Genomic DNA, 72,089 nt, shown 5'->3' on the forward strand with positions numbered 1-72,089 from the left:
AGTATGAAACGTTACAATAAATCATACAAAGTTTTTATATATGGTCTATAAATACAACCCTAATTAATTTTTCTAAATTTTAAATTATTATATTTTTTTATAAACCTTATTTAACAATATTATATTTTTCAACAGTAAAAAAATTTTAATTAATCAAAATACTATGTATGTACATGGCTCCCTATGTCATTGTCATCACATTTCCAAAGATGTGGCAGGTGTGATAGTTTAATTTTGGGATTTTTTGACTTTGCTAACTTTTACTGTATTATTATAATATATTTAAACTAAAAATATATTAGAAATTTTTCAAAATATGTGGCAACCACGCACCAATTATTTAACATTTAAAGTTTTTTAGCCCAGACGTAAACTATTTTTTGTCGTATTTGCAAAAATATGGCAACACTGGTAAAAATTCCAGTTTCAGTTTTGAAAATACTTTAATAAATTTAGTTAAACCCTACAATATTAATATTATTTTTTCATTTTAAACAAATTTTACTTATTCGAAATATACATATGTACTACATATGTATGTACATACATACATATATGTATGTATGGTATAATAAACTTATGCGTTTATCAACACATTTAGACAACATGTGGCCACTCTGATCGTTTAATTTTGTAATTTTCTCAAATACCGCGCTAGATATATGTACATATGTATATTTGAACTCAAAATATATTGAAATTAATTTTAAATGTGTGGCAACCCTACGCCAAATATCTAATATTTTAAGTTCTTTTAGCTACTTTCTCAAAACTCAAGCTTAGCAACAAATAAATACAAGCTTTTTCTAATAGACGTGAATTATTTTCCATCTTATTTAAAAAAATATGGCAACTCTGATAAAAATTTTAATATTAATTTCGAATATCCTTTTAATTAAATTAATTAAACTCGAAACTATTATTAAAAATATATGACAACCCCATGACATTGTCATGAAATTTTCAAAAATATGGCAACTCTCACCGTTTAATTTTGTGATTCTTGTAATTTTCCCAAATGCCGCAATAGTAATATACTTTTGAACTCAAAATAAGTTAGAACTAATCTGAAACATGTGGCAACCCTGTAATATTTTAAATCCTCTTCTCAAATATTGAACTATACTCTACCATATATAAAATATTCCATCGTTATTCTTCAAAAGTTCCAACTTCGAAGGATGGCACTGTGTATTAACGTAAATTTTCATGAATATCATATCTGGTATATATGTACTTGTACATCTGTATGTATGTATATGTGCATATAAAATAATCATAAATCTGAGGTGGCGCATAGGCAACACATTCGCCACATGCCAATATACGATAGCGCCTTCCACATTTCTGGCAGCTTTCCACACATTCAAATTGCTAACTAAAGCATTACAAAAACAAAACTCGTGTGGAAAAAATATTAAAAAGAAATTAAAAATTACACACAAAATTTCGATGGCAACAAAGTGGTTTATTTGCAACTCGTTGACGTGGCCGCTTGTGCGGTGTGGCAGCGCCTCGCGAGGCAATTAATACAACAAACTGTAAATATGCGCGACCACACAAATAACAACAACAAAAACACCATCAAACAACTGGCGGCGCAAAGTGCCGGGTTTGATGGAGTCAGGGGCGCTGCTGCCACAACTCACCGCCGCCGCCACCGCCGCCGATAAATGGCGCGTTTTGATGTGTGTAATTAAAAGTGTTGCAAGTCGCTGGCATAGCCACAGCCACACAGCGGTTGCCGCTGGCAAGGAAGCGTCAAAGTGAAAATCAAAGCATCTGTCAGTTGACGCGCGTCGCGCTCTTGCCGCCCCCTTCCCCGCGCACCCGACTCAATAGTTTGCACATGTGTCAATGCGCTTACGCGCGGGCAATTAAATATACATAAATATGAACTTAGGCGCAGCAGCTACACATGCTGCATGTGTGTATGTTGTAGTAGTGTGTGTGTGTGGCTGTGCGTTACGATCACTGCCGCGATTTAAGTCGATTTATTTATGCCGCAGCAGGCAAGTGAAAAGCAGATAAATCACACGAAATGCGCCACGCTCCCCCATGCGGGGTTGTTGCTGCGCTCCATTAAATTATAAAAAATCCTAGCTCATGCACACACACATATACTTACGCTAATACATGTGTGTGTATGCCCTTCAAGGCAACAACAAGAGCAACGCGCCAATAATAGCGCAATACCGCTTTGCTTTATTTCATTTTAATTGCAGGCGACAAAAGAAAACGATCGCACCATAACTCAAAATACCGTTACTTGCTTGTGTGTGTGTGTGTGTTTAGTGGTTCTTGTGGCTGTCTGCCCTCCCTGCCTTTACTCCCTTGCTAAGTACAACATTTTGTCTTCCTACTATCGTCGTTTTAGTTCGTCTTTCCCTCCGTCCTTTTTGTTTCTATGTGGCTCACTTCTTATTCATATATCTTTTTGTGCGTTATGTGGCATGCCACATGCCACGTAGTGATTTACATTTTCCAATGTGGCGCAATTAAATGCCGCCTGTCATCCACGGGAATTCCATCCAATTAGACGTGCGAAAATCGCTGATGAACTTCAATTGTCCCTAAAGCGAACACACACGAGAAATATTCTGTGTTGTCGGAGTGACTGCGACGGCAAAATTTAACCATAAATGAAGTGAATGGAAGAAAAAACGTTAATTTCGCTTGCATCGAAACTATAATACCCTACACATGTGCATTTCATATATCACAAAAGGGTATAAAAAGACCTTTAGTTTGATTTCAATCGCTCAGTTTGAATGACAGCTAATTGGTGAACAATTTCGAGGTTCCCTACTATTTTAACAGATACATGATGTTTAATGGGAATGTTTATTATCATTCGAAAGAGCATACTTTGTCGCGGCTAAGTCTCAGATGGTCCATCGGCTGAGTCCAATTTTCCATTACTCGTTCGAGCATTTGGACCGGTAACTGTCGACTGACACACCTGATGTTATCCTCCAAGGCTTGAAAAGAAGCCGAATTGTCCGCGTAGACTTTAGACTTTACATATCCCCACAGGAAAAAGTCTAATGGCGTGATATCACACGATCTTGGTGGCCAATCGACCGACCCAAAAAGTCAAATTATTTGCTCACCGAAATGTTCTCTCAATAAACCCATTGATTGGTGGGATGTGTGGCCGTCTTGTTGAAACCAAATGTCGCCGAGATCACGATTCAATTTCAGGCATCAAATAGCCGGTTATCATGGCGCGTTTACGTTTCGGTTCACGTTTACACCGGCATCATATTTGAGAAGCATGAACAGTTTAACCAATCTCATAGTTGTCTCAATCTCACGATAGGTCACATCAAATATAAAAGGCAATCTACGTATTCCGGGAATACATTAAAAACGAGATTTGTATCCAAAATTTTGTAATTCTTACAAATTGAAAGCCATTCGAAGACCCGGATTCGCTTAAGTTCTCTCTGCCTTGATATACTATTATATAACGCAGAGTAGGATTAACTATTCATAGGAATATTAACATCACTCGTTATTATACCAAGCCGGAACTGGAGAATAGCCCAGGATTAAAAACACCGATTATTTTTACTTAAAATATATTTTAGGGTCTTTAAACATTATTCACTTGGTAGATTAGTAAAATTGTGTTCCTGTCAAGGCGTACGAGACAGTCAAATTATAAGATTTTAAACGTTTTTTGCAAAACTGAATTTTCCAAATCAAACGACGATGGTCAAAGGTGAACCGTATCTTCAGAGGCCACCACTTTGCAAACAATTGACAAACAGGGCTGAGAACCTATATTATTTATTAGCAAATTTTATGTAACTTAAGATCTCGCATTGTATTTTTTTCAGATGCACGAGCTCCTAAACTCACTATCGCGAAGAGGACCTCACGAACTCGTAGAGGTTTCCGAACAGTGATTGAGTTATCGCCATTGTGTATCGAAAGGTCAGTACGAAAATTTTTTTATACACTGAAAGATATGTTTTATTGAGTCTAAAGTGAAGAAAAGCAAATCCTTTTGTCGTACTTCGTCAATAATATAATAATAATCTCAAAATGTAACCTTTTTACACTGTGCTAATCCCTTAAATCTTTTGCTCCGCCTTATTCGATTTAGTTGTTATAGATCAGCATTATTTTTGGTATAATTTTTGAGATAGGATACCGAAATTACAGTCGTCGGTCCAATATCCGATATGTATCCGAGTATATATCAAATTTGTTTGTACCTTAAAGTGATTTTATACAAGGTGCTTTCCAAAGTAAACAGGGAAAAAACAGAACAAATGGTTTTTTCGGCAAAATCAATTTATTTTATTCAAAATAGTCTCCTTCTGCTTCAATATAGCTTTTTGCACGGTCCAAAAGCATGTTGCACAAGTGTTTTAGGTCGTTGGCCGGTATGGCCGCCAGTATGCCGGTGCAAGCATTTTGAATGGCCTCTACGTCTGCATAACGCTTTCCTTTCATGAGCAAATGCATTTTTCCGAAAAGGAAGATGTCGCACGGTGCCATATCAGCTGAATACGGAAAGTGGTTAATGGTTAAAATGTGATTTTTGGTCAAATAATCGGACACAAGCGTCGATCGATGAGACGGCGAATTATCGTGCAACAAACGCCAACTTTCATCTTCGCGATATTCGGGCTGAACACGTCGAATACGGCGCACCAAATGCTTCAAAACTCCAAGGTAGAATACCGCATTAACGTTTTGGCCGGGTGGTAAAAATTCTTTGTAGACAATACCATTGGAATCATTAAAGCAAATCGGCATTGTCTTCACTTTTGACTTCTCCATGCGCGATTTTTTCAGTTTCGGCTCGTCCGGCGCCTTCCATTCAGCACTCTGGCGTTTCGTTTCGGGATCATATTGGAAACACCACGTTTCGTCACCAGTCAAAATATTGTAAAGGAAGTTTTTGTTCTTTTTGACCTCTTTAATGATGTCCTTCGAATGTTGGATTCTGAGCAATTTTTTGTCGTCAGTCAATTTGTGCGAAACAAACCGCGCACACACCTTTCGTAAACCCAAATGTTCTGTCAAAATGCGATAAATCGATGTTTTGCAGATGTTCAATTTCATATCCATGAATTTCAATGATGATTTCGGCTTAGTTTTGATGAATTCACCGCACAGTTTCGATGGAACTTCCGGTGATCGCGGATTTTGATTGGCCCACATATTGATCGTCATTTATGTCCTCACGACCACTTTGAAAACGTTGAAACCACTCGTGCACTCTGCTACGGGATAGGCAATCATCGCCATAAGTTTTTTTCATTAATTGAAACGTTTCGGTAAAAGTTTTACCAATTTTAAAACAAAATTTAATGTTGGCTCTTTGTTCGAAGCTCATTTTCGCACCGAAAACACAAACATACTAACACTTAAAACGCAATAACTTCGCTTCCAATTGATGTCATGAAATTCTCACTGTACAATCCATAAAGATCGCACCAGTCGACATATAGATGGCGTCACCAGGGACACTAGATTCCTGTTTACTTTGGAACTCACTGTATTTGGAAGCTTATTTCATAACATTGTCAACATAATTATTTTGTCAGGGCCCTAGTAGGTTGGGTAGGTAGTGATCCTTGGTAAGTCTAGATGGAGATTATGTTTTATTTGAGGGGAAGTGTTCGTCATAGATGATGTCAATACGTTTCGCGAACTTTAAGTGCCATATCTAAGCTTAATATTTCATTTAGTCCTTTGGACTGCGAAACTCCTAGATATTTAGCCGCTTTCTAGATCGTGCTGTACATAATATGAAGGTTTTTTCTAAGTGACTAAACTTTGATTTACTGTCATTTACTCTTCAAGTTAGAATATTTAAATTTTTGAAGATTCCCAGATAAGATTCACTAAGCCAATTGGTGAAGTTACTGTTATATTTAAATCAGATAATAAAGTGGGGTTTGGACTGATTTCGAATCGGCCAACTTGATAACGGCAGCATATGTCTATTACTTATCTTTAATCTGACTCATTTATACCCACTGTATATTACCTGCGAACATATGAAAACACACACTTTTGTCTTTAAGGGGCTGTATATACTTATTCTCTGTATATACTTATTCTCTGAAGAAATCGGTATTTTGATTTTTTTTTTGCCAAGACCGGATTTTTTTAAATCACTCGTATGTTAAGGAAATTAATACATTTCTAAGTATCGGGTGATTTTTTAAGAAAACATATTAATATTATAAATGCGAATGTAAGTTTGTTTGTTACGCTTTCACGCAAAAACTACTTAACTGATCATAATGCAACTTTAACTGAAAATAGGGTACTTTACATTAAAAAAAAAAATTATCATTCAATATCAAACAATATCTAATTCAATTGAAAATACATAGTTTCAACTGTTTCTAATTTTTCTATATTTATTGTTATTTTCTTCTGTCGTTACACTGCATGTAAACTATTCAAATTTTTGAGATAATCAGTAATTTTTATGGTTAGCAGTCACTTTATTATTATAGATCTTACTCGCTGATGTTAATTATTCTCTGCTTTTCTTAGAAAATGCCTCGGAAGCGGAAATCTAGTATATCCAAAATTTCATCGCGGGCCCGTGCCGCAAAAGTTGCACGAAATCAAGAAACTTCGGCTCACGCAGAGCTGAGAAGACAACATAGTTGCTTAGATGTTGACGTTGAAGGATATACATATGTTACTGTCAAGAGAATTTTGTAATTTAGTAGAAAGTGATGTGGATCTCATTGCTAATGTTTTTCCGGAATTGCAAAAAAATTTGTGTAGTGATCAGTGGTTGTGTACAAGAGCAATATTAGCACAAATAAATGAAATTGTTAATAGGATCAACACTGACATTTTAAACGAGGTTCAAGGAGAAATGAAGGAATATTTGTCAATGGATACAATCATAGATACGGAACTAAGTACTTCATATCCTGTGGAGTTTTTAAATTCACTTGAACTATCGGGTGTACCGTCACATAAACTTCAATAGAAAATAAATGTACCAGTAATGCTTATGCGAAATCTAGATTTTACTCGGATATGTAATGGAACAGAGCTTCGTATAACAAAATTGGGTCAGAACATACTTGGTGCTCCTATTTTAACAAGTGTGCGTAAGGGAAATAGTGTTATAATACCTCGGCGAGGCCGCGGGTAAAAAGCTAGTAGGAAATATTTTGTGATAATATAACTTACAAGTATTTCACTGTTGCTCTTTAGGCTCCCTCCCCCCAGTGTGGCGTGCATAGTATAGAAGTGTATTAAAATGGTGCAGCGAAATCTGCCAAACTTTCGCAAATTAAATTTGCCAATTGGCCAACACTAATGCTTGCTAAGTTTTGCAACTTTGTAAGCTGTTAACGACCACATACACATGTTCGTGTTTACAGGCAGAGAGCAGAATGGAAATGGCTTCATACCTAAAGCTTCATTTATTTTAAGATGCGACAAAGAAGGCAAGTGAAAGGAAATTTTGTGACGTTGTTATTATTATTGTGCCTCAATACCATCAACTTTTCAATATGACAAAATCAAAATCATCATCGTCCCCTTCAAAAGAGTCCCCCTTGGTTCCAATAAACTTGTACCAACGTTGGACCCATGGAGCAATTCACTCTTAATGTCTTCAATTGACTCAAAATGGTTTCCCCAAAGAAGTCGTTTAAGCATGCTGAATAGCCAGAAGTCACACGGAGCTAAATCAGGCGAATACGGTGGTTGCAGCTCGACATTGTTTGAGAATTTGGCGATAAACTCACGAAGAATCAATGCAGTAAGCGGCGGTGTTTTTGGCCACTAATTCCAGCCTTCTTTTACGAATATCTTTGCGCAGACTACGAATTATCTCAAATAATATTCTTTCGTGACAGTTGGGCCGGTTGGAAAGAATTCAGAGTGCATCACAACTTGATAATCGAAAAAACTGTCATAATAACCTTAATTTTTGATCTGCTTTAACGTGGTTTCAATATCCTTGTTTTGACAGATATCGCGCGATCTGTAAAGGGTGTCTTTCCCACCATTCATTATTAGAAAATATTAGACCGAATAGACCAAATTCAGCACGCATTGAAAAAATATAGCAGCCGTAGCTCATTCGAACTCGGACTGATGCATGGAGCGTGTGGCGCATTTTACAAAATACACCTTGCGAACGAACTGAAGCCGCTCGACCTTCCCAAACGGCATCGCTTTGCTGGCTATATAAACAAGCAAATTTGACGCATTTAGGACGAAGAGCATTCTGAAGAGATTCAAGAGCTGCTATTTCATCCAGAAAAAATAACGGTTTAGTTTGTGTGGGCCGGTGGAATCATGGGTCTATATTTCTTCAAAAATTATGCCGGTGAGAACGTAACCGTGAATGGTGACCGTTATCGCGCCATGATAACCGACTATTTGATGCCTGAAATTGAAACTCATGATCTCGGCGACATTTGCTTTCAACAAGACAGCCACACATCGCACCAATCAATGGGTTTATTGAGAGAACAATTCGGTTATCAGATAATTTGACTTTTTGGGTCGATCGATTGGCCACCAAGATCGTGTGATATCACACCGTTAGACTTTTTCCCGAGGGGATATGCAAAGTCTAAAGTCTTTGCGGATAATCCCGCTTCTATTCAAGCCTTGGAGCATAACATCAGGTGTGTCAGCCGCCAGTTACCAGTCGAAATGCTCGAACGAGTCATCGAAAATTGGACTCATCGGATGGACCATCTGAGACGTAGCCGTGGCCAATATTTGAAAGATTATGATTATTAAAAGTAAATGCCTAAGAATGATAATAAATATTCCCAAATACATTTAAAATTTCTGAGTTTTTTTTCCTTTAAAAAGCAGGCAATCTCTAAATGGATGACTCTTTATATCCTCTCGACTTTATAAATAATAAAAACTGATGTTTTAATTTTTAAATATAGTTTTTTATTGAACATATTTCATTTTTAACGCTTTTAATTTAATTCGTATGCATTATTTTTAAATATATATATTTGCTCTATTTCATAATTAATTTTTAAATTTTTTGTTTACACAAGTAAATTTACATATTTGAAACTTTGCGTGTTCGCAATTAATACTTTAACGCTTCGGCTAGCGAAAATTGTGAACATTTCAGCATTTTCGTAAACTTAAAAACTATAGTGAAAACAAGAGTATGTACATATATATAATTTTATATTATATTTACATACATATATGTATGTATGTATGTATAGTTTTTACATTAAAGTTTTATATGCTGCTTAAATTATTCGCAACTTATGTATGTATGTGTGTGTAGCATGCTAAAAGTTATACTAAAAATACCACTACAAAAACAGCAAAAAATAAAAACAAATAAATTTAATTTACTTAAAAGCTATGTAGCAGACAAAAACAAAATGTTGCTATAATACAATTGCAGGTAAAAGTGGGTGTGCGTGTATATGTGTGGTGTTTGGGGGGCGGGGGATGCCTGATTTACAATGTGTATGAATAAATCGCATATTTTTACAGCTAAATATTTAATTAATTAAATTTACTTAACTAATATTAATAAATATAATAATTTACAATTTATTACAAGATTTGATGAGGCAGCCAGTGCTGCCATTTTGTGGGCCGGGAGAGTGGCATAAGTGGTGTTTGAAGAGGTTTTTGTCTAAATATGTTTTTGAGAATAGGATTTTGTGTATAAAGAAGAAACTATAAATATTATTTACAAAAGTTATTTATTTACTGTTTTCTAAATTTTTTTATTATTATTATTTTCATAATTTTTTCAAAATATTTGAATTTTTTTTTAATTTGTTTTATGTTTTCTCAATTAATGTTTGCTTTTTCATATACATGCCTGTATATTTATATCACATAACAAACTTTCATTATTATTATTAATTTTTTTAATTTTCTTGCTTTATATTTTACACCTCATCGCTTTTGCAACTATTAATTGCCTCTCCCTACCCTAATTATTGCACGCGTCGTCACATTTGAAATGCCCGAAGCTCAGAGCATATGCGCATCTCAACTGTCAACTTCAACCTTCCAGTTCACTCCTCCTCTCTCTCTTCAGAGTGACGCTTACGGTATTTGCCCGTTCATGCGCATCTCAAGCTCCTCCTCTTCTTTCGTCAACGGCACTGTGGTGTGATTGTAGAGACCTTGTGCCATCAGCTGCAGCGCGAGTGGATTTTTCGAGCCTGAGGATTTCTTGATTTTAGCGCGCTTATTCTGGAACCAAATCTTGATTTGCGCCTCATTCAGACCCAATTCGGCGCTCAGCTGTTGACGGCGACGCTCGGTGAGGTAACGATTTTCATTGAATTCGCGCTGCAAAGAAAGAATAACAAAATAGCGAACAATTAATGAGCTGTGTGCGTAAAGAAGTAGTAATAAGTTTTTTGAAGAATTCTTATATAAATACTATATGTTGCATGTTTGTGAAAATATTTTCCAAAATCTAAGTAGACAAAAGCATCAACAAGTCACAGGCAATGCGAATCAATTATTTGCGGTTAAATGCTGCGCAGTCTCAAAGGGCAGGCCAGCGGTAAGAATCTCGAAGTTGAAGGAAAAATCTTGAAGGCAAAATCTTCGAGACCCCTCTAGGAGTGAAAATAATATATTGACCATAGCTAATTGGTGGCATAGAGCGCAGACAACAGGACAACGGAGGCAGTTAAGCTGTTGAGGCCGAGCATTGAGCTGCCAGAACACATATGTACATACACACACACATGTACATAAATATGTATTTGAATACTTCGACATTAGATGTTGTGGTTGCCGCATGCTCAGCACGTAATCTTCTTGAATGCAGTTTTTTTCCTGCACAGTGTGTCAGAGGCGTGTTTAATTGGCTTGACAGATAAGCCTAACTGCTTTTAGATGCTCTGCGCCCAAAATATTTACACTCTGCAACATAAACTAGTTTTGAAAGAAATTGTATTTTTTGCTTTTTTCTTATTCGCCATGCGCAACGGGTGTCCAATAAGCGTGTTTTTGAGTTCAGTAAATATTTTGTAAATATGGTGGCAATAAGAAAACAGTCGATTTCGGAAGGATTTTATATTCGACAAGGAAGTGGCCAATTAGGCATGCTAGGAGTTGTTGTCAAATTTTGAGAAATTAAGTTAATTTTACAACTGAATTTAAATTATATTAATTAATTTTTATGAATTTATTGAAATTAGTTTTAGTCAAAAAGTTAAATTATATTAATCAGTTAATATTTAATTTTTAATTAAAATTTAATTTAGAAAAAAAATTAATTTTATTAAAAATTTAGTTAATTTTAGAATTGAAGCCTATGTAAATTAATTGTTTTTATTTAATTATGCTAAATTTTTTTTTATTGGTTTAAAATGCAAAAGCTTGCGAATTTTGGAAAATAAGAGTAATAAAATTAATTATGCTTTTAATTATTTAATTTTTAAAAATTATATTTGTAATAATATTTTCAGAATTGAAGTTTAATTAAATTAATTATTTAATCTTTTTAATTTTTTACCCTGATTTTTATATAAAAGACTTAGTCTAATTTTCGTTTTTAGTTTGACTAAACGATGTCATTTTTTTAATTTGAAAATTTTTATTTTTTGACTTATTTAAGATGTTATTTAAAATGTTAATAATTTAATAATTTAAGAATTGAAGGCTTACAAAATTAATTTTGTTTATATACAAAGATTTGATTTTTATTTTTGAATTTCAAATTCGTTTAGCTAAATTTTATAAATTTTAATAATTTCGCTTAATTTTTTTTATTCTATATTTGGTTTTGTTTAAAATCTTATAATTTTTAATTTGAAAACAGAATTAAAAAATAAATTAATATCAATTTACTTTAAAAAAATACAAAAAAATCTTCCGATCTTAATAAAATTAAAATTAATTAATATATTTAAAATTATTTTTTTTTAATTTTACTTCAAATGCCTTAATTTTAAACTTAAAAATACAAATTCTTATATAAAACTAATTTCTCTTTTAAATTAATTTGAATTTTAATTTTAAACAATTTAGAAAATTATGCATTTTCAATTAAGAATTTTTTTTCCATTAAATAGATTTAAAGTTTGATTTTTATAAATTTCAATATTTACCTTCAAACGTGCCAACTGTTCGCTGGAGAAGGCGGTGCGCGGCCGTTTCTCATCAGTGGTTTTGTCCTTTGGCTGCTTGGGGCGACGATAGCGTGGACCTGCAAGGCAAGCAAGCAAAAAAGGCACATGAAAATTAGCATATTACGCCTTAACTGATATATTAAATAAGAAATTAAAGCATATTTCACAGGAATTCCATAAATAGTTGCATACAAATGAAGCGAGTATATGCAAACATACATTTGTATATATGTATGTATATAAATATATTCTAATTTGAGCATTACTAATGTATATATATATATAGGTATATAATAAAAAGTATGTCTAAGTATGCATGGAAGCAGAATTTCATTGCGTGGCACATGTCAATATGTCAGCTGTCAGGCGTTGACAGACAGTCAGTTGCATGCAACAAACAGCGCGTAGGCGGCAAGTTTACACAGAACAATTACTGCATGGCAAAAATAAAAGTAAAAACCGTAAAGAAATCATAAAAAAGGACAATTCGACGAGTCGCGCTATGGCTATGCGCATGTAAATGCTCATATGACTGTGTATGTGTGTATGTAAATGAGCGTTTAGTTGTATGTACTAAGCCGCATTTGCTTAGCCTTTGTGCGTTGCCGCTTTTGCCTTCGCTTTTTGCTCATTGTTCCGCTGGCAAATGTCAAAATTATCATACAATGTAATAATTAATTTTATTTATGTTTTAATTATATAAACTCGCCAAGCGCTGAATTAACTTGCTTACTAAGTATACTTGCTTGCTTAGCATATACATATGTATGTAGTTAGTACGTTCTTTAGCACTTGACTATTTGCCGCCGCTGGATAATTTGTCAGCTGTCATGCACTTCTATTTTATTCATGTTTGGCTGGTCTTATAGAACAACTGAATTGATATTTTTCGTTCCTTTGAGGTTGCAAAAATATTTGAAATTTTTTTTTTACATTTTTTGGAAATTTTCTTTTGAATTTATTACCCAGTATGATAAAAAAAATTATATTTGAAGTTATTGAAAAAACTGAAAAAGTTTCAGTTTCCTTCCGAAAAATTATTTATAATTTTTAGCCTAAAAGCATTCATATGTATATACAAGTTATGTGCATCGCATACTCGCTAGATATCTTTTATTAAGTTAAAAATGGTCAACATACACATATACGAACATATTTATAATACATACATACACATGTACACACCCACACACAATTTTCCTAAACTATCTCCACTTTTCTTCAAGTGTCTAACTTGTGTTGCCTGCTTCAAATCACTTTCTATACACAAAAATGCATACATATATACATACATACATGCAAACATACCAGGCATACATATATACGTATACAAACATTCATATTCACATATGTTTATATTTATGTACAAAATTTAATACAAGACACTTCTCGGCTGCTATTTTCGGCCGTTAATTGATGAGTTAAGTGCATTTTTATGGTTTTGAATTGATTTTTAATTTGCTGTTGATTGAAAAATGAGCAGCGAGCGATAAATTTGTAGCTAGTTAAAAAGTATGTATAACAAAACAAAAATGATTTTCTTGGAAGAAGATGCAGCGCAGTAAGACTTTGTACGTATGTACATATATTCTACATGTGTGTATGTGTGTCTACTTTTCAGCTTTCCAATTAAATCTCACTCAATTAATGATTAATTGCGTAAGCTGCATTTGGTATTAGGAAGATTTAAAAAATTTCGCACTGATTGCGGGTTTAATTACAATGAAAAATTTTGGAAAATTTTTAAATATTGAAAAAACTAAAAAAATAAAAAAAAAAAATCATGAAAAAATTAATATAAAAAATAAAAAAGAAATTTAAATAAAACTCAAAAAAATTAAAATTAAAAATAAAATTAAAAACTTTATTTAAAAACAAATGAAGATTGCAATTTGAATGAAAAATGAACTAAAAATATAAAAAATAAAAAATATCTGAAAATTAAAATAAATAATAATACTTATAAAATTTCTATTTAAAATAAAATAACATTTAAAGATAGCAGTTCATATAAAAAATACGTAAAAAAGTATCTAAACTTACAAAAAAGTATTTTAAAATAGAAAAATATGAACAAAATATGATAAAAGAAAATATAAAAACATAAAATACATTAAAAAAGTAACAATTAAAGATATCATTTCAAATAAAAAAAAAATAAAAAACATAAACGAATTATTTAAAAATAAAAAAATTAGGAATTAAAAAAAATTAATTAAAAAATAATAAACTTCACATTTTAATTCAAAATTAGCGCATAAATTCGCAATTAATTAAAATTAATTAACTAATTGCTTATAATGAGTAATTTTTTCAAACGCCAAAGCAAGTTAAAGCACAATCAACACTTTTGCACAAATTACGGTAAATAAAAACTGCAACCGCATAAATTTCATTTTATTTGAATTAAATGATCACGCGCTGAATCACACTAACCGCCCACCTTGCGAAATGTGCTTAAAGCCTTCGCGTTGCAACTTCCGTTTTCTGCACACAAACACATAAACACATACATATGCACATAAACACAGAAAGATGAACCCTATAATTCAGTTGCTAATTGCCGCTAAGCGGCCACTTTAATATGCACTATGCTTTAGTTGTTGTTGCACACTTTACTAACTGCTTATTATAAACGCTAAGCGCCTATTAATTCTAATTTTTCCCAGCCTGAGCGCTGCGAAACAAACACTTGAAGATGCTGCTGTCTGCTGCTTTATTAAGTCATTTGCAATTAGCAAATCAAAAATTTAACAACTCAGCGCCAACAACAGCAACAACAAGCGCCTGCAAGTGTGGCTTGTAGCAAAGTTAGAAGAGTGGCAAGTGATTTGTAAGCGCCGAAGCTGCTAAACGCTTGAATTAGTTGCTTTCCAGCGCTAGTTTGCTGCTTAACAGTTTAGCAAGTGAGGAGCTGTAAGCTAACGGCGCCTAACTGTGAGCTTGTGGCAGTGGCTTTAAGTGTAGCTGGAGCTGAGCGTTGGTGTTTTGCATATTTTAGTTGCTTTTGTTGTTGTTATCTGGCAAATTTATGCTGCCGATTGTTTGTATAAACAGCAAAGGTGCTAATTACCGTTATTTGCCAATTTTTTAAATATTTTTGTAATCAAATTTGGTTTCAATATGAGTGTATGATAACCAATATATAACCAGTTTATATCCAAAACTCAAATTTTGTTTCAATAGGAGTGGTTGCTATTAAATCGTTTTTCCTTCGCCTGTAAACTTACGAAAAGAGATGTTACGTTATTTTGCATTATAGGTGACGATATGTACATACATACTTATGTATATACATTGCTATTGCTATAGAAATTCTCCCATCAAGTCTCCCTTAACAAATTTTCTCTCCAAAAAGAAAAAAATCTATCGGATTTTCCTTTATTGTCACATAAAATTGTCACATAGCGGTTAAGCATCAAAGCAGAACATAAATAAGTGCACATACTCACGCACGCATACAGCCATTGACAGGCCTGCTATGTAAACATTGATACGTGACACAGCAAGGGGGCCCCTTTGAAATCGAAGGATATGCCGAAAGTCGCCACTATGTGTGAGTCCTTTCGTGTCCTTCGGATTTGCTTTTTCAAAATGTGGATATTTACAGTAACTTTTTGCCAGATTTGACCTTGTGTTGTAAGCGATTATATGGCATTTTTATGTCATGGATATTTTTACTAGCAGTTTGAGTTATTTTTCAGGTTACGAAGCGTTATGTGTGTGTATGTGTGTGTACAAATGTGAGAGTAAATATTTTTATTGCAGAATGTGCAATTCGAAAATATAAAAATTGATATATGTACATACATTTGCAATATAAAATGACCTTTAAACATTTTTTGAGAGAAAGTGAAGTCTTAACTACACTAAAGCAGTTTTTTAGAGAACCGCTACAAAGACTACAACTTAAAATTGCATTTCAGTTCAGTAAATACCGTTACTACACTTTAAAATAAATTTTCCGGCTAAAAATCAAATCTAATTTACTATTTTACGCTCTGAGAGGCGCTATTAATTACGATTTTCAATTAAAATTCACACTCACCGGAGCTTGGTCGATCGCTGTAGCGCGTACAATATACCCACGCCGGCCACACTTCATTCTTGCCACCATCCGTGGTCGTAGAGCCCGCTTCGGAGCGTGTGTCATCGGACGACTCCATGCCGGAGTCCCGACTCACGGCCGATGGCGGCGGTATAGGCTGCGGGCTGCTGCTTTGGCTGGGCAAACTGCGGCTGGTGGGCGACGAATTGAGTGAGCTGCCGGCCGATGTGGACGATGACGCGCTGGATGCATTGGAAGCGGGTGGTGGACTGGCTATGCTCGATGCGCTGGCCGCGGATGAGGCGCTCGAACAAACTGGCGCCGCAACAGTTTGACCAATCTGCGAGACTGCTTTGCAGAGTGAGCCTAAAGCAGACTTTTCCATAGCGCCCATTCCGCCGACGGCAGCAGAGTTTGTAACGGACTCACCGTTTTTCAGACCACCGGTTGGTGGCAAGACACCACTGCGTCGCATGCGGCTATTGACGATCTCTTCATGGATACGTGGATAGGCGGCGGGATTGAAGCAGTTCAAGAAGTTGGCGCGTTCCAGCATCATGGCCGCAGTGGCGGCGGCGGCCGCCGCTTGTTGCTGTCGACTGAATTCGAGCAGATCGACGCGTGTAAAGGCAGATGGTGTGGCGGAACGTGCGGCATCGAAAGGACGAAATATGCTATTCGCATGCAAGTGCGTTTGCTTCGACGCAGCGCCGGCGCCAAGGGACTCATTCGCGCTGCGGCTGGCCGCTTCGTTGCCACCAAAGCGATCGCTAAGTATGTTGGAGATCGAGAAGGCGAGTGTCGGCTTGGCGGATTGTTGATGTGCGGGCGGTGGTGTGCGTTGTGTGGCGCCACTCGGTGTCGCATCATCCACATCGTCCACATCGATATCGTCGTCTTCATCTTCCGCCTCATCCTCCGCATCGTCATCTTCCGTTGTATTGCCACGCATTTGTGCGCTGCCAGCAAGTGCATCACCATTAAAACTATCACCAATAATCGAATCATTCTCCTCCTCCTTGATGGTCATCGTCGAAGCGGGTGTAGATGACGGTGTGGAGGTGGCGCCCGGTGAGGCCACCAAGCGCTGTTGCAATGTGGCCGCATGATTGGCCGCCGCCAAAGCGGTCGCGGCAGCCGCATCGAAACCGGGATGATGATGGAAAGCGGCGGCATTCACCAATTGCTGCTGATGTAGTTGTTGTAATTGTTGTAGATGATGCAAATGCTGCAATTGCTGGTGTTGGTGATAGAGTGTGGCCGCAGCGGCGGCATTGCTGGCTGCGCTTACAGGATGTGGCAACATTGTGGGCGATGTAGTAGCCGCGGCTACGTGTGGCGGTGGTGGTGGTGGCGGATGTGTATGCAGACTCATGTCCAGTACGGTGCTGGCGGCAGTTGGGCTATATTGCAGTTGATGTATTTGTTGTTGTTGTTGGCTGAGGCGTTGCGGCTGGTGCGGTGATTGCGGTAGGCCAGGTGGACTTGGAGCAGATTGCGGACTGCAGCGATCCTCTAGGGCCATTGGTAGCAGCGTGGCAATTTTGGCTACGACTTAGCGACGTTGTGGTATACGCGGAGTTTAATAATTTTTTTTTTTTAATTTTGCACAATTGGAAAGTTTTAGTAAATGTCACACTTGCATTGGAGCATATACGAGACTTGGGCGAGCAAATATTTCTTTTAAGAACTTTTTCAATATTTAAAAATTTTTAGTAATTTATTTTTAGCGTGCAAACACTTGTCACTGGACACTTGAAATATTCGTGTTATATTTGTTTTACGTTTTTGTTTAACGGTAAACCGTAGGCGTTCACATTTGCACTGTGTTGGTCCAATTTGCTTCCACTCCAAAACACTTGTTTCTTAGTCGACGAGGCAAACACGTTTATTTCGTTTTTCTACTTCTTCGTTGCTTGTTTGCTTTCGACTACTGGTTACACACGACTGCGACGCACACGTCTGTTCACGGCGAACGCAACGAGTAAATTAACTAATCACAGTTGCTTATCGTCCCAGCGAAGCGACAACTCCAGGCTAACGATGACGACTTCAGCAACGTTGAGCGACAGTCATAGGCAGTCACACTGCAGATTGAACTGTTAAGGCTGTCAAACGAGCTGCCAAGCAGCGCCTATACTCTCTCTCACACACACACAGCGAGGGCGCACGCATGCACAGCGGCCGCGTATGTCAGCCCTAAATGCCGTGGGTGCGAGTGAGCACGCCTATCTGCACTTGTGCTTGTTGTTGTTGCCTCGTCACAATTGGAGGCTGAGTTGTGGTGGTGGTTGGTTGTTGGATTGTTGTACTAGCGCGCGCGCTTGCAGTGCTGTGTGTGCGTGGCTGCGTACGCTACGAAGGCGGACGATTTGACAGACATGCCGAGCGACTGATTGGCTTCGAAACGCAAATTGTTGTTTGTGGTTTCGTTTTTTTTTGTGTTTTTGTTTAACTTCTGTTACAGTTTTTACGTCTCACTGTTGACCGCGCTGCTGATCGATTACTTTGCTTTTGGACAGATTTGTTAGAACTGCTCTGTCGTAAGCTTCCGCCACGACTGATATGCTGATGAGCAGCTGATAGTTAGACAATGCTGGTTGACAGCCTGACGCTTGTGGGTTGTTGTTCGCTTGATAAGCATGAGTTGCTATGCTTCGCCGGCTGGCTAGTTAAGAAGCTGTGCTAAGGACGATATTATGGGTTACTAAGATTTTTTTGTTCCTTTTTTTAGCGGCGTTTGATGAGTTGGTGTGCGTGTTTCTTGGAAACGCGGATAACTTAATTTGTCGCTGAATAATAGTATTATTATTTGTAAGTCACTAAAATCGCGATTGTCTTCATTAGTCTTTGTAATTATTTTACATTTATTTTTTAGCACTCAGGAGTGTATAACAGAATTGTAACTGCTTGAAGTGTTTTTTCAAAAATTATTTTGTGTTTTGTGTTAGTTTTTATTTAGAAATTGGAGATTTTTTTTCCTTTTTTCAAACATTTGTTGTTTTAGAGAGTTTCTTAATTCCACATTTGAAAGTTTTTCATGACATTCTAAGAAAATAAAAATAATATTATAATATTTAGTTAAAAACGCTTCTTAATAGAGTTTTGCATTGCTTGTTAGTTTATATTTTTCACTAGTGGCAATTTAAATGAATAAACAATAACTTTATTTTGTTTAAAAAAAAACAAATTTTAAGTTTTTGTAATTAATATTTTGAAGCATTATCGTAGCTGTTAGCATATTTTTTTAAAATGTTTGAAATGATAAATTAAAATTTTATACATTTTTATAACAAGACTTTTTTTTGTGTTATGTCTTTTATTTTTACAAATTTCTTGTTTTTTTTTACTAAAACTCACTTATTTCAGTAATTCAAAGAATGCTAAGTGGTGTTTCTGATTCTTAGAAGGAAAGGCAATCATCACTTTAAATAAAATAAAAAATATACAATATGTTTTTTTAATTTATTAACTTTTATCTATTGTTTACTTATTTATACACTTTATAGACAAATTTAGCGGCTTATGTGTACAATTTTATCCTTAGAACTCAGGTCCTCTATGAAGAGAATAGGCTAATTTTTGAAGATAATTAATAAATTAAAATATAAAATTGAGCTTGAAATATTAAAAAGGAAGAAAAGAAGAATATTCCACAAATGAAAATAGTGCAAAAAATAGAAAAACTATTTTGTGTGTAAAAATTAAAAATAAAATTTAATTAAATGGAATTCTGTTTACAAAAAAAAAAAATTGGTAATTACAATTTTAATTTAAGTGAGCGGTAGTTTGGGTACAAAAAATTTAAAAAGTTGCACTTACTGTACCTTTTGATATTTTGATGCAAAACCGATTTTGTTAATAGATACAAATTAATTTTTTTTGTAAATATGTATAATGAACAGGTTTCCGAATTTTTCTACTAAAAAGTTAAACCTAAAATTATTAATTCGAAAATTTAACATTGGAATAAAATTTTTTATGCATACAATTTTAACTAACATTTTATTTAATTTTCGCCCCCAAAAAATGAATTACAAATCTGTATATCTATAAAAAATTACAGTTGTAATTATAAAATTATTTATTGCTTGTATCAAAAGTTAAAACGAAAAGGCGTGAGAAAATTACATTATTTACATTTTTCTAACCAAAAAATATAATTAAAAGCAATTATGTCTAAATAAAGTGTAAAGATAACCAAAATAACGAAAAACGCAAGTGCGAAATAATTTCAGATTCAAAAACACTATTTTCAAAATTTCGACTTTTTCAAATATAAAAAATATTGTTTTCGAAAAAATAAACGAACTATTTTTTTGTGAATAATTTTTTTTATTTCTATCAGAAATCGGAGAAGACCATTAGAACAAATTTTATCTAATTTGGGTATAAATTTTTTTAGAGAAATTTAAAATAGGTCTATTTTTTCGAATGTTCTAAATTTTACTAAAAATTTAAATTCACAAAATCAAATTGATTTTTAATGCTCTAATGTTCTAACTTCTTTGCTGCTTTTTTTTAACTTGTTGATGATATTTTTATAATGTCAGCTATAACAATGCTACATACGTGGCAGCAATTCATGCATTTATATACAATCTAAAATAAGTTCAACTTTCATATACCTAATACTGATTAATTTAATTCGCAATCTTGAAGAATGAATCTTGAAATTTTTACTCGACACTATATACATATGTCGATATGTATAGTAAACGACGCTCACATTTAACTATGATTCCATATAACCGAATATCCACATTATAATAGTTTTCAAATAGATAATAGATGTATCCGTTTGCTTGTTTTTTCCAAATTTATTCCACATTGAAGAAAAATATATTTTTTCAAACTTTATAACTTCACTTCTCCCAGACCATCACACACACTATGACATTATAAACAATCCACTTCAGTCAAACATATGACACTTCTCGCTTTTAACCAAAAATTAACCAAATAAACCGTTAGCACTCATAATTTCAATTATTTTTGAACATTGTTATCCTAATTCAATAATGCGAACGCGCTATGTTTTTTTAATTATTACATATAGTTGTGTCTATATGACGTTGCTGCTCTCGGCGAATGCCCACTTCCGCCGTGCAACACACCGACAAAGCTTGTTACCGTCCGATATGACTCTATTACGGCGAGCTGTCAAACGCGCTTTTGACAACTGTGTCGTGTCTACCATTGCAAAAAGAAAAAAAAACACAACAACTCAAAAAACAACAACAGCAACAAACAAATCAACCGCATAGCATTTCAGCGCCCATCACTTGGTGTATTTAGCAAATGTATTTAGTTGCAACAACACAGCCTCACACCCTCCATTTCTTTCAAGCGCACGCATGAGAGCGTAGAACACGAAGATAGTTAGCAGCGTATGTGTCTGTGGCACTGCGTTTTATATACAAGTCTCAAAGTGGGCGTGTTTGAATGCACTCTTGCTGACTCTCTCTCGCAGTTACAGAGAGCCCTTAATTTTTCTTTGCTTCGCGTTATATTTGTTTCTCTCGCGCCAATTGGTTTATACCGGCGCTCTCACACAACTCAATTAAAGTTGGCGCACTCTATTTGACAAGATTGTGCGCTCTCAATGAAATTTTGTTGTTGTAGCGGTTGTTGTTAATATTTGAATTTGTAGAAAATACAATTTTGAATTAAGAAAATAGAAAATCTTCAAAATCAATGCCTCACATATGCACTTACTCTCATATGATCTATACTCTCTCTTTATTTGTTGTTGCATTGCTCTTATTCTGCTGCCAAATTGCCCACCAGCACCTGGTCATCATAAGCTATTGTCGTCCTCCTCGCTTGTGTGGCAACTTCATCAAGCGCTTGCCTGCACGCCTCTTCCGCGCTAATAAGCAAATGCATAGCAACAACAACAACAAATGAGCTCAGCTCAACCGTAAGTGAACGCGACATTTGTGATTAACTTTGGCGTTTGTGTTTCAATTTTCGTGCCCACATACTTACACAAATAAGGCGTACATATGTACGTACATACATGCTTGCAACGCTCCGTTTACAGCTACAACAACAACAATTATTACACGCTCTCTTTGCTTGATTGCAAAAATTACTCTATTCGCAGCGGCAGTTGTTGTTGTTCAATTTGTTGTTGTTATTATTATTTGTATTGTTGTGGTTGTTGCTGCGACTGCTGACATATCGCAATTACATTTGTTACATTCACTCTTCATCGCCATTTATGCTCGCTTTCTTGTTGTACAACTAAATCGCTTTGCCCTGGGGTGGGGTTCCACCACTACTAACCGCTACACGCTACACGCTACACGCTGCCACTCTGCCACCGCGCCACATCGCGCGCCCACTTAACTCGGCTGCAGCCGCTCGAGACTGCTCTTCAGTGTGCGCACCGTTAGCTAGCGCTGGCACTGGCTCTGGCTTTGGCTTTGGTTTCGCCTGTCAACACGAGCATCGATGCTCGCGCGCCATGTCCGCCGTTGCCTTTTGCCGATTTTCTCCTGAGGCGATTTTCGGTGTGGCTCTTATTGCCGTGGCTTTTGTTGCAATTTATGATTTTGCTTTGTTTTTGTTGTTGTGTGTGTGTATGGTTGAATACTCATGTTTCGTCTACACATATGTTTTATTAGTTGTGTTGTTGTTGCTGGAATTGTTTTTGACATGCGTTGATTTGCAACGTTGGCGGTTATGTATCAATTGTGGCAAGGAGGAGAACGCGTGATTGGAAGAAGAAGCAGTGCAAATTATGAGTGGTCACCCACTCGTCGAGATTAATTGAACATTAAATAAATATTATATTTTCAAAATAATTTATAATTAGATATAATTAATTTTTTTTGTATTTATAAAATATTTTAGAAAATATTAAAAAATAGTTAAAAGACAACAACAAACAAACAAAAAAAACAGAAATAAGAATTTCGTAAGTGAAGGCTGAAACTCTAAGTCTGAGACACTTTAGAGTAGTCCACAGCTTAAGCCTATGACAATTTAGAGCTAACTTTTTCACGCCTAAGGCACAAGGGAGCTTAGTAACATTGTAGAGGTCATCACAGGGCACCTACTTTTAAGATCTCTTCAGAATATTGGAAAGTTGGATTCGTTGGAATGACGAGCATGCACGGAGGATGATGAAACCCTGGAACTCTATCTAAGCGAATACTCAATCTTCAGTCGGATGAGACGCGACATGTTCCACGGCTGCCAATACTCCAACTGAGGAGGCAACTGGTGTGCTTATGCGTTTCTTTTTTTCAACCAACCAACTAATTAACCAAACTCAGGCCCAAAAATTTGAATTTGTTAAACCTAGATATTAATTTAAAAATAGGTATTGAAAATTTTTGGTATTGGAGTTTTTTAAATTTTATTGATGATGACTAATGATAGGCAAATGCGTGCTCTCCAAAAGCTAACCTTAACTATTTTAGTAGTAAAATTCTACATTTAATGCTTCATTATTTGCTTCCTTTATACCTTCGAGCTGGCATATTCGTTCGAAAAATCTTGAGTGTATTCAATTTTTATCAGTTTTTTCAACTTTTTTCTCAAAAAAAAATAAATAAATAATTGACTACAAGGGGCATACCTTGTGTAGCGGAATGAAAAAATGCAATTTTTAAGAAATTAAAGGAAAAACTACATCAGTTATTCAAAACCTTATCCTATTTATAGATATTTAAGAAATACACAGTAAAATTTTTAAAGAAAAAATTAAATATTTTCCGGGCCTGTAGGAGAAACACTCTTTTTAATGGCTTGTAACTGTAGAAGGCGTAAATTTTGTATTTAAACAATTTTTAATATATTTTTCAACCGTTTTTCTAACAACTCGTTAATGACCTTAGGAATTAAATATGGGTATTTCCATGGTCGAGAACGCGACAGTCGTACGCCTTTAAAGTGCATAAACAAAAAGTAAAAAAATTAACAAAAAAAGTGTTGTTATTATTCGAAAGCTTTTCATTATCACTATGCATAGTACAAAATGTAGGAGCTTTCGATAATTTGTTTCCAATTCATTAGCAATAAACATGGGATCAAGAACGCGACAAAAAATAGAACTTGCTTTCGACTACATATAGAAAAATGCAAGATTCTGCGATATAAATTTGCAGCCACGTGTTACGATCGATCGCAAACTACTGATAAAAAATAATGATTTACGGACAAGAACGCGACAAACCAATATCAATGAAAGCAAAATAAAAATTTACCATTATCGAGCTTCGTTTGGTCTCGTTGATTTTTTTGTATTCATTGTTGTTCCTAGCAAGATTTAATAAGACTAGTGCAAACATAATAAGAATTTACGTATTATCAAAAAATACAAAAATAAAAAGGCATTAAAGGTACACAAATGCTACTTTCTACGCTATTTCAACTTTTAGGTCATTTTTCTAACAAAAACCCTTGAGATAAGCTGCAAATCATATTATATTATAAAAATATATATTTTTTTTTTTATATAATATCAGAATAAATTATTTGTTTATCTCTATTTTAATTTTTGCTCCCGGTAGACCTTTCTATGGAAGAGCCCATATGTAATTAATAAAATTGAACTAGTCAAGAGTAAGTACTATATCTCGAAATGACTACTCGACAATAAATAAAAATGTTTAGTATATACCTATGCACATACATATGTACATATGTATATATTCATGTGTTTTCATATACATATGATATATACATACAACTGGCTACAACCAAAAATATAAGTTCAAACAACTGCAAATTTAAACAAGAACATTAAAACTCGCTGGATTTAGCGAGTTTACATGCTTATACATATATTTACATATATACAAATGCATTTGCTCCATTTTATATTGATATAAATAGTTTTATAAATACATACATATATAGACATTTAAGCGCACTGTTGCCAGATTTGTAGCAAATTAATTACACTAATTGAGTATTGAAATGGAATACGTGCTCACACAGGCATATGCATGTATATGTGTATGTAAGGAAATTTAAATAAAGTTGTTGTTCACGCATTCAATTGCCAATTGGAGCTGGCTGTAATTATTCAAGCGTACAGCGGACATAAAAACAAACATACATATAAACGATTTGAAAATAATATATAAATAAACAAATGAGTTGAAAAAATGTATTAAATAGGTACGCTGACCATTTTAAATGTCTACATACATCTATGGGCATAAAAATATACACATATACATATATAACATTACTTATTTGTACATACATATGTATGTATATTCTGAAAAATTATTTTTCATTCCTTAAATTGTTTAAATTATTATTGAACCTTTTTTTATTCATTGTTATTATATTTGAACTTTCTTGGTTTGTACAGTCTGATACTTGCAAAAAATCGACAAAATGTTTCTGTACATTAAGCATCATAAAATCATTATTCAATTAGTCAAATAGTCAAATAGCGAAGCAAGAAAATTTTGTCTAAAATTCGCTGTAGTGTCGAAGCTGTAATTTTCCAAACGGTCCATAAATGTATATTATCGCAAGTATCCACTTATCACTTCAAGTTTTACCTGTAATCCATTGGCCGCTTTATTTAGAAAACAACGTTCGATGTTTTTAACGATACTATTAAAATTTTCTAAACGTTTTACTGCATTCTTAGAATTCCCATAGAAGTCCGATGATTGACCCACCCAGTAGAGGCTTTTTTAGCGCTGTTTTATAACAAAATTCTGAGATAATTTTTTTTTACCCAATTAACTATGTGGTATGCCCAGGGTTGCTTAGGTTCCAAGATCTTGGATTTACTTCAAGCACCCCTGAAGGATCTGAATGATCTGGGGCAGCTTAAGGCAATTGTTGCTTCAGCTGCCCCTGGTATGACTGGATACACAGATGATATTAACCGAGTTACCTAGTAATGGCGCCACTGATAGCCTTAATTGCCGTTTGGCTATCCACTAGAGCAGGGGTGGCCATATTAGCCCTCAGTGGGAAGAGGGAAATGAGAGCAACGTATTATGTATTTTACCACACCATGTTTACAAATGAGCGCGCGCGCATATATCGGAAGTTGCACTATGGGTAATTTTGCAATTGCCTAACAATTTTAAGTTTCTTTATAATTACTATGAATTTATAAAATGAAAAACAAATAAAAAAATTATAATAAATATTTTATTTTAGTAACAGTTTTTTTAATATGTCTTTATAACAGCATTTAATTTTGTTTTTGTGAAATAATAAATAAATGAACTCGATTAGCTGTCAAAATGTGCCCATCCCTGCACTTGAGTGTTTATAGGTGAGCTGGTCCCTTGGCACCTTTTGTTATGCCCAAAATTCCTGCCTGAATTGGGTTCATTTATTTCAAAGCTACCCTCTGTCTACAGATTACTACAGAAGAAGTCCGATCCTGTGCCGATTTCACCTTTGATCCGTCGGTGACAATGTAGATACTCTCGTTGGAACTATCGATCTCAGCACCATTGGTCCAATCTTTTCTATTGGGGAATGAGAGAGACTTCCTCGTGGATCTCCTTTTCTCGGTAGCATTGTCAACTTAGCCCGAGTTTATTAAATAGTTCGAGTATGATGCCGAAGTGACGCCGGGTCTGGCTTTGATAGCCTAAAATGGCCTAAATCAGCTGGACTTTAGCATTGCCTAATACTTCATTTAAATTGTTAAAATATCCATCACAATGCTAAGTGTAAATATTGTTAAAAAAGGGGGTCAAAGGTGGAAACTTTTTGAGGCTAAATTTTAATTTTCATTTCCAAATGAAGTGCAGCGATCAACAATTAAGCTCGGCAATTCATTCCAACAACTTTCAATTCAATTTTAATGAGCAACATTTAAGTGTTCTATATAGCATAGCTGATTATGTACATAGATACATAACAAGTCAATTGAAAGCTTCCCGGAATTCAGCCCATATGATTTTTGGTTAGGCCTAAACTTCAAAAGGCGTTTGTATAAATTTAACTTCTGTCGGTATCATTAGTTAAGATATCAACTGAACGTGTACATCAAATCATTCACTAATATTTGGGTATCAGAAAGCTCGGTACACAATGTGTGCCCCGCGATCTCACTTTTGACCAAAAACAACGACGAGTTGATGATTCGGAGCAGTATGTAGATAAGTTCAGGCGTAATAAGCCCAAGTATTTGCGTTGATATGTGGCAATGGATGAAACATGGCTCCATCATTTCACTCCGAAGTCCAATCGACAGTCATCCGAGAATAAGCCGCAATAGTTTGTGGTATCTGTATTTCGGGATACGCATAGAAAAATTTTACTCTCTTGAATAAGGAAGGACCATCAACAGCGACTACAAATTACATAGCTTCACTGGAAGTTGAGAGAAGTAATTACCGAAAAACGGCCGCATTTGAAGAAAAATAAAGTGCTGTTTCACCAAGAAAATGCACCGTGACACAAGTCAGTGAAAACGATGGACAAAACCCATTAACTGGGTTTCGAATTGTTTCCGCATCCAGCGTATTCTCCAGATCTGGAAGCCAGCGGTTATTTTCAATTCTCAGATCTCCAAAGAACACTCGCTGGAAAGAAATTTTCGCCGTATAAAGCGGTGATCGCCGAAACTGAGGTCTCTTTTGAAGCAAAACAAAAATCGTACAGAAATGGTATCGAATTTTTTTAATTAAAACAACGAATTTTGACGAAAAAAATGTGTTTTACTATGGTAGGCCGGGGACTTTTCAATTGACCTATTACATATTCATTTGTTATATCTACATGATATAATATATTATATGTGGTTATACTAGAATTTTGGTGTTCTTGCAATCAAAAACTCGTGTTGCCTAAATTGTATTCAATCAATTTATGACAATTTGTTGCACAACAAACGATTCTGATTGATTTGTAATTGCTGTGTCCTTGAGCGTGCTTGTTCTTCTTACACTTTTATTTGCTAATTGTTGTTGTAAAAATAAAATGTTGCTTGCAACCTTCACTGTTTAATGGCAAAATAAGTATACCAACATGCAATTAGCAACCGATATGTGTGTATGTGGGTTTGTAAAATCAAATGTGAAATCCTATCAAAAGCAACAAATCTACTAATTTATAATAAATTGAAAAAGCCAAAAAATCGGCGAGACAGCAAATGTTTTAATGTGCAATGGTGATTGTCAGTGCTGACTACTTTTGACGGCGCAACAATTGATGTTATACGCATGTATATATATATATATATATATTATAAATATATATATATATATATATATTATATAGTATATATATACACATATGGTCAAAATAATAAGTACATTGCTAATTATTTTAGCTCCATGTTTAAAATGCATAAAATATTTTATGGTGGGTAGAAAAAAACATTGCAGTGCGGAGGAAGAGGAAATCGTCTCAAACCTCAGAAAAGAGGGCCAAAGTCTTAGGAATATCGCTAAAACAATAGGCCGTTCATTGTATTTCGTGCAGAGTGCCCTAAGTATTAAAAATAATGTTGAAACTCGGGGTCGACCAAAAAGACAGCAATAACAACGGACAACCGTATCGTCACTCTTGGTAAAAAGGACCCATTTATATCTTCAAGAATAAAATCAGCCGATATTGGCCGCATAATATCTTCCCAAATTGCCCGACGAAGGCTACATCGAGCTAATTTACCTTGCGGCACAGCCAGAAAAATACCATGGTTGCGAAAAAGATGCAAGATAAGTTTACAATTCGCGAAAAATCATGCAAATTGATCCGGCCCAAGTGGTGAGAGAAAGTGTGCGCAATATCTTGTGGAGCGACGAAACAAAAATTAATTTGTTCAGAAATGATACCTGAAGGAATGTTAGTCGTCCGATAGGCAAATATATGCATTCACAGTCTTCAAAAAAGACCGTTAAACACGGTGGCGGCAACATAATGATCTGGGGCTGCTTTTCTTGGTATGGTGTAGGACCAATACATCGTATTTTAGACACCATGAATAGGTTCCAATATAAAGATATCTTGGAAAACAAGATGCTGCCATATGCTGAGGAAAGTATGCCACCAATATGAAAATTTCAGCAGGATAATGATCCTATTCATACTTCGACGTTGGTAAAAAATTGGCTCTAGGACAATGTTGTGAGTTCTCTTAAATGATCATGTCAATCTCCCGACTTGAATTGGGGAACTAAAGCAAAGGATTGGGAAGCAATCGTTCCAAAATAAGGATCAGTTAGGGAATTTTGTTGAAAAAACCTGGTATGAGATTCCAATTGATACGTGCCGCAAACTTATCTCCAGCATGCCAAAACGAATCTCAAAAGGGAGTTGAAAATAGTGGCAGATATACTAGATACTGATGAAAGAAGTAAATAAAAATCAAATAGGAAACAGAAAACTCAAGCTAATACATACATTTTTTCATTCACAGATATCTGATGTACTTATTATTTTGTCCAGCCATTTTTGCTAGAAATCTAAAGTTTCAATTGTTACTAAAAATATCTTTATTTTTGTTATTTAAGTCATATATGAAATTAAATATGATATAACTTTAAACATGAATAAAAGAGTATTTATTAGTCATTGAATGATACACGGGCGTATGTTCTTATTATTTTGGTCATGTGTGTATGTTATATAGTTTGTATAATATATATTTTCTGATACTGGTGTTTATGATTGCATACCAACACCAATTTGTCCACCCATTCAACGCGCCGCTGACACTCAGGCATTTAAGTTTTGATTTAATGTATCTTAGATGACTGTCTGTCCATCAATCTGTCGTTCAGTCACATTGCTATGCATTCTCTAATTTATAGTTGTTGTTGTTAGTTTTGTTGTTTTACCAAAAAAGGCCGTCGTCAACTAACTGGGTTAATGATGTGTGAAAATGGCTTTTAATTGTTTGTGTTTATGCCGCAAATGAACGGAAATTGAGACCGCGAAAAATCGCATGAACGCACCAATACATGTGTCTATATATGTGTGTATATATGTATGTAACGCACTTAATTATGTGTAAACATGAAGCAAAGCAATTGATAAAATTTTAATTTATTTTTAATTTATTTTGCGACGCACAAAAATCAATTGAAAATAAGAAGAAGAAACTTGGTGGGAAATGCAGCTAAATCGGTGCTTATTTACAAACGTACCAGTAATATTCAAAATTATTTTTCAAGTATTTACGTTGCTAATTACAAACTTTTGTTCTCTAATAAAAAATATAAAAATCGCTTTGTGACAATGAAAGATGTTTAAATATGAATTTTTCACACTTTGGTTGCAAACAAAAGCTGTTTATGGCAAGTTCTTTTAAAAAATAAAATTTTTTTTTTAATAATAAACAATTAGCCTCTATAAATGAATTACATATTGTATGTGTTTTGCTTACGAAGCCTCGTTATTTTGTGACCAATTTCCATAAATAGGAACATGAACCTCCTATAAAACATAAAATTAAATAATCATCGTTTGGAGCTAAGTTGATTAAGGGATCATCTCAGTGCGTAATTTGCGAAAAATCGATTTTTTTTGTTGCATCATCGGATAGTATACACTGCAATAAACGTTTTCTCAAATTTTAAAATCGAAATTCAAATTATTACGGTCGCTACATCGTTTCTTGTAGAAAGGGAACAGAGTGGGGAACGGAGCGACTCCAATCTCTAAACACGTTTTTCTCAGAACGGTGTTCTTTAAAACGGTTTCCACTATCAAAAGAAGAGTTTTGAAGACATCTAGTTCCAATTTGGAGAGAACATTTTTAACGTCGTTCGCTATCGCGCTATGGAAGCTTTATATATTTTTTTGAAATCTTTGAAATCTGTCGAAAAAGGGTCAAATTAGATACTTTTTGTTCAAACTGACGTCATTATGTCAAATTTCTAAAAACAAAAAAAAAACTTCGATAGCGCAATAGCAACTTTCCAACAGATCAATAATTTTTTTTTAAATTTTGTTTTAGACCAAAATTGCGGACGCAATCGTGGACATCGTACAGGACATTTTTTTAGCTGTCATTTCAACTATTTATTTAACTATTATTCACCCAATAAATTTTGTTTTCGCCAGGAATGTATTTATTTATAAAAAAATCGGACCGATCAGTTAATTTCAACATTAAAAAAATCTCGGAAATCAGAGACGGTTTCTTAAGTCTGCCTGTATGTACTAGTCCCTCAGTTTTTGAGATATCAACATGAAATTTGGTCTTTCCTCCAAAGAATTTGCTCATTTGTCAGAACCCGCCAAATCGATCCCCTTTGGAACCTTTTGAATTTTTTCATATTTGCCTTCACTGCCAAAAGTGAATGTTACACTTTCTATATCCATTAATCTGTTCCTAACCTTTTCCTTACCCTAATTGTTTTTTCTCTTCTCTTATAAGACTTCTTTAGTTCGTAAGTTTTGAGAATAGTCAGATTCTGTTGCATTTGTTGTAAATACTTCCAAATTGCCTAAATTTTCATAATAATAAGCTGATTAGAGAAGATTTGGCAGTGAAGGGTAATATGAAAACATTCAAAAGATTCCCGAGAGATATTCTAAAAGAGCTCTCACATAAAAAGCCCCTCAATGCCCTTAACATGAGGCATAAAAAAATAGTGTAAAACAAGCCAAAACATATATATGTACATTTGAAGTATATGTATTCTGTCAAGTTTCCATGGAAAGAATTAAAAAATACTGCTTCGTCAAAATTTCAATTCTTCACTTCTCGTAAACACTTTAAAGAAAAACTGCTATTTTTTTGTGAAACAATTGTAAACAAAGCCTCCAGCATTACTTTGTTAGTTATGTCAGCATTCAAAATTTCAATATGTGTGGTGTAGTAGCTTTGTAGTAATGAAAAGCACGGACTTTGAAAGCGTGAGTTGTGAGGAACACGCTTTAAAGTTTTGAGCACCAAAAAGCCTGATGTAAAACGTGCATAAAAGAGGTTTAAAAATACTCATAATTTCGACAATTCTGTTAGGATGGAGTTGAAATTTAGACACAGTATTCTTAACGTGTTCATTTAAGACAATAAGAAATTCCAAAAAAAAATTTAAAAAATGTTTATCCTTTCTTAACTTTTTTATCATCTCAGGCCCACTTATATACATTGCCTAAATTACAATTGGGAACATAAAATAGTCAAGTATAAGAAAGTCAGTCCGGAAACTGTAAATAATTTATTTAAAAAATATTTAATGATGCGTCGATATTTATTTTGCTGCCTTCAAAGTAGTCGCCACCTGATGTAATACACTTATGCCAACGATTTTTCCAGTCCTCCAAATACGTTTCATAAGCACTTTTTGAGATGGGTTTTAGCTCCTTCAGCGATTTTTTTTTATCTCTTCGATCAACTGAAAACGGGTTCCATGGAGCGACAATTCCAGCTTGGGGAACAAGAAAAAATTACACGGAGCCAAATCTGGTGAATACGGAGGTTGATCGATGGTACTTATTATGCCTTTGACTTTAAATTCGATAACAATCGTGGCTCGATGCGATGGTGCATTATTATCTTGTAAAATCCGTGAATTTTTTTCCACAAATCCGCCCGTTTTCTCCTTATTGACCGTCGGTCCCTCAAAAACAAATTCATGATTCACCAACCACGAATATCGAAAAAAAAAAACAATTAGCAGTTACTAATTACCTTGATCTTTGAGCGGCTTTGGCGTGGGGCTTTTAGGTTTCGGCTCGTTTTTTCCCTCCATTCCGATGACTGTTGACTTATTTGTATGTCAAACTCATAAATCCATGTTTCATCTATAGTTATAATGCTCTCCATGAATGTGGGACGGACTTTGCACGAAAAAACATGTCCAAAAAGACCTGTTTCCGGTACCCTTTTTGAGAAAAAAAAACATCTTTGTCAATATCCTTCCAACTTAGAAAAAAAACATGAGGCCCTCAGTTTACCCAGAGAATTGAACTAAAATTCTGGGTGCTTTTTTTCATAATGTATGCTTACGGACATTTAATACTAATCTAATAGTTCCTATAGTTTTAATTGGAAAAACATCAGAAGACATTTTTGTCCTTATATAGATGCAAAAAAATCAGAATTATAAAAAGTAGGTTTATAAAAAATTTATTTATTTATTTATTATTTGTAAAATAATAATACAATTGTTATTAAACATTAAGGAGCACTAGCTACAGAGGCTTTCAGCTCTTAAGAAAAAAAAATTTTAAATATTATACGCCCTTAATGAGATTTTCAGATTTAATCTCGTTGCCAAAATTCGGCATTCCCACTCTCTCTTCAAATAATCTCCACACTTCAAGTAATCAAATAATTAAAACATTTGCAAGCAAATTTTTGCCATAAAACACTTCAATATTGCACTTTATGAGCTACATTTTCACCATTAATGTTTATTTATATAATTTAATTTAATAAGATGTCGGTGTTAAACAAATTTTGGACAACCGTTTTATTCGTGTGATACAACAAGCTGCCATAAAAAAAGTTGAAAAAGTTAAAAAAAAACCAAAATTATGTGATATCAAATGCAAAAATGCAAATGAAGCTTCATAACAAGGCATAAATAATATACAAAACAACAAAAATAAAAACAAACAAGAATTTACTGCAGAGAAATATGGGGCTCACAGACACTCGAGCAAATAAGTTTGCGTTTCGAGAAATGACACAATAAATTCAAAATTGAAAATTTGTAATGCCGGCCAATCCGGTAAAATATGGTTTCGAACACATAAATTATTTCAAAAATTCTTTGTAACACTAAACCAGAAAAAACATAAATTATTCCTCGCCATGTTTGAAGTGGCTTACGTGTGGCATCTCAGTTGTTGGTTGCTTAGAAAGCTTAAAGTTGGGGCAAAACACAAATTATGAGGAAATTTCTACAGAAAGGTAGTATGGCGCCGAGCATTTTTAATTTTTATTTTTAATCTTAATTCTTTATAACAACGGTTATTAGAAACATAAATCGTTCGGCAGCTCTTAAACATATATTTTTTGCTAAAAAAAATGTGGTCAAAATTGTTTCTCAAATATTTAGAATTTTGAAATTATGCAAATCCACACCTAAAATGCAAAATAACGTAACATCACTTTCATAAGCTTACAGGCGAAAAAAACGACATAATAGAAACCATTCATATTGAAAAATATTTGAGTTTTGGTTATAAAATGGTTATATATTGGTTATATCTGACAGCGGAAGCTGAGAACTTTTTTCCACATATACTTATATACATATTTAATATGAATTGTAAGCAATAAAGAACTCAATTTAAATTTTTTTGATAATACTTTGTTTTGCATTTCAGATGAGCGCATATAACTTTTCGATCAATGCCAACGAATACAGTGTATCTAGGGAAACATTTAATTTAAACTTAGACCTATTTTTTTTTTTAATTTTGACTTGAAAACCAAATTTGGCACTAAATAGCTTTTTATACATATATGTTTTATGTAAAACATATAAATAAAGATAAGTTAGCTTTGGCAATATTTTGACTAGGGTTGCCACATATTTAATATTTACATTTAAAAAAAAAATTAAAAACCAAACTTTTCCACTAACTAATGTTTTTGTATATATTTTACGGTAATTATAATGTGTATAAAAAAATAGTTTCTTACACATTTTAAACAGAGTTGCCACACATTTAATATCTGCATTACAAAAATTTAAGCAAACCTTTTTCGCTAACTTCCTTTTTGATGTATTTGATTACAGTAATAAAAATATATTAAAAAAAATTGTTTCAATTGTATTTTATATAGAGTTGCCACAAATGTTTACATATAACCCTCATTAAAATAATTAAATCAAATCTTCCACTAACTAATTTATATACAGTTTTTTAGTAAATATATCGAGATAATTAGTTTATACTTTATTTAAAACAGGGTTGCCACATTTTTATTAATTAAAATTTATTTTATTTAAAATTTAAATAAAACAAATTAAGTTATATATAAATTCTGAAGAACTTAAAATTATATTAAAATTTTGTTAAAATAGTTGCCATCTAAATAATTAATTTTGTTTTATTTGGATGTTTTTTTATTATTTGCACACTTATTGTTTGATAATTTTATAAAATTTTTTTTATATACAAGTTTATTATTATATTTTTTTTCAATAAGATTTTCTCGTAAATATATCGAATTAGTTACAACTTTATTTAAGACAGGGTTGCCACATTTTTATTAACTAAAAGTTATTTTAATGAAAATATTAGTGATATAAATTAATTTACTTATATATAAATTATGAATGATTTTAGCAGATATTAAAAGAGTTGCATCCAAATAAACAAAAAATATAATTTATTTAAAAATTGTATATATACATATATATTTCAATTGAATCATTAATTCATTATATAACAGTTTAGGTGCTACTTTTAGAGTAATAATCAAAAAAAAAAAATTTTTTTTTACACACGCTAATGTGTACTCTTATTTAAAAAAATTATTTCGTAAGATATAGCAGAGCTAGTACCTAGCCAACTAGCTTTAGTAGATAGAAAAAATATTCCCTTAAATAAAAAAAGACTTCAGTTGGAATTTCTTATGATGACCTTTGGTATTAAAAAAAGACATTTGCAACACATAACATATCATATATGGTACTTTATAAATTATGTTCTCCTTCTCTTATATTTATCAAAGACTTACCCAACCAACGCTTTGGTTAAAATTTTTAAAATGAAAACATTAAAACAAATGTCGCCTTAAATATTTGTATATTAAGAAACTTGCTTCGACTGATTTACCGCTATGTAGGTATATAAAGAGACGTATATGAGTACAGCAACAATGCATATGTATATAACTAGTACAATAAGAGCCAACCGCTGCGTTCCGCCAATTGTCACTGCGGCTTGTCCGCGGCACATTTGGCGAGCTGAAATTAATTTATTTGTTTACTTTATGAACAAGCCAAGTGACTGGAGCTAAATTAACTGATTTTATGGACAATAATTTAAAACCGAAAAAATTCAATGAATAAACTAAAATAGTGGAGAAATATGCTGAACCGAAAGAGCGTTAGACAAATTAATAAAAATACTAGTTTTTGGGAAAGTGAAAGAAGCAATTGATAAAAATTCAAATTTATGCATTTTAAGGCAAAGAAACTGGTTAAATGTAAACTAGTTTCCAAATTTATTGTATATGCTTTTATGAAGTGCATATATTTTTCTTAAGTCGTAGATAATATTTATCATTAACACCTTTGTTGGTACTAAATATATAAAATTTATAATTTTTACAGTTGTTTTTTGATTTCGTTGCGTTGATCACTTCACACGTATGTGAATTATTAAAATGGAATAAAATTTATGCAGGGGTACATGCAGTATTAACGGTGTAAAAGCCGAGTTTTAGTTAATATTTGTTTAAAGAGATTTAAATTTTATAAAAAAAATATAACAAGAAACATATATAAAAAAGAAAAGAAAATTATCAAATATTAAGCGAGTAAATAATAAATATATAAATAAATTTAAAAAAAATAAAAATAAATAAATACATAATTTTTAAAATAAATGCCCATATTAGGGGAAAGATGTACAGATGTATATATACATACATTGCCATATCAAAATGCACCTATGAATAAGATTTCAATCGGATATCTCTAAAACTGACGAGCGCATATGACCCGCAGAACATTTTCCGAATACGCGATTTTTTCGTTTTTTTTCGCTGGATGTAAATCGGCCCAACCTAATATACATATGTACATATGTTAATTTTTTTCATACAAATTTTTAGTTTGATTTTCATCAAAATTTAGTTAATATTTTTAATTTAAATCTACTTAAAAATATAGCCTAAAATTTTCTAAAGAGAAGCAAGTATATTATTTCAATCAGAGTAGCAACTATTGAATTTAAAAATAATTCAATTGACATTTGAATTAAAAAAAAGTGTTTAAATTTTGTAACGAAGACTAAAAAATAAAAAAATAGCTCCAAATAGAGGATTAAAGATAATTTTTGCTGACAAAAGAATTGAAAATTTATTTTTAATTTAACAATTGAAAATCTAATTTTTAATTAAAAAACTACTTAGCAAAATTTGGTACAATAACAAATAAAAACACAACAGCACCTTTTATATTATAAGTTTTAATCTAAAAGATTTGAATAAAAATATCTTAAAAACATTATAATAAAATTAGAAAAGGAGAAAATTGATTTAATACCAAATAAAATATGTGTTTTTTATTTTTGAAATAATTTTTAATCCAAATTTTTGAATTAATAAATTTACAACAATATTATAATACAATTAAATATAATTATTTTTTCATAAAATTGCAAAAAAATTGATTTAATAACTTATTTGAAGAAAAAATATTTTTTTTTAATTTTTGGCATTATCCAAAAGTTTTGAATTAGAAAAATCTCAACAACTACAACATATTAATATTTTTAACAAAATTGCGAAAACATCGAATCTTTAACAAATAAAAACACCTATTTGAAGAAAATATATATATTTTTATTTTTTGAAATAATTTTGGAAGCAAAAAATTTGTATTAAAAAATCGCAACGACAATAAAATAAATATAATCATTTTCTCATTAAACTGCGAAAATATCGAATTTCAAGAAAAAAAATTTCTTTAAATTTTGAAAGTAATTTTTAATCCAAAAGTTTTGAGTTAAGCATTCGCAACAACATTATAATAAAGTTATATATAATTTAAAATTTTTTCAAGAAAAACTATTTTTTTTTAAAGTAAAATAAGAGGTACAATATGCCATATATATTATACTTGGCTAACTCATTCACCGGCATCAATTTAAATCACATGAACACATAAAATTGCCTTATTCATATATAAAGCACTTACATACATATGTATATGTACAGCACAAGACAGCTATAAATAAAATTGTAATAATAGTTCGACAGATTTACGCATATAAAACCCATAAACTGCATTTTATTAGGCAACTAGATATTCGATTTTGAATTTAAAACCGCGTAAATCATGCTAATTGAGTCGATAAATAACGAAAACTAGCGCGACAAACATAAATTATAGTCACATATGCAAGAGACCCAAACGAACAATAGCTACATATGTACATACATACATATATGTATTTAAATGTCATATGTATGTGTGTATGCAGGGCTATTAGCTGGTTGTTAACCTATACATACCAATTTCATTTGCATATGTACAATATGAACGCATAAATTATATACATTTGTACATACTTATATAAGCGAAATTAGATCCAACCAACGGAAGATGCACATAAAACCGTATGCTGCAACTACAACAACAACACAACCCTTCAGTTAAACTTTTCAATGCTTTTCATAAGGTAAAGGTTTCCAAAAATGTGGCACTACAAAACGAACCGTTTCGAAACGGTTCGTAGGCAACAACAATCCGATGTTGTTGATGACGGCAGTTGTTGTTGTTACTGTTGTCTTTATTCGATTGGCATAACCCAGCGCGGCGGCCATTGATAAGCAACCGCAATAATGAGCCACAGCCAGCTGCCTTCACCACTACGCTCTCTCTATAATTTGAAATTACGCTCTCAACATTCGATTTACTCAATCTACATTTCCCCTACATTGCGGTTTCGAACTAAATTCGAACATGCTCCATAGCAATAAAAGTAACAAAGTTGATAGCAAGATGTCTTATTCATTTGCTCCATTGCTCATTTGGTAGCCAGCATTACGCTCTCACTATCACTCTCTCGCGACCGCTCTTTAGTATCGGCACACAGTGTAGGGCTACAAAAACAACAATCTCATAACAATGGCTGTTTAATGTTATGCCGTCGGCTTTTTGTTCCGCCAAAGCGCAGCGTCCATCGTTCGAAGGGTCGCTTGGTGGTGTGTTGGAGCGACGGCTTCACGCAGCTGTTCCGTTTTTTATCGCTCGTTTCGTCTTGCTTGTTTTTCGTGCTGCGCTGGTTCGTTGTGTGCTGAGTTTTTAATTAAAACCGCACCTTTGCATGGCGTTGGCTGTTGGTCATGGCGTTGATGGCTTGCCTATTTTCAGTTCTCATTTTTCTTAGGCTTCTTGTTGTTGCTGTTGCTGATTTAATTTGTTTGCTAGTTGGCTGTGCCGTGATTAGGGCCAAAGGGTGCGTGTGCCGGTCCATTAAGGCGACAGCCCCAGCAGCAGCGGCCGCAACGGCAATGCTAATGTTTGTTGTGTTTGTTGGCAGCGTTTTTTCTTTTCTATGTTTGCTTTGTGTTTGTCGTTTCGCTGTTAATTTGAAAATTTGACTGTGTTTTCTTTTATTCTTCCCAGCCTATTGACATGTTTTCGTTAAGTCGAAGAATTAAGTATTTGACTCTGGCATGTTTATTTACATATGCACATACACATGTATGTGTGATGAACATTTGTATGTTTGTATGTAAGTATATGTATATGTAAGTACCTGCCACTGAACTTAAAAGATTTTGTAAGTTGGTAACTTGCATATTCATATGTACTTTTTTATATTTATTATTTAATTAAATGAAATTTGTTTAAAAATAAATACATTGTATTACTTAGCCTCTCCGCATCTGAGCTGTGAAACTCGCTCAAGGTGCTAAGTATTCGAAATACATACATGTATCTATGTATGGACATATGTAAGTACATATGTATGTATATTCACAAGTGTGCACCTTTGCTTGAGTATAAGTAATTTTTTTCAATTAAGTAATTAGTTTTCAATTAAAAACATTCATACGACGATATTTATGTCGTCACCTGGAACGTAAAACAAAGTAAAACAAAAAAAACTTGAAATTGAGTTTTTTATTGCTTACGATTAATATGATAATAAATACATACATGTGTCATACAATTTTAAGCTTCTACTTTCAGATATAACTAATATATAACCATTTTATAACCAAAACTAAAGTTTGTTTCAATATGAGTGGTTTCTATTATAACGTTTTTCCTTCGCCTGTAAACTTATGAAAAGTGATGTTAGGTTATTTTGCATTTTAATGAAAAATACAGGCATAGCTACTTATGTAAACACCATGAGAAGATTGTGCTGATACTATAAATAGGGAAAGAATACTAACACGATTTGTTAAATGCAATCTCCGGAGTATCCTTAAATGTACGTAGCGATTCATGTTTAATGTTTTCAATTGACTCAAAACGGTTTCCCCGGATCGGTCGTTTGAGTTTGCTGAATTGCCAGAATAGCTTCGCGCAAACGACGCATAACAATCAAATAGTATTTCTTGTTGACATTTTGGCCGGTCGTAAGGAATTCGGAATTCGGGTCGTAAGCATAGATAAGGCTAAAATTAGCGTAAAATAATGGAAATTGATCCGGCCGAGGGCGCGTAAAAAAGTGACGCAATAACTTGAGGAGCGACGAAACAAAAATTAATTTTTCAGGAATGATACCTTTCGAAAGGTAAAAAGTAGCAATCACGGTTTAAAAAAACGACTGTTAAACGTGGCGACGGGGCATAATGGTCTGGAGCTGCTTTTCATGGTACGGCGTTTGAGTAATAATTCGTATTACAGAGACCATGAATATATTCAAATATAATGATAATTTGGAGAACACGATGCTGCCATATGCTGCGGAAATTTCATCAGAATAACGATCCTAAATATACTTAGAAGCTGGTAAAAATTCTATGATTTTGAATGTTTCAGTACTATAAATATTGATTCCAGAACGCTGGTATGAGTTGTCTTAATTGGCCAAGTCAGTCCCCGAATTGAATACAATTGAAAACCTTCGGGGGAGCTGAAACAATGGATTAAGAAGCAATCATTCCAAAGTAAGTGTCTGTTATAGAATTTGGTTGAAAAAGCCTAGTATGAGGCTTTCATTAATACATTGCCGCAAACTTGTTTCCAGCATGAAACGAATTTCAATTAATTGAAAATAATAGATACTGGTGGAAGAATTGATAATATAGAAGCAAGAATCAAAAAGGGCACAGAGCACTGATACTAATACATTTTTTAGTCACATATACTTAATGTACTTATTATTTTGTCCAGTCATTTTTCTATTTTTTAATAGTTTTTATTTCTAATATCTTTATTTTTTTATTTAAATATTAATATATATTAAATGTAATATTTTTTTCCTCCAAAGATGAATAAAAATGATTTTATTAGTCACTGAAAGCCACACACCCGTACTTATTATTTAGACCATGTGTGTAAGTCTCTATAGTACTAATTACAGTTTATAATGCCTACAAATGAAATGTTTCACTCTTTTTCAAAATAATTAAAAAAATAATAATAATATAAACGAAAAATTATTATTTTTCACGAAATATTTTTAACTTTTTATTTCAAGAGTTTCGGAACTTTTTAAAAGCCATTAAAAATGATAAAAAGTATTAATAGTAAGTTGAAACAATTGATCAAATGACAAATATTAAAGAAAGAATAATTTACGGACGATCTGGGGTCAGAAAAAGGAAGGGGGAGTGCTTGAATTTTTAAAGTATAGAAACGGTTTATCTCGATTTCCGGCAAAACTACGAGTTCGATAGAAAAAAAGTAATACGGCAATGTTTTAGATAAGGAAAAGGTCTACAAATTTTTTAGGAAAACGTTTTTCATATAACCTCACAATTTATGTGAAAAATTCAAATAACCAAGTGCGTGCGGTTTCTTATATTTGTATAAAAAAATTTTCCTTCACCAAATTTGGTAGACACTTAACTTCATATGACCCAATTATAAGAACTCTTACCAACAGTGTGAAAAGGATGAAATCGGATGATAACCCCGTTAACTCCATGTATAACGGTACTGTTAAAAACTACTAAAAGCCCGATAAATCAATAACTTAATACGACAGAAATATTAAATTTTACCTCTGAGATGGTGTTAGAGAATTTTAAGGAAGGCGGAGACAAAATGGGGTGATGGGCGTGGCACCGCACACTTTTTGTGAAATAAAATATCTCGAGACCCGACTGACCGATTTCAACCCAATTTGGTACACTATATTCCTTTGTCATTCTTATGTTACAGTATGACAATGAGCGAAATCGGACTAAATGAAGTGGACTCCCATATAACACAATCTAATTCCCATTGATTTTTGAAATTTTCTGGCTCACAAATCAAGAAGAAATAAATATACCGAGATAAAACTTTGCACAAATAATGCATTTGAGGTCATTTGAGGTGTCCCACCTTTTGACTAAAAATTGCGTCAATCGAACCAATACACAATTGAAATTCATAGATAATTGTTTCCTGATATTAATATAATGGGTTGTCCAAAAAGTCTTGCGGTATTTTTATTGAATTATTTTTTATATTGAAATTGAAATGCATTTTTGATGACTCATGCCCAGCTCTTGACCGATGCTACATCTGCTACTATGCCGGTCTCTTTCGACCAATTCAGCGATTTTATCGCAATTTTCGACGACAGGCCTTCCGGAGCGTGGCGCATCTTCGACCACCTCTACACCAGAACGAAAACGTTGAAACCATCGTTGTGCGGTGGAAATGGAAACTGTATCGGGTCCATAAACTGCACAAATTTTATTGGCGGCTTGAGATGCATTTTTGCCTTTATCGTAGTAGTACTGTAAAATATGCCGTATTTTCTCTTTATTTTGCTCCATGTTTGCGACGCTATAACTCACGAACGACTTAAAAGAAACACGTGTTAGCGCGTGAAATGAGCTTTCCAAAAAGGTATAGCATGTCCCGATGTGACGAACAAAACTAGAACTACGCGCTTTCAGCGCCAACTAGCGAAAATACCGCAAGACTTTTTTGACAACCAATATTATATAGAAAATGGGTTGAATCAGGTCAATACTTCCCTGAGCCCCCACAAACCTAATATAAAGATTTCTGAACCTCCGGGTGACTTTATACCGCATATATCGGTCAATATGTGAGTTATCTCAATGAAACCCAAGGAACAATATTTAGTATGTGGTATGGTAATAGTTGGAATCGTGGATTTTACCCCCACTTCCATATACTACATATAATGATTTTCGTTTTTCTAACAAACCTTATGTGTCTGTCGGTGTATGAGTTATATATACTAGATGTATATGTATATAGAATTGCTTGGATTTAAATTCATTTATTTATTTTTCATTTTTTATTCATTTTTTTTTTACTTTTTATTCTCTTCCTTCCGTACATTTTACTCCGCTTTATAGAATAAAAAAAAAAAAAAATTTATTTTAAAATTTAATTTTTTTGCTTCTTACTTTTCATTTTCTGTCATATCCTTCTCTATTTACAGTGTTAAATATCATAATTTTGCACACGTTTCCACCAGCCAGAAATTTATTAATTTAATCTGGATTTCATGATTGCAGCGGCCCAAAAAAATACACACTTCCACGTTCCACTCGCTTAGCAATGCACAAACGCTCGGCGGCTATGCGCTATTAACTACAACAAATATGCCGTAATTTCCCGCAATAATTACGCACATGATCTCATTAGGCTGAAAAAGCTCTAAATCACATTTCATGCGCAGCGTAAAAAGCTCTGCTTTTTCAGCTTGATGCTGCTCATACTTTTTGCGCTTTAAAGCTGACGGCTGCTATGTAATTTTCATATTTACACCCTGAATTGCCGCAAGTAAAAGTGTGAATTAACGCTTTCCATTATTCGGTAATTACACAATAAGTACACATGCATGTATACATGTATGTGTGTGTATGAATGTGTAGCACATAGACAAGTAGCTACAAGAGCCAGCTCATCAGCGTCTTGCGCAAATATTTGCGGCGAGTTGGGGCACGCACTTGTGGGGCGCGCATGCTCAGACACCGAGGTGTTACAAAAACGGGCTGAAAAAACATTAAATTAACGGAAAATGGAGAAGCAGCTTAAAAAAACATATTTGGGGTAATGTGTGAAGAAATTGATGTACTTCTGTGCGTAAGCGTAAAACAGCCTAATGTGCCTTGGCTGTTTTTTTTTATAGATTTTCATGCCGTGACATGCAATCACCAGCTAATGGCATTACTTTCATGCTGATAAAAGTATGTATAAATACATTTAATCATATGTTCATATATATAGTGTTTCTCACATATTCTTAAGCACATATTTCTTCTTAATGTTAATCCGCCAAGCATAGCATTAACACATCTTACACGCTTACAAATCTAAAAAAGTGTTGGAAAAATACTCATTAGCAGCATTTGTGCGAGTATGTGTAATTATGTCTGCGACCACTGCCCTTAATGAGCCATCGTCCAAAATCTTCGTTGCTAATGTCACTACTGTAAATATAATGGCTTATGACAAAAGTTGGCCGGCTACTGAAAATGGCGGCTTGATGACCACTTGATTGCCGAAAGTATAAAGGAAAAATGAAAAAAGTAAACTTTGGAAAATAAATTAAAAGTTGTTAATATTTATGGATATTCACATGAGTATTAATGATAATTATCAAATACAGGAAAGGGTTACTAGCACCAACGGTATTTTATAAAATCTTAAATATACATGAAGTCATGTGTAGAAGTTTGCGCATGTGAGGAAAGTACTCTGAGCGCCATTCACTGTTTTTAAATATGACTCTAGGAATTTCTGGTCTCCAAGAAAGTGCATTGAATAGAAAGTGAACTGAGATGGGTAGGTCCTTGTGGCATTTACTACAGTGGCCGCAGAAAGGAGCGCAAATTCGGTGTGGCATTTGCGGTGGGAGAGAAACTCCGTCGCCAAGTACTGCCATTCTCTCCGGTGGATGAACGTCTAGCCACAATCCGCATCAAAGCGAGGTTCTTCAACATACCGCTAATATACGCTCACTCCTCGACAGAAGAGAAGGACGATGTGACCAAAGATGTCTTCTATGAGCGCTTGGAGCGCACTTATGAGAGCTGCCCGAGCTGCCTGGGTGGCACAACGGTCGGTAAATTCATCCTCTACGATGAAACATCCCCAAATGGGTTGAGTTTGATCGACTTCGCCGGAGCCTGCAGTATAGCTTCCTGTAATACTAGTTTCCAGTATAGGAAAATTGATCAAGCTATATCGGGATCGAAAAGCCGCTAACCAGATCGATTATGTTGTGATAGACGCAAGACACGCTTGTGTACGCTCCGAGGTTCTCACATTGACTCGGACCACTATCTTGTAGCATCAGTCTCGATATACGTCAACAACACAAGGAAGGTTCGATGTCGAGAACATGCAAATCACAACAGACAGCCGAAAGATTTTCTACTCGGCGTGCACTCCTGCTTGTACTTGTCAGCAACTCGGTGCCGACGGTGCAAGCTCCTTACGTACATCTCTAAACGAAACCATTGGTTTTCGGAAAATGCAAAAGAACAGTTGGTACGTTGAGGACTGTCATGTCACAGGGAAAAGAAAACAGACTACCTAGCTCACAACGATACGATCGACCACAATCCGTGCGGGACGACCGAAATGCTTGAGTACGAAGAGCTTGACAAGCTGACCGACAGGGTAATGCTAAAAAATTCTACAAAAAGATGTTTAGACTAACAGAAGTTTTCAAGACTGGTGCATACTCTTGTAGAACGCCCAGAGGTGATCTAGAGACTGATGTCCGAGCATACCGAAATTCTGGAGGAAACACTTCTCCGACTTCTCAGGCAGTATTAACGGCGCCAACTACCGAGGGGTAAGCCACCTCAACATCGCTAGTTCTTTCTAGGATACCGTGAAAAAATTAAAGTCCATCGTCAACAAACTGATTGGACCTTATCAGTGCGGCTCCACGCCTCGAAAATCAACTACTTACCAGATAGTCACTATGCGCCAAATCTTGGAAAAGATGCGTGAAAAGAGGATCGACACACACGACCTTTTCGTCGATTTTAATTGCAAAGAAGTCACAATCTTCTACAAGAGTGTATAACTGCTGGCGTATGCCGACGACATCGTTATCATTGGCCATAACAACCGCACCGATACTTCTGCTTTCTCCAGGTTGGACAAAGAAGCGAAGCAATTCGAAATATATCCTGTCATTAAACAAACAGTCGTCGCACTCGCGACTTTGCTCTTCTTCGGAATGAGTAGGCAGTTGAGAAGTAAAGTACTCTCTCAGCGAACAAAGACTAAATTCTACAAGTTACTCATCATCCCTGTCCTGCTATATGGTGCCGAAGGCATTCACAATGACATCATCTGATGTGTCGATGTTACATATAGATGTTGACATCTAAAAAGCTTTCTAGTTGAGTTTTTACATACAGAATACATTTCGAATTTAAAGAAAATATACTTAAATATAGTATGTTTTTCTATTTCTTTTGTTGTTGTTTTGTTAAAGACAAGTTCTGCTGCTTGGAAGTCTTAATATCACACCTCTGAGCTGACTAACCACATTTCTAATTAATCGAATGGAACAATCACAACAATCTTGCTAATGATTTAAACTGCTAACACTCCTTATAAAATTTAGGACGTTGAAGCCAAAAATCTTAAAATTTATAACCGTAAAATGCAGCCCAGTGGTGTGAAAAGCAATTTCCTGCGTGACCGCGTAGCGCTACTACACACTGGCTCAACAAATCTTAAAAAGGAAAACAAAATTAAATTCGTCCGAAGAAAAGAAATGAATTCCAATTTTGTAATCAAGCTGTTTTTTTGAGTTTTTAACGAGCGTAAAGAACAAATCAACTGTTTTAATTAAATTACATGCAATTGGATTACACATTTTTAAATGATTTCTCTTTTAACATACTTTCATAACTACATATATGCACATACATTTAAGTATGTATGCAATATACATATATATGTACACCACAGAAATATTGGGAAAGGCGCAAGCATCACGTGATCTCACCACTATGAACAGTTGGCTTAATCTGCGTGCGAATTAACTAAGCCGTGTTAACAACTCAATTCGTTGGAAAAAAATTAATTTAAATTTTTAACACGAGAGTAGCGTGAAGTTTCGGGCAAAAGGTGAGTGCCAGAGGGTCTGGTCAAAACATAAGTATGTTAGCGGTATCTCAAAATAATTTAAAAAATGAAAAAAAGAAGAAAAATATTTAAGTGGAAAAAGTTCACTAACAATATCTATAGAAAAGCTACTAAATCTTACAAAATTTCGAATAATTTTTCATGAGTAATATAAGAAAAAAATTTAAAAAATCGCCGAAAATTAAAATACCGTCCATTTATTTCAAGAACATGCGCGATTTAATTTAAAACAATAATTATTGTGTGAATAGAATGCATAAAAACTATTATCATTAAAATAATCTGATAAATTGAATTACCGAAGACTATGGAAATTATAAATATAGTATGGAAGAACTAAGTTCTGGTGTAACAGAACCTTTTCTACCCTTGCAACTTGCAATTAATTATATCAAGTACACACTCAAGTTCGATTCTTATATAAAAATTCTCTGAAAGCAGGCAGCGTGAGTAATTCAGTAGTGAGATGAGGAATGAGGATGAGAATAGAGGATAAATGGAATATATGAGTTACACTTATTTGTTATTGATGCAAAATACCATATTTTTAAAAATTTTGAGAAATTATATCAAGGTCTAAAGCCAGACTACAATCATGCATTTTAAAAAATTTTAGTCATCGTTAGCCATCATTGGTCGTAAAAATTAGGACAACATTATTTTCATATCCCTAGGATTTTTTGAAAAATGTGTTTTTCAAGAAGAAATAAAGTTCCTAAAACTTAATGGTGTGGCCAAGAATTCAGCTTTATTATAAATATAAAGGTCGCTTCATATCACTCCACAATATATAGTCCAGCACTGTTAAATCGTATGATCTTGGTGACTATGCTTCAGACCAACAACGCGCGATATTGCGCTCCCTTTAAGTTTTCTTCAATAAATTGATTGTTTCAGTGGCTGGTCGGCATGTAGCGCGGTCTAACGACGTTTGGTTGAAACCAAATGTCAGTCACATCCACATCCGTCAATTTACGCCCATTGACTGCAACGACTACATAGAACACACTAAACAGTATCTTTTTGGGGATGTAAACGGCTATCTTGTCCCATTTAGAGATGGAAGGTTCAGATAAGTTGTCATCAAGGTCATCCAACGGGAGGCCCTGGAAAGGTCCTCGTTTCGACGTGGTCGGACCATAGAGAAAGGGATGTCAGATGTGTGTTGTTAGCTGGACAGGCAAAGAGGTGGCTAGTGTCATGCGGAAACTCGTTGCATGCTGGACATATAATTGATATGTCGGGGTCGATTCGAGATATATATTTAGGAGGGACTGTAGCAGGTTAACAGAATCCAGAACGAAGCTGCACAAGGGTCTCTCGATTCTGACGGCAACTCGATCTCGTCGTCTGCAATTGGTGCTAATTTGACTCCAAGTACGTCCCACTGTGAATGGCGGTCAGTGCATATCTGAAGTTAGTTGCGCCCGAAGTCTGGTCGGTGTATTGTTTTATGTCGTCGATGTAGTTGAGTAAGGACCTCTTGATGCTTTCAGGCGGCGACACCGCTTCATGCAGGTGACTGCAGGGATGATTTCTAGCAAACCCGCAGAAATTGCTAGGAGGGGAGTTCAATCAAGATCCTTCCGCAAATATGTGTAGTCCTTTACAAAAATGATTCATCTTTTTTTATTTATGTAAAGTGAGAAATACATACAAAAGTATTTAACAAAAATTTCCCAATTTCATTTTTTAAAGGAGTTCTTTAACTGCTTATAAGGTAATGTGATTCTTATTGCTATTCTGCGAGCCTGTCTTAGTGACGCGTTATGTTTTTTATAAAAATTTTAATTTTCAAATATTTTTACAATAGTCATTTTCAAATCTTAGTCACTATAATTTAGTAAGTAAATAACCATTAGATAACTAGATACTTGTTCATTATTCGTTTACATTCAAGCACCTCTATAATTAATTAAACGGCCTGTCCGTCTCACGTATTAATTAGCTAGTTATTCTGTGTATCTTTCAATTTATCACACTAACCGATAATTTTGCATATTTTAAGCAAATAAAGTAGTCACTTGGCGATAATTTGGCCTTTGACCCCAACTCAGTCACCCAATCACTTGTCATTGCGCTACTTGAGATTCGTTGGACAGCGGAAAAAGTAATCAATTCGACAAGTTTATTAACATTTTAACCTGATGGCCGGCGTGATTGTACATAATAGTGAATGAGCACCGTCAGCGCTTAAAAATCGCAAATTATATGTGACATTAGAAGCCCCGTTGGGTCTTTATTTAAATAAACAGAAAAGAGGTAGTGGGTGTGCTGTCGAGAAGCTTTTTTGATTATATAATATAATATTTTCATTTATAGGTATATGTATATGCATCATATATAGTGAGTATGTAATTGAGTATACATAGATATGCGTGGATAATCGCTGATTGATGCAGAAGATTTACAGATTCATTTGGAAGATGGGGATGATCATGCCAAGAAACACTGTACACGAAAAAAGATTGGAAATATGAGAGAAAACTACTGATGATATATTAAAAGGTGATCCATTTCGAGGTTCTCCAAGTTTTTAAAGAACAAACACAGAAACTTTAAATTTAATTAGGAATGTTTAATATCATTGGAGAGAACATTATTTGGCATTTATTTTTGAAGATTATCTCTTTAAAAGTTGTACCAGATAGTCCATCCGTTGAGTCTAATTTTCGATGACTCGTTCCGGAATTTCGACTGAAAAGTGGCGAATGACACGCGAGATGTTTTGCTCCAAGGCTGGATTGTCCACATAGACTTCACAATTTGCATATCACCACAGGAAAAAGTCTAACGGTTTGATATCATACGAGCTTGGTGGCTAATCGACTGGCCCAAAACGGGAAATTACCAGCTCACCGAAGTATTCTCTCAATAAATCCAGTGATTAATGCGATGTGTGGGAAGTGTCGCCGAAAGATTACGAGCTTTAATTTACGGTAGGGTAACGGTCGGCGTTGACAGACGTAGTCTTTTCTGGATGAAATGGCAGCTTTTGAATCTCTTCAGGTTTGGCTCGAAAACGTCGTCGTCTTCTTGGAACTTTTCAAGAGCCCATAGAGCTGAGCGCTGTCGGTTGGGAAAGTCGAGCGGCTTATCCGATAATTACATAAAGCGGAATCGCAAAATGGGTGATGGTGCTGCGAATAGTATGCTCAATAGACCGATTATGTTGACCATAAGTTGAACAAAGCGCGCAAAATAAAGTTGTATAAAGTTGGTTTGTAAACGTTGTTCAGATGTACATAAGTCTTTCCATGATGAAATGTTAAACAATACTGAACAAAAATAACATGACAGCTTGATACGGCATAGGCGTGATCTCTCAAAAAATGCTATTGAAAAAAAATTTCTTTACTTGGACCTAGAAGTAACTAGTTGTTGGCGGTGTTTTCAACGAGCTCGAAAGCAACCAGCACAAAGTAGGGAGCTAAGCTTGAACTAGGTACAAAGGCTAGCACTCGTACTAGAGTTACATGTAAGTCTAGTTCCAGAGTAGCAGCCGAGTCTAACTACAAAGCAGGAAAAATACCAAAAGTATGGTTGCCAGTTGCCAGTAGTGCGTCTACCAAAAAATGGCTTACCTTTATATTAGATGACGCAGCTAAAGCAAGATATATGGAAAAGTGTTGTCGTTGTTGTGGCTTCAGAGTTCTATCGACATGACAGTCCTTGGCCGGATAAAAATCCGGTTTCGCTCCGGTTATGTAGAGCCGACTATCGTGGGAATGGATGTGTCGTGCTGCCTACTTGCTCAGTAAGATATAATTGCTCCCGCCAAGTAATGAGGAGCTTACAAAAGAGCTTATGGAATACAATTTTTACTCAAACCGACAGCAGCGGTACTACTAAATCGGTCGCAGATATAGCATTGAACGGTATTATTAATGGCGTCCTGGCTGAGGTGATTCCGGTGATTTGTGGAAAATCCCTCGTTTTGACAATTTTTTAATCCGAATGAGTAAAGTGTTAGCAAAGCTGGTTTTTTGTTTACTCTTTCTTTATGAACAAATAAGTTTCCGTTCTGATGACGCTCAAGTGGACGTAACTGGAACGGATGCTTATTTTATACGGCCGAACAAAATTATTTCAGATGCTACAAAAAAGGAACAATAACAACATGTACAATAGCACTGCCAATCTCAAAGCTTTCATTTCGAGCTTTCACATCGAGCTTTAATTCGAAGCTTTGGTTTCGTGATGTTATCATGGATCAACATATTTAAGAGTTTTCATTTTGAGCTTTCATTTCAGCTTTTATTCGAAGCTTTTATTTCGTGATGTTATAACTGCATCGGTCATAAACGGCCACAAATAATTCACTCAAAAATGAAATTTCATGAAAAGTCAATAGATAACTGTTAAATGAAAATACTTCTGCAAAGCTTTCATTGCAGCCAATTAAGTTGTCGCTCAGACGGGCAGGTGAAACTGAAATTTCACTTTTACAAATTAAATAATTATAAGAATTAGACGAATTCGCTGAAATAATTTGAAAAGTGTGAATGCCAACTTTCGCACAAAAATCTGCGGACTCGGCAAAGAAAGTGAAATTCGTCGAAATAAATTAAACAATAGCTTTGAAACAAAGATTGCTGATAGTCCGACGCCGGCGAAAAGTTAATGACAACTTGCAGCATTTAGTCTTTTTATCTCAAATTAAACGATTCCGCGAAGACTATTAGCGTTTTTCTATTAGCTGCCGAGTTATTAAGATATTAGTGAGAAACAACAATAATAATAACAGCACAACACATTTGGCAAATTGGCTGCGAGCTAAAAGCTCAAATTAGAAAATTAGACAAGTTGTGAGCAACTAATTGCTGGCTAAGGAATACAACAACAATTGCAACAACAATAACAACAATGACAACAACAGCAATAGCAATATACAAATGTAATTGACAGCGCTTTCGTCAGTGCAATTAAGTGTTTGCCTTTGTTGATGCTGTGGTTGGCGTCAAATGAGCCAACAACAGAAATGAATCATAAGAAATGAGCAACAGTGTTGTTGTTGTGGTCAACAAATCAGCCATAACGCTGGCCGCAAGATGGAAGAAACTGGAGACGCTGCGAACACTTTGTGCAGTGTTGTAAAACGACTGCACTTTCACGCGGCCAATACTTGCCACACATATGTATGTGCTGCTAAAAGCCAACACACACACAGACACACATGTGTCTGAAAGACATTTGTTGGCAAGCACATGATGTTGAGGCAAAATTTCTATATGTATGTAAGTATTTACACACATATCCATATGTATCTATTTCTATGTTTGTATGCATGTATGTGTGTGTGTTTACTTGTTAATTGCAAACGTTTAGTTAGTTGATTATTAATTGTTTAACCGTCTGGTGTTAATCGCTGTTCGAGCACGAGTCGTTTATTTATTTCATTTACTTTTGTTGTTGTTGTTGCTGTTTTTTACTCTCTTTTGTCTTATTTCCAGCATCACTCATTTAGTTATTGAAAAGCTGTAAACCGTTAATGACTGCTCAGCGTTAGCGACTTTCAAACTTGCTAATTAAGTGTTGAAAGCTGGTGCGTTTGTTTTTTCTGTGTAATACTTCTTTCAACTGATCTTTTTTTTCACATATGCATGTGTGTTTAACGCGTAGCTATTGAAAGGTGGCAGTGCTGGCGCATGCCTTAATGCCTCGAGTTAGCGGAATGCGTTCAGATTTTTTGCCTCTGAAAGTTGCACTGGAAGTTGTAAATTGATGTTGAATAGCATGAGTTGCAAAAGTAATTATCTTAAGGTTGGGAAATTGGTTCCAAATATTTCATATATTTAGAATAGACTTATAATTACCAGGTTCTTCAATAAGTTTTTGTCATTTTATAAGAAAAACAAAATCTTATGATTCAAAATACACTTTATTATTCAGTATAATCTTAAACTTCTCTTGTCACCCGGTGCATTGTCCTGATGAAAAAGGATTTTTCTTCTGTAAACTGGGTAATTTTTCACGTATTGTTTCCTACAACTGGTCCAATCTTTGCAATAATATTCAGAATTAATTGTTTTTCCAGTTTGCAGGTAGACCACAAACAAAATTCCTCTCGCTTCCCAATGGCATGGCATGCCAAAACTTTCTTGGCCGATTTCCGAACACGAACGCGTTTCGAAGCCGAACAACCAGGTTCACACCACTCTTTAAGCACTTGTTTTGATTCAGGATCATGGTGATAGATCCAAGCCTCATCGCACAAAATCCACTTTAGCCTTTTTAAAACGCTCCAAATGTTGGAGAGAAAGTCACATTCGAATGCATTTTTGTTCCATTGTAAGCGAATGCGGCAGCCATTGTGAACACATCCTTCTAAAACCCAAAACTTCACTTAAAACATGACTCACAGTGCCTAATGAGATGTGTAGAGCCTCTAGTAAATCTCTCTCAGTCAATCGACGATCTTCCAAAACCATATCCTGTATTTTGGCTAAGATTTCCGGTGTTGATGCGCTTTTGGACGTCCTTAACGTGGATCGTTTAAATTCAGCAAACCATCTTCCTACTGTTCTAATTGTAGGTGAACAATCATTATACATTTTTAACATTCGTTCGTCGTTCGTGAATTCCTTTTGGTGTTACACTATTAAGCGAAAAATTCCACATCAAGTATCATATATGCATATAATTTCCTATCAACATTTTAAAATACCAGGTGTTTTCAGTGGTGCATAAATAAATTTGCAAATGAATATGTACTTATGCTAATGTTAATCTCACTTCTTGCTACCAATATTAATCCTCTTACCATTTGTGTGGCAATACTACTGCTTCATTCTTTTGGAAAATATTTTAAAGTGATATATCCACAACACAAATTATATTCACATGTCTCCAAGCCATCCTTTACAGAGATTTATGCATTGAATTCAAAAGACTTAAGCAACGAACTTGCTCAAAGTATAAATTGGCACGTTTAGCTATCAAAGAATTAATCGTGACAAAACAAAGAAAAACAAACATTTTCTAAATAAAAGGTTGTTTTCTATTGCTTCCTTTTTAATAATACAACCAATAAAATTGTTGATAAATGTAATTCGCTTAATAGAAGCGCTTAGAAAAAGCTGCACACGTGTTCTGCGCCAACATTGTTCGCCACGACAAATTAATGAAAGCAGCAAGCTGCTAATGGCTGAATTTTAAACATTGCTGTGCATAACTATATTGTTTAAGAACCTTTAAATAATTCATTAGGCCATTTTAGACTTTATTAACACAGGCGAAATTGCCGCTTCGAGAGAATTCACGATTTCAACTCAATCACGAGCATTTTTATTATAGAGATTTATATGAATGTACATACATATATATATTTGTTACATATATGTAATGTATAAAAATATATTTACGTTCATATATATATTGTCTTTCATATACATATATGTGAGTCTATTATATTTTACACCAACAAACAGTTAATTGAGCTTAATGAGTTCATTATGTTTTGCAAATGGAAAAATGCGCAGAATGAAACGTGAAAAATAAGAGAACAGCAAGATAAAACCGAAAGGCAAAGTATGTATAAACATAAGCATGAAAGAAAAACCACATTTAAGCCACAAAACAATCTCAAAAGATTAAAGCAAAAAATATGCGCTTTTAATTAAACTCAATGCTCGTATCGTAAAGTAAATTAATGATTACACTGTCAATGACACTCAGTTCGTGTACTGGTAAAACGAAAAAAAACTTAAAAAATAAAGAATCTCAAAAACGATTAAAAAAGCACCACAACAGCCCAATACCAGCAATAACCATTAACAGTGTGCGCAAAAAGCGGCAGCAACGAGCCGCACGGCCGCAGAATCCGCGAAATCGCCAAACAACTTTACAGGCTTTCTCAGTATTTACATAGACATTTACTTATATACATACGTGTTGGCAATGGTCATGGCCATGTTGATTTTGTAAGCCATATTGTAGGCAGTAAACAACAAGCAACAACAACAGCAAAAGCTGTAGTGATTTTAATCTGCTTAGTGGGACCAGTAGTCGTTCGAGAAGCACATGCCTCCTGTCTTCTGCGCTTACATGCACTAACATATACATATATTTACTTATGTAGTATATATGTATGACTTTTGGAGGAGTTTTTGTGTGTTGAGCTTCTGCTATTTTGCACAGTCGCTTTTGTTTGATTTTAATTACATTTGAAGACGTAGAATTTGGCTGCCTTTTCGGAGATGGTTGCCTAAATTTGCTAATGAAGCTTCACGATTCTTTTGTTGACATTGATGTGTTGATTGTGAAGAAATTAATATGACCTTAAAAACACCAAGAGATACTTTGTTGAATAAATAAAATTATTTTCTAAACTTCTATTTCTTAATTTGTCACTTTTCGGTTATTTAAAGCTTAAAAATATAAGGAGAGATTTCATAGCCTCAAATCAGTATATAAACGATTTATTACTACTCCATTTGACATTAAAAACAACAACAAAGTTATACATTGGAACGCAACACAAGAAAAATCTGATGAAAGCGATGAAACTAAATCTTATTCTATAGCTTTTTCACTAGTGAAATGTGATACCAGTCTATGTGATTTGTACCGGTTGTTTTTTCGATTCACTTCGATTATAAATATTTTCCTTCATAAATAATGTTGCTTCCACTCTATCTTAACTCTACAGCAAAATTCAACGTCTTTCTAATAATTCAAATTTTAAACATGGAGTTTCTGGATAGATTGGCCTTGAAAAATGTTAATTTATATATGAGATTAAAGTGGTAATATTTTTATTCCGAACAATTGAACCATAACCATAGAATGTGTTAAGAGGTTTAACCATTTGTTTTCACTGAAGAAGATTCAAATAACAGGTCAATTGGAAAGTTCTGAGCAAACTTCGTTTTTGTATTCAACATAGTTGCCTTCAAGGGCGATAAGCTGATTACAGCGACACTTCAGCTTTTCCATTTTGTAGTACGTTTTATCCTTTGCCTCAATATAGGCCTTCGGCATTCACCTTTTCATTCAACAAAAAATTCTTCTTAGCGAACTTTCTTTTAAGATCTGAGAACAGAAAATAGTCACTGGGTGTTAGATCTGGAGAATAGGTTGAATTCAGAAGCAATTCGAAGCCCAATTGCAGAATCTTTTCCATCGTTTTCACCGATTTGTGACACGGTGCATTGTCTTGGTGAAAGAGCGTTTTCTTTATCTTCCAATGCGGCCGTTTTTCGGCGATATCGTCCCTCAAACGGTCCAATATATTCCCGGTTGACGGTCTTCCTTTTTCAAGGTACTTAATAAAAATTAGTCCAAGCGTATTCTTAAATGCAGACGCCACAACCTTGCCAGCCGACTGTTGTATTTTTCACTTTTTGAAGTGGCTTTATCGTTAGCAGTCCACTCGAATGATTGTCGATTTAGAGTGAAATGATGGAGCCATGTTTCATTCATCTAAACATGTCATCTTAAACATCTCTAAACACTGCTCCGAATCATCAACTCGTCGTTGTTTTTGGTCAAAAGTGAGCTCGCTCGGCACTCTCTTAGCACAGAGCTTTCTCCTACCCAAATATACGTGAACGATATGAAGTGCAGATTCAGTTGATATCTTTAGGGTGAATGCTATCTTGAACAACTTCATTTTACGGTCATTCAAACTTAATTTCTTTAGACAACAGCGCGCAAAACTCTAAACATTTATATACATACTGTCCAGAGTTAGGCCTTTTAAGTTACCGAACCACTGCAGTAACTTCACTTCTTCTGAGTGCCAGGCGACAAAGCATCGAGGGCAATGAAATATTGGACGAAATTGCCAATAATGTTGTACGGCTAACACCCAAAAACGTGATCAAAAACTCTATACGACGATCTGGACAAAAGCATGGTAAAGAAAATCAAAACACGATGGAACGACCTACCAGGGTGCAAGACAGCAAAAGTCATGTGCAAAACGGTAAATCGGCAATGCCTACTGGCACTCGATAGAAGGGACTGTTGGACCATGATCGGATTACTAACTGGTCACTGTCTGGTGGCAGCACCCGCCCGCAGAATGGGGCTGACAGATCGAGAAGACTGCAGAAAATATCAAGAGAAAGGCATCAGGAAAGCAATGGAGCTTTTTGCTATTGATTACAATTTGCTTTTGAGCTTAATGGGTTAAAATGTTATACAAAACTTTTTAAAAATTCTTCGAACTAAATTTAGCAACAAAAAACCATAGTGCGTGTGGCAACAATATTTCAACTATTTATTTTCATTTTTAGTTTCTCGAAATAGCTATTAGATTACGCACAATCGTGTTGTAAGTCCCAACAAATTAGTGTAAACAAATTTTCCCGGAATTCTTCAACCTCACACTAAGTGAGAAAATAATCTAGATCAGCGCAGTATTACATCCTTGAGCCTTAATAAGATATGTGTGTGTGTGGCAAGATTGGATTAACTTTTCTCAAACCAACACTTAACTACTTTAACAGGATAAGCAGTGGAGACAAGGTGAGCTGGATGTAGACAAGGATAGGAGTCGAGTGTAGCAGGTCTTCTACGTCATTGGCTAAGCGAAACTGCAGCCCAGCACACTAAGTCTAATAAATCCGCTTAAGATTGTGCAAAGTTGGCAAACATTGTTGCGTTTACACAAATCAAACCACAACGAAACAAAGGTGTGAGACGAATCTGAGATATTACAAGATTTTTTGGGTCAAACGGCTTTGTTTTCGTAGCCACTTTTGTCAATATTTTCATACATTAAATAGTTTGCGGGCGTTTAGCAGGCGTTGCAGTGTTGCAGTGTTGCAAGCAAATGTGCTGTGTGGCACAAAATCGATTAAACCGCAAAGTGTGACCGAAATGCGCAGTTGGCGGGCCAAGAGCCGAAGATTTGAGTCAGGAGCAGCTTCTCACAGCAACAACAACAAGAGAAATACGGTCTACGTGCAAGCAGGCAGCAGCCGAAGAAGTTGAGACCAATTTGCTTTTTCTGACACTGCGTAGGCAACGCGCCAGGGCATCGCAAGCAGATTTACAGCGCTCAAAGCGACAACAACAGCCACAGCACAGCCGCTGCGCCTGGCAGGTGACTTTTTGACTTTAATGTTGCGGTTTGACAGCGCGCACACATCCATAGAATACATATGTATCTGTGTATATTTGAAGGACAATATGCCAGTCCTGTTGACTTGTACAACACACTCGCCAGCAGGGCGCCTAACTGCTGCAGAAGCAGTTGTGAACTACTTGTACACTCACACACACACACTTATACAGACATTCGTCCTTCACATCCTTTGATAGCTGGATGCTATCTTCTCGCTTGTCCTTGATTTTAGCAAGTACAACAGCTTTGTAATTACGCTGTCCTTGACTGTGTTGCATGCAACAGCAGTGAAATGTGTAGAAAGCATGGCTGCGTCAATAAAATTTTATGTTTTGCTATTATGTTTGGAAAAACGGTAAATATTTAGCCAATTTGTTTGTTTAGAGAAAGTTCCGAACGCATTTCATCAGCTCAGGGCTAATGTTGTTGCGGCCAGTTTTCAATGTTGTTGGCATTGACTTTTATTGCCGACGTGTGGCAGTTTTATTGCTGCTCATTATTAAAAATTTGCCTCTCTTAAGGTTAGTGCAAATTATTGCTGGTGATTGATGAAAATTGCTACCTCGTCAGCTGCTTGGGTGGCTACTCCTTTGTGCCGCGCTGAAAACAAATTAAGTCGAAGAAAAGCGCATTTGTTGTTGTAGAAAATTAAGGAAACATTTGCGAAAGAAAGAAGTGTTTGCTTTATTGCTTTGATTGTATCAATAATATTGCCTTGCTTTAATTGCCAATTTGCTGTCTTGGTGACCTTGCTTTGTAGTATTTGTGTGGTGGGCGAGACAGGTTGTTGAGTTAAGCAGCTTGTGTGGGCAAAAGTAAGGACTTTAATTATATATTATTATAGAATCAGAATATATATGCGTATGTTTGAGTCAATTATTTAGCAGCTTCACATAAGTTTACTGAGTATTTGCTAACCAAAACAAGAAAACAACTTAACTGCGGATGCACCGAAGCTATAATACTCTTCAGAGGTTAAACTTGGCTTACAAAGACTTGATTTGGATTATACAGTTTGTATTACAGCTATATGCTATAATGATCCGATCTCAACAATTTCTTCGGATATTGGAATTATGTCTTGGATAATAGCTCATATCAAATTTGGTAAGGATTTCTCGTAAAATCCAAAAGTTTTCTATGCAAGCACTTGATTCCGATCGTTCAGTTTGCTGGCCTACTATACGCTATAGTCGTCCGATATCAGCGGTTCCGGCAAATGTGAAGCTATTAGGAGAGAAAAAGTAGGCTGTAAAATTTCAGATTGATAACTCAAAACTCAGAGACTACACTAGTATCTTTAATATTTTGAAATCTTACCTTACAACTTCTGACTGACATTCCATTTTAAAGTGATCGAAACATGCAGATAATGTAGATATATATATTTTTGATATACAAGGTGCGTTCCAAAGTAAACAAAACTTAAAAAAACAACACAGATGGCCGCCAGTATGCCGGTGCGAGCCTTTTGAATGGCTTCTATGTCTGTATAACGCTTTCCTTTCATGGGCAAATGTATTTTTCCGAAAAGGAAGAAATCGCACGGTGCAATATCAGGTGAATACGGAGAGTAGTTAATGGTTAAAATGTGATTTTGGTCAAATAAACATATTTATTGGTGTCCTTCGAATGCTGGATTCTGAGCAATTTGGTCGTCAGTCAATTTGTGCGGAACAAACCGTGCACACACCTTTTGTAAGCCCAAATGTTAGGTCAAAATGTGATAAATTGATGTTTTGGAGATGTTCAATTTTATTTCCATGAATTTCAATGATGATTTCGGCTGATTTTTGATGAATTCACGCACAGTTTCGATTCACGACCACTTTGAAAACATTGAAACCACTCGTGCACTCTGCTACGGGATTGGCAATTATAGCCATAAACTTGTTTCATCAATTGAAACGTTTCGGTAAAAGTTTTACCAATTTTAAAACAAAATTTAATGTTGTCTCTTTGTTTGAAGCTCATTTTCGCACCGATAACACAAACATACTGATACTTAAAACGCAATAACTTCGCTTCCAATCGAAGAAATGTCATGAAATCATGGATCACTGGACATTCGATAAAGATAGCAGATTCTAACGCAGCAGTCGACATATAGATGGCGCCACCAGCAGGCTCTAGATTCGAAAAGCTGTGTTTACTTTGGAATGCACCTTGTATTGTGAGTTCAGTAAGACATTTTCCTATATAAATGCGTAATTTAGTGTTTATATTACACACTAATTACAGAAGAGTAGCAACTCAAAAATGTTCAAAATATTTTTTTTTCAATATATATACTTATACTTATATACATGTACTTATAAACACGTAAATATTTGTATGTACAGAAATCGTGGGATAGCAAACTTTTGCAAGTCATCATCATCGAAGCATCTTAAAAATTTTCACACAATATTGATACGGCGATAACAAATTGAGTGTGTAGTGTATATAAAGGGATTTTTAAGTTTTTTTTATAGTACAGAAATATGTTTTGAACAGCATATATATGTACATATATCTATTAATAACTTTGCATGTGTTTGCATGGCTGTAGGTATTCCTATAATGCCTTTACACATACAGTCATATGTATGTGTAAGAAAGTTTTCATTTTATACGCCTTCGCAGCCACAAAACAGTTATCAAACAATCTATCTCCACATTTTAAGCCAACAACAATGGCAACTGAAAACAAATTAGAAAGCTTAATTTACAGCTACGCTTTTTGTGCTCGAAAATTATCGCCTTTCCACGAAAAGCCACCACAAAAAATCGAGAGATATATATTACATACACACATAAAGAGTATAAGCTTAGACGGCATATACACGCATATAGGCAGCTTTGAGTTCGAAAAAAATTAATAACTACAGCCGCACGAAGTCAGTTTTCAATTAAGCCATGTTTGCTCAGGCGGCGGTCCAAGCCCGAAGACTCAAAACCGTCGTGCCGTGCGCAAAAGTAAATCAAAGTTGATTGCCCGTGTTCTGAATAAGCACCAAGTGGCATGCAACGCTTGATTACCAGCGCCATATAGCAACGACAGCAGCAACAAGATCATGGTTATAGTGGTATATATATACTTAACGTATGTACATATGTATATAAGTACATATTTATATTATTTTTATTTACATCTATCATCAGCACCGCCATTAGCACTTACCCATAGATTTAAGCACCTTTATATATATTTACTCAGATCTCATATTATGAAGCCTGAGTATCCATTACTAACGGTCAACGCTGTTGTTTTACAACACGGGATGCTGCATGTGATAATATGGGCAAAAGGGGGGAAATTGTTTTACAAAGAAACCAAAAAGCATAACTCTAAAAAATATATGTATAAAATTAATGAAAAGGAACCGTCCGTAGAAAACTAATTTACTGCCTGCTTTGCTCGGCTCAAGTGAAATATTTCTATTTTATTTTATGTCGTTTTTTATTTTCAATTTTCTCCACCTTTTTTTTTGGTTGGCAGTGCAATCAGTGCCGCCACAGAAAAATCTCATCACAAGAAAATTAAAGTAATTTATCACAACACGCAGACGCGCTGCGCCCAATTGGTCATACAACTTGATGGGTGCGCAAACACCTACCTTCTATATATGTACATGCTATATACACACACGTATATAAGGTATCTATGTATGTATAGGCACGCATACATATTCCTGTACTAAAATCTTTCGAAAATTTCTTATTTCTGTTTATTGGCCACAAAATTGAAATAAAAACGGAAAAAGAATGCCGCTATTAAGTATATAGGAGTATTTACAAACACACACACATATATACATACATAGAATATTATATGCCTAGCATGTCTATCTGCCGTTTCCATCTACCTGCGTGAAATAAATTGTTTACAAAGAAATGAAATTATTACATTTTTCACCTTTTGTTGTAGCACCGCACCGCCCAGCACGCCGCAGAGCGCTCCAACGCTTGTGTATGCCGTTGGTCAGTCAATCCGCCATTAGTTCTACCATTTGTTGTGTTGAAACCTAATAACATTTTAATAACGGAAACCCACAACGCTGTGATTGAGCTTATGGAATACAAGCACCTATATACATACGTACATACATAGATATATAAGCCACATAAATCAGCGCCAGCATATAGTTGTGAAGTTTGGAGATATCTACATCAGACCTACACCAATTATATATACATACTAGCTATTTATATGTGACCTGGTCTACGAAAAGGGGCTAACGTGCGAAAACTAGTTTTCTGGGAAAAGCTGTTAAAAATAATCAAGTTAATAATCAGTTCCCGTTATCTCATTAATTGTTCTCCTGTTTTTTGACACCTAAGCCCCCTATTCGTAGACCAGGTCACATATATCTGACCATTTGTGGTTTTAGAGAGATGTTCTCTTATTGCTTATGAAATTGGAAAAGATGGCACATATTTATTTGCATGCTCAGGAAATCCCTTTATACTAAGAATATTAATACATAAGTTTATATTTTGAAAAAAGTAAACATTAACGTCGGTTGCAATGGAGCTATATGTACATAATGCTGTTCACAAATATAAAAGATTTCAAACAGGATCTTCATTTTGATTGGTCACTTTGTATGGCAGCTATACGCTAAGATGCCCGATATCGGTGACACCGACTAATAAGCAGTGAGAAAAGGATGTGTACAAACTTTCAGACCGATATCTTCAAAACTGATGGACTTGTTCGCGCACATACAAACAAATGGGCACGGCTAAATCGACTCAGCTTGTCACCCTGATTATTTATATATATACATATATATATATATACTACGTAGGTTTTCAACGTTCCTCTGGGTTCATGGAAAACTTAATATATCTTTCTCAGGACATAATACAATAAAAGTGAGGTTGAGTTGTGCTGTAAAGGGCTTAAACAGAGTGCCTATGCATTGCCTACCATTGTTTTTCAAGTTGGTCTTTCACATCTACAGGCATACAATTATGGGTTTAGATTGCAAAACCTTTTCCGGTCCATTTTTTTCATTCAACGATGATTGCTCCAGTGAAGGATGGAGTCATTTGTAGAAGTTCACGCAAGTAAGAAAAGTGCTCTGAGCGTCATTCACTTGGGAGTGGCCAGAAACGATTCTTTTTCATATGGCTCAAGCAGCTCATGACCTCCGATCTTAGACCAAGTATTCTCTTGGTAGCCAAGAACATCCGTTTGAAGGCGAGCTAAAGTGAGAAGGCGAGTAAAGAAGATATACAAGAGTTTCTTGACTCGAACCTGCCACAAAAAGTGCAAACTTTCAGAGGTCCGTTATATATCGATTGCATATTTTAAACTTTACTCTACATTATCCATTTTGTTGTTTCTTCCTTACTCAATACAAGAATATGCTAAGACTGCACGTGATAATTTTGTTCACGAACTTGTTTTACCTTAGCTGTGAACCTGGTTACGATTTGAATTCAACTTAGCACGACTAATGTGAAGACATTTATTTACAGCTTTGTGGACCTAATTCATACAAAGATGTGCAGCTGTTTCGAGATACTCAGCCCATATCCTTGAATACGTTGTTTTTTTATTGGACAACTTTCGCTACTGAGGACTGAACTTACTTACATTCTATACATTCTTTTGTTTGATAACTGATTGCCATTTTGAGAAGTTCTTCATTGAGATCGTCCAATTGTTGTCGATACAGATCCGAATTAAAAGGCAACGGTCGCCGACGTACCACTTTTCATCAATAGTAACCATGCGCTTCAGAAATGAATCCTTTTTGTCGCGTTTCTCCAGCGATTCACAAATGGAAATTCGTCATTGAGGTTAACTAGTGTGGCAGCATACATCCCACTTGTTTCTATATATCCAACCTGTTTTAAATGGTACCAAACAGTTTTTTGCGCCATGCTCCGCTCCTGGACCATTGAAGCAGCGTTCACATGACGGTTGGACTCGACGATTTCCATTTCTTTATCGATATTTTTTACAATTGGTTTTCCAGAGCGTGGTGCATTTTTTACCCTAAAATAAAAAAAAAAAATCCTCTCGAGTAGTTGGAACCCAATATTAAGGTTCGGAGCACAATTCTGACACAACGTTGTATTATATTTCAAATAGTGATAAGTACCAGAAGTATTATTTGTGGCAGAAAGCGAGAATTCAAATTGAATAATTATAGGGTAACATCAATGGTTGTCGTCTAGGATGTTGAAGTAGGTGGTCGACCATGATAAGATGTTGGTTCTGAACAAATAAGCTAGACGATTATGTATCAACTTCAGACTCCATTATTGTTCTTTTCAGATCTTTCGCTTGCATAAGAGCATTTTGTCACCTAAAATGCAAAACAACACATCATCAAAAAAATCGAAATTGAGTTTTTTATTGCTAAAGATCCACTATATCATACTACATATGTATATGTAGCATACAATTTTCAGCTTCCTCTCTCAGATATAAATAATACAGTGAAACTTCGATAAGTCGTAACCTCGATAAGCGAAAAACCTTGACATTTCATAGTATTTCTTCGGTCCCTAGAAAAATTCGCGAAAAATGCATGTATTTCGGTCCCTTTGATAACTCGTTTTTTCTTGAGACAAAAATTGAAAAATGTGTATCAAAAGCCTCTACAACTCGTATTTTTTTCACAAAAAACCGTACGACTATTAAAAACTGTTTTCGAGCTTGCGGTTTTGTTAAAGATCGAAATGTAGTCGTAATCAGCGAAGATGTACTTCACATAGCAGAGTGGGCTCGTGTTCCACAAAATGCAGAAACACGTGTAAACTTTGATGACTACATTCATGTTGATGATGAGTTGGTGATTACTGGAAGCCTCAATGATGATGAAATTCTGGGTTTCGAAAACATCGACGATGAAAACGATGAAACATTTGAAATTCCCTCAGTTTCCACAAAGGTTGCGAAAGCTTCAATTGAAAATTTGCGTGTTTTTGTCATGGCATCAAATGTTGAAGACACTATTTTTTATGACATTGTAAACATTGATAATGCCATAGACAAAATACGCCAAAATAATGTCCGTCAAAAACATATTACGGATTTCTTTTAAAATGAACACTTTTCTTAATTTTTTTGTACAAATTTTCAAAATACATACATACATATATTGATTGAATAACATATGTACTTTATATTTTAAAATTTAAATATGTACAAACATTTCTTGTTTTTTATGTAAAATTGAAAAAACAAATAAAAAAACTCTATAATTCGTATATTCTGTATGTTGCCTCTATAAGTTGTATAACTTGATAACTTAAAAAACTCCGTAACTCGTATTTAAATTGTGGTCCCTTGCAAATACGAGTTATCGAAGTTTCACTGTAATAGGTGTCGTTGAACTTTTCAGTGAAGCGGTGGAAGCATGGTAATAAAGTCAGAGATGGCTGTTGATCTCCTTTGTAAGCTTTAGACGTCCCGATTACTTCAACGGGCGGTTTAAAGGAATCGTTGAAACAAATATATGTAATGTTCTAAGATCAATCAAGACGAGCTGATAAGCTAGAGATCACTTGCATCTTGTAAAAACTTGTAAAGACGACTTCCACTTTAAATGTCAAGCATTAGCCTTATGAGGGTGTCATCTATGACCCTCTTGAAGAAGGTTAGATTCTTTGGCAGATCCAGTGATCGCATTTGTACTAGTTTACGTAATATTTGTGAAGCCATAAAATAACCATAACATCAGTAGGCGTTCTTATAAGTCGATAAAGCGCCTTCAGGCTAATACAAATCCATTAGGCGTTACATTTCCATTCCTACCTCAGCTCGGTGTGCCATCTAGCGGAGTGAGCTCCCAAGTGTTTAAGCTTTGATCTCGCAAACGCGGGGCAATCCAAAAAAGCAAGTATTGAGATCTTCACACCTCGCCTTTCTCCAAACAGCTAGCAGCATCCGATAAGATTCTCAGTCTTACAATGTGGGCGCTGATAGGGCAATGGTCTATTCGAACCCTCACATAGAAGGAAGAGCTATCCTTACTGAGGGAAAAAAGTTCACTGAATACAAGTTTTTCACATTCACACACTCCGAAATGTATGCCACAAAATTGTAGTTAGCGACATACATTGTGTGAAAATTAATTATTTCAAATGGTACTTTAATTCCCACCAATTCTTCCGCACTCTTTCCATATCCGCGTTGTAGCGTTTCCCCAGGGAAGCTTATAACTGTGCCACAACGCGTTTGGTTGGCAACTCATTACGGAAATCAGCATGTGCAACATCATCAACCATCATTGCAAGCTCTCCAACTGTGCAACATTCAGAGCTTTGCCTTGTAAGAGCTCGCTTAATGACTATCTTTTAAGTGCAACACTAATTTACTGCTACGGTGTCTTGGCTGTTTAATTGCATTCTTAACCGAGAGCCATCGCGCTGCCATCAACCGGTAAAGACCAATCAAAATTATGAACACTTTTATTGCACGCATATTTGTACTACTACATATACGGGTGCACATGTATGTGTGTTTTTCATTAAGAATCGGTGTTTCAATTTCCAATTTTCTGAATAATGAAATCTGTTTTTAAATCCATGCTCTTGTTGTTGTATGCAAACTCTTGAAAACAATAAACTCTTTACGAATCTTTTCCTGTTATTGGATTGCAATGAAATGCATTTAAGCAATAAATAAGATATTAAAGCTCCTACAGGGTCAGAAAGAAAATAAAAAATAAAACTAATTGATTTGTTTCGTCCCTGAACTGCTTCATAAGTATGATTCGATGCAGGACTCTCAGTAAGCGCTCCCACGAACGAACTAAGACTCCTTCGTCCAGTGTGTGTCTTCCGCTTAAGTACAGGATGAAATATATGTACATATATGTATACGAGTATACACCAGCATTTGTGGTGGGAAATGGATAGGCCCGCCGATCACACTTCTGATCCCGCTAAATACATAGCAATACCTTGGCATCATTGATATTCGGCTTTACCATTGAATTGGCTGGTTAGTTGATATATGATGTTTTGATTTTAGTTATTGTCTTGGATCCATTTTTATCACAAGTCACAATCCGATGCAAAAACGAATCGTCTTTCAATGTCATTTTTACTACATTCAGAAGGCAACCAATTTCCTTGCTTTCGAATATACATACATTATATTTGGCTGTTTTTGAAATACTTCTTGATTGACTACCGAAGATTCTGCGAGCTTTTCTTTCTCATTTTCAAACTTGAAGAATCAATGAAGATTAACTCACCATTGGAGTCTTCTATCGTAGCTCTCCATCAAATCTAGTTTCAGACTAGTGTCTTTCAAGCGGAGGTGGCTGCCATCAAGGTAACAGATAAGTGCAGCCTCCTTTAGAGATATACTTGTATATATGACCTCATTAGCAACGGGTTCAAGTTTTTTCCATATTAGACTTGTTACAGTGGAATCACCGGAAAGCCGATGAGCTTGCTAGAGAGGGTACCGTTACCTCAATCGGAAATTTTAATTAGAAGCTTGTTCGTTGTTCAATGTCCTTTTGCGGTCTAGCGCTGACCTATGCACTTCTAATGGTCTGCCACGCAATGTCGCCTTTCAAAGTTTCTTTGCTTCAATTTATGTGGCACCGAATCTCCTTTATTTTGAATGTATCCGGGAATGAAAAGCTGCTTGAGCGACTCCCAACGATTCAGCGGACGCTTCTTGTGTTTGGAAGTAGTCTTCATCGATTAATGTTTCCAATTTTTGATCTTCAAACTTTTTTGCCCGTCTCATTCGAAAAATGTCTAAGCTGTTCTCATCCCAGTGGGTTTCTTTTAAGTTGGAACAACGGAAGCCGAGGAAGACATCTCGTCTCAATTGCTTGAAATCTGGACATTTACAAAAACAGCTGCAACAGCTAATGTAAAGTGAACCCAACCACAATAGTCTAAGCGTATATAGAGCCAGTGAAGAAGCAGAAGAGAAAAATATGCTCGACTAATACATATACTACACATATGAAAAAACGCTGTGCTCAAAACCAACTATTGGCTTTACTTATCCCGATTCTCAACGCATGCCAGTGAGTACCTTATGGCTAATAGCAAACAATGTTGACATTAACTCATCGGCTCATCAAGCGCAGGTGATTATGGTGGATTTACCAAATCAATCAGCATTTAAATTGGATTTGTAGTTGCACATGAAAATAGAAGCGCAGCTAGTGTTGGAGCTGACGTTGCTACGGCTAACTATGTCTGCATAAATTATCACCTCATTCGTGAGGGTAATTAGCGCTAAGTGAGCGAACCAAATCCATTGAGTGCGATTGCAGCAAAAACGAGTGAATGGCTGAATGAGTAATTGAATGTGGTGCAATGGCGAGTCTAATCTGTGACTGGTCTCTAGCTGAAATAGTATTGCTTTGGAAAAAAAAGATTATTTAACTATGCTTTTTCGGGATAAGCAATTTGCATAGAAATGAACTCCCCGTTAAGCTGGCTGAAGTCTCATTAAATTTTGATCAGACCTATTTATAATGGATTTGAACTAACATCAAATTTCAATAATTGTAAAAATCGTTTTCGGGATTTTCGGGATTGGTATTGAAGACGTGTGATGACATCTACGTCATCAAATTTATTACACAGTAAGACTAGAGATACTAGTACGAGTATCAAACGCATATATTAATATCGATTTTACAAAAATTTAAAACATAGTTTTCAGAATTTTCGAGATTGGTATTGATGACTTGTGTTTAATTTATCAAGTTATGAATCTTAGGTCTGCCGATCATTTGAAATATAAATATGTAATTCGGGATACAAAATTATTTATATAACGAGGGCGGGTTACGCGGGTTGACAGGGTTAGATTAGAATTAATATTTTTCGGGATTGGTACTCGAAGCTTTAATATTATCTCTTTAAAACACTGGAGATACTAACATCAACTATAATTTTCGGAATCGGCGCTCAAAACTTTTGATTAATATTTTTAATATATAAATATAGAATATTGACACATTTTAAAAATAAAAAAAAATACTATAAAATCTCAGGATTAGCGATTCTAACAAAAATTATAAATTTTGGGATTCGAGATTTAACACTTTTCACTAATAATTTAAAAATGTTTTCAATAATATTTGACTAGAGCATTTGAACAACAAAAAATATTTGAAAATTTTTATAACGGGATTAGTGAAATTAACATCAATAATAAGTTTCGGGATTCGAGATTCAACACTTTTGACCCATATTTTACATATATTTTACTATATTATAAACGGGATTAGGGATATTATCATCAAAAGTAATTTTTCGGGATTGCTGACATTTGTTTTCAACCGATTTTATTAATATTGAAAATATATTACATCAAAGTATTAACGCCTTTGAGTAATAAAAAATTGAACGCTTCGGGATTATCGAAACTAACATCAATAATATTTAACAGGATTTGCGGGATCGGTGCTCAAAACTTCTGATTACCTATATGCTACAATTTAACAATAAAAAATAATCTAAAATTTCGGGATTAGCGATAACAGCATTGATATTACTTTTAGGGATTGGTATTCAATACTTCTGATTAATATTTTGAATACAAGTATGTATATTAAGTTGGAGTTTTAACGCAATTGAAAATTTCGGCGCTGGCGATAGTAACATCAATAATAATTTTCGGGATTGGCAGGATCGGTACTCAAAACTTTTAATTAATCTGCCAGTATATCAATCTATGAAGATTGAGTACATCATTTGCAATGCTAAACTACAATTCGGGATTTCGGGATTCAAAATATTTTTTTGTACCGCAATAACCTAAAATATATATGTATATGAGCTATAGATCGCCAGCTAATTTTCAAAATCTGCAGCAAATCCATCGTTGCATGCGTTTGCGTGCGAATGGCGCTGCGGCAGCAGATGTGGCAATAATTTACTAAAGCAAGAATCAAGTGTCTATTGGCTGCTTGAGTGGCACCAGCACGCTTGCGCTAAAAGCTCATAAACACGTACTTGCTAATACGGCCGCATAAACATTGTTAGCGCAGCCATACAAATTGCACCAACTTTAAATAAGCTCACTCATACGCACACACACACGCATATGCTTGTATTGATGCAAGTGCTCGTACGCTCCGTTGGAATTAACTTAATTTGGCTTCGCCTCACTTAAAACCAATCTGCACGTTGTTACGAGCATGTGCTAATGACTTTTTTGAGCGTTAATCATTTCAAGCCGCTGTTATTATTGTTGCTGTAGTTTTGCTAAAGCTGACAGCTTCTGGTAGCAGACACTTGAGTGAGCATAATAAATGCGTTTGCACTTTAAATTTCAATTTCCAATTTTCTTAAGGCTTAAATTGCGCTGCTCGGCTTGCAAGTGATGCTTTTGGTGCTAACAACATCAATTCCAGCAGCTCAAACAACAACATGAGTTGCAAAATGTTTCGCGGTCGTTAAAGTCAATACATTTTTTGGAGCTTACTTCAAGTAATTGAAAGCTGAAAGTATATCCAATAATAATTTATTTTTTTAAGTTATACATATAACTCATTAGATCGAAAGCTTCCCAAAATAAATACATTATTTTGAAACTCTTTTGCACCTTAGTCTTGCTGAAACATCCTTTGGCGAATAGAAAATGTATTAAGAATGTAGAACGAATATTTTAGTTTTTTTTAAGCTTACTTAGCTAAAAATAGTTCAGCTGTGTTAAATCGTACGATCTTGGAGACCACGCTTACCAAAAGTTTCCTTCAAGAAATTGATTGTTTCGTGGGCTGTATGGCATGTGGTCCCGTCTTGATCAAACCAAACATCAAAATCATACAATGTACATAGACCAATGATTCCCTCTGCCCATAGACCAAATTAAACTTGACTGACTGACTGACTTTCTGGGTATTAACAATATCCCGGCAATTTTGTTCATTAACGTACTCATTCAACTAAAATCCTCGCTGAATAAACTGAATGAAATGCATCGCGCGAACCGAACCCTACTTTGGTATTAAATTTGCACGATTTGCACCAAACGTTGTTCCGGAGTAAGTCTATTCTTTATAAAATGGTAAACCAAATTGAATACAAGTCAAATACCTTCTACCCAAGAGTCCAACTCTGAGAAAAGTATTTCTTCATAAAAGCCACAGGTCTAAAAGAAACGACCAAAAAATGGAATTAAATCTAGAACAATTTTGCCCGTTTATTTTTTACAACTTTCCATGTGGAATGATCATCAAAAGTGCTTAAATGAACTTAATTAAATATTTGACGATGATGCTCCATCGAGAGCCAGTACTTATCGACAGAATGGCGAATTTAATGCAACAGATCGTCATGTGAGATATCGGGAGATTAAGAAAACTATGAGTAATAGAGGAACTAGCATACATTCTTTATTGCATGATTGTTTGACTGTAAAAAAATGTTTCACGTTGGATCCCACAAAACTTGTCTATAGCTCTAAACAATTTTGGTGTCGATTGGTCTAGAGAAATATTAAAAGAATACGAATACAACGTGACAGGTAAATAGTGTATTTACGCATATGAACCCGAAAATAAAGAGCAATCGAATGTATGAGTGTTTCAAGATGAGCCGAATCCATGTTGTTCGTGTACCAAGACTTCCAAGCAAATTGTTACCTGTTTTTTTTGGAAAAACTGAATATGTCGCAACCATACCACTAGAACAATAAGTGAGTGATACCAAACCTTCTGTTTGGTAGTTGTCTTTCAAGAAATTAGGAAAACCAACCGTCGAAGACTGATGAGTCTTCACCACGATTATGCTAGCTTTGATGCATCTACTGAAAAAATTTTATTTTTGAGTACCGTATACTCCTGACTTAGGATAAAATGGCTTCTTTTTGCTCCGCGGCGTAAAAAATAAACTCAGCGGACAACGTTTTTCGACACCTTGGGAGGCGGTTGATGCGTTCAAAAGGCATGTTTTGGAGAAAATTGGTAAGAACGCATGAAAAAGTGTATAGGTCTTATTGGAGAACATTTTATAAATACAACCAAGCAATTTTTGCTGATGAATATTTGTTTTAG

The 72,089-nt window shown here is 34.8% G+C and overlaps 1 protein-coding gene across 1 annotated transcript; it reads right to left on the reverse strand.

Annotated features, from left to right (window-relative positions):
- Window positions 1-9,727: 9,727 nt before the first annotated feature.
- Window positions 9,728-18,989, reverse strand: LOC120772420 (segmentation polarity homeobox protein engrailed). Its single transcript, XM_040101032.1, has 3 exons — window positions 16,156-18,989; window positions 12,087-12,184; window positions 9,728-10,311 (listed from the first exon to the last, which is right to left on the reverse strand). Exons 1-3 carry the CDS (start codon window positions 17,678-17,680, stop codon window positions 10,063-10,065), a joined length of 1,872 nt encoding a protein of 623 aa, XP_039956966.1. The 5' UTR covers window positions 17,681-18,989; the 3' UTR covers window positions 9,728-10,062.
- Between the last annotated feature and the right edge of the window lie 53,100 nt (window positions 18,990-72,089).

Source organism: Bactrocera tryoni, chromosome 3, assembly GCF_016617805.1.
Source record: "Bactrocera tryoni isolate S06 chromosome 3, CSIRO_BtryS06_freeze2, whole genome shotgun sequence".
NCBI lineage: Eukaryota > Metazoa > Arthropoda > Insecta > Diptera > Tephritidae > Bactrocera > Bactrocera tryoni.

Coding starts and splice junctions, on each gene's coding strand:
- LOC120772420 (XM_040101032.1), bottom strand. CDS start 17,680: ATGGCCCTAGAGGATCGCTGCAGTCCGCAATCTGCTCCAAGTCCACCT. Junction 12,185..16,155: donor CAGCGATCGACCAAGCTCCG/GTGAGTGTGAAT, acceptor CTTGCCTTGCAG/GTCCACGCTATCGTCGCCCC. Junction 10,312..12,086: donor AACAGTTGGCACGTTTGAAG/GTAAATATTGAA, acceptor CTTTCTTTGCAG/CGCGAATTCAATGAAAATCG.